General features: G+C 42.3%; 4 protein-coding genes across 7 annotated transcripts; 3 read left to right on the top strand and 1 right to left on the bottom strand.

Moving 5' to 3' along the window:
- The first annotated feature begins 6,092 nt into the window (after window positions 1–6,092).
- On the top strand, window positions 6,093–16,264 carry LOC120438655 (H-2 class II histocompatibility antigen, A-U alpha chain-like). Of its 3 annotated transcripts, XM_039609117.1 has the most exons (5): window positions 6,093–6,180; window positions 6,245–6,490; window positions 6,876–7,160; window positions 11,542–11,663; window positions 12,056–12,076. In XM_039609117.1, exons 1-5 carry the CDS (start codon window positions 6,123–6,125, stop codon window positions 12,059–12,061), a joined length of 717 nt encoding a protein of 238 aa, XP_039465051.1. In that variant the 5' UTR covers window positions 6,093–6,122; the 3' UTR covers window positions 12,062–12,076. The 3 variants fall into 3 exon arrangements, with proteins under 3 accessions (XP_039465051.1, XP_039465050.1, XP_039465052.1); XM_039609116.1 differs by lacking the exons at window positions 11,542–11,663; window positions 12,056–12,076 and adding an exon at window positions 15,918–16,264; XM_039609118.1 differs by lacking the exon at window positions 12,056–12,076 and having other exon boundaries at window positions 11,490–11,589.
- Window positions 16,265–17,217: 953 nt separating this feature from the next.
- Window positions 17,218–22,474, top strand: LOC116310966 (H-2 class II histocompatibility antigen, E-S beta chain-like). The gene is made up of 6 exons (XM_039609120.1): window positions 17,218–17,327; window positions 17,414–17,686; window positions 20,849–21,062; window positions 21,143–21,210; window positions 21,295–21,420; window positions 21,908–22,474. Exons 1-6 carry the CDS (start codon window positions 17,279–17,281, stop codon window positions 21,931–21,933), a joined length of 756 nt encoding a protein of 251 aa, XP_039465054.1. The 5' UTR covers window positions 17,218–17,278; the 3' UTR covers window positions 21,934–22,474.
- A 1,025-nt stretch (window positions 22,475–23,499) lies between these two features.
- LOC120438624 (macrophage mannose receptor 1-like) lies at window positions 23,500–26,454 on the top strand. 2 transcript variants are annotated; one of them, XM_039609044.1, is made up of 5 exons: window positions 23,500–24,020; window positions 24,177–24,278; window positions 24,467–24,859; window positions 25,020–25,364; window positions 25,648–26,454. In XM_039609044.1, exons 1-5 carry the CDS (start codon window positions 23,831–23,833, stop codon window positions 25,992–25,994), a joined length of 1,377 nt encoding a protein of 458 aa, XP_039464978.1. In that variant the 5' UTR covers window positions 23,500–23,830; the 3' UTR covers window positions 25,995–26,454. The 2 variants fall into 2 exon arrangements, with proteins under 2 accessions (XP_039464978.1, XP_039464979.1); XM_039609045.1 differs by having other exon boundaries at window positions 23,500–24,278.
- Window positions 26,455–34,537: 8,083 nt separating this feature from the next.
- On the bottom strand, window positions 34,538–52,349 carry LOC120438617 (E3 ubiquitin-protein ligase TRIM21-like). Its single transcript, XM_039609024.1, has 2 exons — window positions 52,196–52,349; window positions 34,538–38,878 (listed from the first exon to the last, which is right to left on the bottom strand). Exon 2 carries the CDS (start codon window positions 38,867–38,869, stop codon window positions 37,211–37,213), a length of 1,659 nt encoding a protein of 552 aa, XP_039464958.1. The 5' UTR covers window positions 38,870–38,878; window positions 52,196–52,349; the 3' UTR covers window positions 34,538–37,210.
- Between the last annotated feature and the right edge of the window lie 9,531 nt (window positions 52,350–61,880).

Here is a 61,880-nt window from a genome sequence, read left to right as displayed (position 1 = left end):
TGTCTAGGGAAGATCTCCAATTCATGGACAGTGTAACACTTTCTGCCAGACTGGTTAACGGACATTACTGCATCGGTCTACCTCTTAAGAACAAAGAGATTCAAATGCCCAACAACCGAGTGCTAGCAGAACAGCGTGCATTGAATTTGAAGAAGAGGCTTCTGAAAAACCCCACATTTTGCGAGGACTATAGTGCCTTCATGAAGGATCTGATCTCCAAGGGCTATGCCGCGAAGGTTCCTGACAAAGACCTCGAGCGCAGTGATGGAAAGGTTTGGTACATCCCACACCACGGAGTGTACCATCCCAAAAAGCACAAAATGCGTGTTGTATTCAACTGTGGAGCTGCCTACCAGGGGTTCACGTTGAATGGGCAACTTCTTCAAGGGCCGAACCTTACCAGTACTCTGATTGGAGTTCTCACAAGATTTCGCCAAGAACCTGTAGCGGTCATGGCTGATGTGGAAGCCATGTTCCACCAGGTAAAGGTTCCACCAGAAGACACAGACCTCTTAAGGTTCCTGTGGTGGCCAAATGGAGACCTTAAACAAGCTCTGGTGGTGTACAAGATGGTTGTGCACCTATTTGGCGCAACGTCATCACCAAGCTGTGCCAGCTATGCTCTGAGACGGTGTGCTGAGGACAACAGGGACCAGTTTGACAGTACAGCTATTGAAACTATACTGCAGAACTTTTACGTGGATGACTGCCTGAAGTCAGTTGGCTCTGAGGATGAAGCTGTGTTGCTTTTCCACAATCTGAAGGCGGCCTGTCAAACGGGAGGATTCAGGTTGACGAAATGGATAAGCAACAGCCGTGTGGTGCTGGCATCCATTCCTGATACTGAAAGGGCAAAGGAAGTTAAAGATCTGGACTTGGATCAGGATGTACTGCCCATAGAGAGAGCACTGGGAGTACAGTGGTGTGTCCAGTCGGATAGCTTCAAATTCCGAATTGCCATTCAAGAGAAACAACCCACAAGGAGGAACATTCTCTCTACTGCAAGTTCCATCTACGACCCACTAGGCATCTTGGCGCCAGTGGTTCTGCAGGCTAAAAGGATTTTGCAAGAGTGCTGTAGGCTAAAGATTGGCTGGGATAGCGTCATTCCACAACATCTTGCTCAGCAATGGAATGAATGGCTTAACGATTTGGAGTTACTCCAGGGTTTGAAGTTAGCGATCTTTCAAGCCAGCACATTTTGGAGGCACTTCATTTGCTCAGCTTCATCATTTCTGTGATGCTAGTGAGGAGGCTTATGGTACTGTAACCTATCTAGTACAGAAAAGCTGGAATGGTCAAGTCCATTGTTCCTTTGTTATGGGGAAGGCAAGAGTTGCACCACTCAAACACACCACCATTCCACGTCTGGAATTAATAGCAGCAACTATGGCAGGACGAATGGACAGGATGTTAAGGAAAGAGCTACAAATGCAGCTTGCAGAGTCGGTGTTTTGGACTGATAGTACAGCGGTGCTAAAGTACATAAACAACGAGACAACAAGGTTCCGCACCTTTGTCGCCAACCGAGTCTCTCAAATCCTAAAAGTGTCCGTGGTTTCTCAATGGCGACATATCAACTCACATCTCAATCCGGCTGATTGTGTCTCAAGAGGACAGAACGTAGGCCTTTTCCTACAGAACCATGTCTGGATTTCTGGACCAGACTTTCTCACGGCACCAAACAACAGTTGGCCAAAGAATCTTAATCATCTAGAAGCTCTTAACCCAGCAGACCCGGAGATCAAAAAAAATGTGTCCATCAGCACCTTCGCATTAAATACAGGAACGGATGTACTGCAGCAGTTGATAGAACACTACTCCTCATGGATACGCCTTAAGAAAGCTGTGGCATGGATCCTTAAGGTAAAGAACATCTTGCTGGTTCGAGCCAAAGAACGACTAGAACGAACTGCTGACACTGCACAAGACATCAGTAAAGCACAGAGACAGCAAAGTCGAAACCTGACAAACATAAGGTTAAGCCACCGCAAAGAAAACCTCACAGTGGATGACTTAAAAGAAGCTGAACTTGAGATTATAAGCCACTGCCAAAGACAAAAATTTCAAGAAGAAATCACTGCCCTACAAAAGGGTGAGCCTGTTAAAAGGAGCAGCCACATATACAAGCTCAATCCGCTTCTTCAGGATGGGATCTTGAGAGTTGGGGGAAGGCTCAGTCGCTCAGCCTTGCCAGAAGAGTTCAAACACCCCGTCATTCTGGACAAGAGCTTAAGGGTGTCTGAGCTCATTCTACAAGAAATACACAAGGAGGTGGGTCATAGCGGACGCAACCATGTCCTGTCCAAGCTACGGCAAAGGTTCTGGATTCCCGGAGCAAACAGCGCTATCAGGAAAGTTCTTTCCAAATGCACTGTGTGTCGACGATTGCATGGCATCGTTGGGCAACAACAGATGGCTGACTTGCCACAAAACAGAGTTACACCTGACGAACCGCCATTCACAAGGACAGGAGTAGACTATTTTGGGCCCTTTGAGGTCAAACGTGGAAGAAGCACTATGAAGAGATATGGTGTAATCTTCACCTGTTTGGCCATTCGAGCTGTACACTTAGAGGTAGCAGCATCTTTGGATACAGACTCTTTCATCAATGCTCTTCGCAGATTTATCGCAAGAAGAGGACAAGTGGTAGAGCTGCGCTCAGATAACGGGACCAATTTTGTCGGTGCAGAACGAGAGCTTACGAAGGCTATTCAAGAGTGGAACACCTGCAAAATAGAAAGCACATTGACGCAAAAGGGCATTAAGTGGATCTTTAACACTCCAGCTGCTTCTCACCATGGAGGGGTATGGGAACGTTTGATTAAATCGGTCAGAAAAATCCTTAGTGCCACCCTTAAAACTCAGAATCTGGATGAGGAGAGCCTTCAGACATTTCTCTGTGAAACCGAAGCAATCCTCAACAGTCGGCCTATTACTACACCCTCCAATGACCCTAATGACTTGGAGGCACTCACTCCAAATCATCTCCTGCTCTTGAAAGCAAGGCCATCTCTTCCTCCAGGACTGTTCCAGCAGGAGGACATTTATGCCCGCCGAAGATGGAGGCAAGTTCAATATATGGCAGATCTTTTCTGGAAGCGCTGGGTGAGAGAGTATTTGCCTCAGCTTCAGACACGGCAGAAGTGGACACGGGTGTCTAGGAACTTTGTGCCTGGAGATATCGTTTTGCTCGTGGACGAAACTGCACCGAGAAACTCTTGGCTCATTGGTAGAGTCACTCAAGCCATGCCGGATGAACATGGACTTGTTCGCAGGGTTCGTGTGAAGACCAAGACCAGTGAACTGGATAGACCGATCACTAAGGTCTGTCTGCTCCTAGAAGCAGTATGAGTCAGTGGTAAAGACTGCACTCCAACGGTATGTCATGTACTGGTGACCTCTGACATCAGAAGAAAGAAGAAATTATGTTGTAAGGACTGAATGCCTATGCTGTTGAACTTGATCATTGTGCCAAATTGTTAATAATTGTTTATAAGTTTATAGAACAATTAGGGGCCGGGAATGTATAAGATAAAGGTTTAATCATCTCTTACTTTACTCAGATTGCACAGAGTGTATATTTGTTAATAATTTGAATTATTTTGGATAAGGATAAGTGTAAGATAATGAGTAATTTCAGTTTTACTTTATAATTTTGTTTAGCGTAATATTTACAGTTAAATTGTATTTTCTTTCCTTATTTAATTTTTACGTACTGTTCCTTTAATACATGATAACTGGGCACGGGGGGAGCATTCACGACGGAGAGTGTGGAGTAACGGGGCTCTAACTAGCTGTGGAGTCAAACAGTTTTCTTACCGTGTTTGCAGTGTAACTGAACATTCAAACGGATTACTGTGTTTCAAGACTGTGGAAATAAATGTTTGCCTGTTTGTTTTTCAACTACAAGCGGACTTTGTGGATTATGTTCAACTGCACAAGGACACGCGTACGGCCCGACTACCAGCTAGTGCTTCCGCGGTAATATCCTCCTTTGGCCAGCCTATTACCCCAGCAGGGTACCTGATCACGGGCAGGGCGTAGATGTTGATGGCCCGGATCTTGTTCTTACCGTTCAGCTGACTCCTCAGGACTTGCCTGACCCTCTGCAGGTACTTGGTTGTTGCAGCTTTCCTAGCGGCCTCTTCATGGTTCCCATTCGCCTGTGGGATCCCCAGGTACTTGTAACTGTCCTCTATGTCTGCAATGTTGCCTTCTGGTAGTTCAATCCCCTCAGTTCTGACTACCTTCCCTCTCTTTGTTACCATCCGACTACACTTCTCCAGCCCGAATGACATTCCAATGTCATTGCTGTATAGCCTGGTAGTGTGTATCAGTGAATCGATGTCTCCTTCACTCTTGGCATACACAGCTTGATGTCATCCATGTACAGGAGGTGGCTGACAACCGCTCCGCTCCGTAGTCGGTATCCGTAGCCAGTCTTGTTAATGATCTCACTGAGGGGTTCAGGCCTATGCAGAACAGCAGTGGGGACAGAGCATCTCCTTGGTAGATCCCGCACTTGATGGTGACTTGTGCTATGGGCTTGGAGTTGGCCTCTAGTGTTGTGTGCCACATTCCCATTGAGTTCCTGATGAAGGCTCTTAGGGTACTGTTGATCTTGTACAATTCTAGGCATTCCAGTATCCAGCTGTGGGGCATTGAGTCATAGGCCTTCTTGTAATCAATCCAGGCTGTGCACAGGTTGGTCAGTCTGGTCTTGCAGTCTCGGCTGACTGTTCTGTCTACCAGTAGCTGGTGTTTTGCGCCTCTGGTATATATATATATATATATATATATATATACATATATATATATATATATATATATATATATATATATATATATATATATATATATAAAGCTGCTTCTTTAGCATCAAATCTCTCATGAATTATATCAGAACCCTTCTTATATTGTGAAACCCTTGATGCTTTGGTACAAAGCAAATCCAATGTGTGATCCAAGGGTCTAATCTTCATGCTAAACATTTGAAGTGGTTTAGCATGAAGTGTCAACCCCTGTCAGACTCATCGGTCTAAATGATGAGTGTTCTGCTGCTGCTGGACAGAGTTTGCTCCATCGTGCTCGATGTTAAGTTATTTTGTGGAGCGGAAAACAAACTGCTGATCTTGGAGTTTCAGGAATCCAATGAGGACACCTGTATTGGTTTGGCTTTAGAGGTGTTAGGGTGCAAATGCTGATCCTCGGCGCCATCCCAGAGACCAAACAGATGCAGGTTCTTCCTTCGGACGTGGTTCTCCAGGTGGTCAGTCTGATTTTCAGCTTCCTCACACCAGGACAGAAACAGATGTACATTAGACCGGAGCATTCAGGGACTGAAAGCAGTAATTCAACCTTTAAGCTGAACTAACGTTTTACCCTCCTCTTCATCGTCTTGTCTCCCTGTTGTCAGAGACAGTACACTTAAATGAACCTCTAAGAGATGATGTCATCAGTGACCAATCAAGAACGAGAATAGATGACTGACACAACCGTGCTACAATAAATCTTAGTTTCCCTGTCACTGTGTTTTAGGAGTGTGAAACTATAAAGTTATTTTAAAAACGAGCCTGAGAGTCGTGGTTGTGGTGAAGCACAGGGAGCTCTGACGGCCCGGACTCGCCCCTCAGGTGGAGCTCTGCACAGCCACACTGAACCCGCTCACACACTCAGCTACACCTCTTAGTTTACATCAGCGTGTTGATGTTTGAATCCATCCACCAACACGAACCTGATGTAGTTTACTCTCATTTTGAGTCGATCAGCTGACTCTCAGATCACAGCACGGCGAAAGACAAATTTATATTTTACAGTCTTCTTCTAAATCTTTGTAAACAAACTGAATCATTTTTAAAAATAAAGTTTGTTTTATTTTGAAAATCATCAGAGTGGAACCTGATGACGATAAACATTATTTTGAAGAGTCTATAAATACTGATCATTGATTGGAGCTGTCTCCAGCTGTTTGTAGATTGTTTTGCCCTTCAGGTGCCTGGATACTGATGACATAATGGGGTGTGACCTCTGTGATTGGCTACTCTGTGTTAGTGCTCAGCTCCTGCTACACTTTCAGTCGGTTTACTCACACACACAGTTTAACAGTCACAGAGCTGCTGATGAAGATGAAGGAGCTGCTCCTCTTCCTCTCCTGTGTCCTCTGTGTCTCTGCCTATGGTGAGTTTGTCTCGGTAAACTCTGGCAGGCAGGGAGCAGCTTGTTGATCGGTGTTTCATTTCAGGTCTGCACGGTGATGTTCACATAAACGGCTGTTCAGACTTTGATGCAGAGGACATGTATGGACTGGATGGGGAGGAGGTTGCCTACGCAGACTTTAACAACCACATGGAAGTCTACATTCTGCCTCCTTTTGCTGAGCCTATGATTTACCCCGGAGCTTATAAACAAGCTGTGACTGAGCTGAAGGTCTGCAGACACAACCTGAAGGCTCTCAGCGCGGTGATGAAGGACTACCCTTCCAATAACCGTAAATACAAACATTTAACCTGTGTTTACCTGAAATGATCAGCCATGAAGTAATCAGTCCAATCAAACCAACAAACTGATTAAATATATGAAATCATTCCACCTTAAACACACAGAAACCCAACACTGACATGTTTGTGTTTCTATTAAAGACCACATTTTATTTTTCTTCATTAGTTTCTCTGAAGCTGAACAGAGTTCTGTCTGTGCTCGTGTTTCTCTAGTTTACCTTCATGATTCTGACGTCAGGCTAGTTTCTCTCACACAGACAATGATGACATCATCTCAGTGAATACCTGACAAGTTATTGATGTTTATTATTATCACCTGCTGATGAAAACCAGCTGAAGCTCCGATCCTCCTCTGCCTGATGTGTCTGTGCACAGATGCTCCTTCAGCTGTGATGATCTACACCAGAGATGAGGTGGAGTTTGGAGAGGAGAACACTCTGATCTGTCATGTGACTGGTTTCTATCCTGCTCCTGTCAACGTCTCCTGGACCAAGAACGGACAGAAGGTCACAGAAGGATCCAGCACCAACGTTCCCTATCCCAATAAAAATGGACCCTTCACCCAGATCTCCAGACTGCAGTTCACCGCACAGCTGGGAGACATCTACAGCTGCACAGTGCAACATCTGGCCCTGACTGAACCACTGACCAAGATCTATAGTAAGAAAACTTTATTTAAACAAAAATCACTGACAGAGGTACACGTGAGAAGACTGAGCCCAGTGTTCATCAGAGCAGCTGGATCTGATCTGATAGTTTGACACGATGATTTTTGTGTCGGGTCACACATTTTGAAGCCAATATGATCATCTTCTCCCACCAACGATGGGAACACAGTTTAATACACTGAATCATACGAACAGTAAGTAAGAACATACAAAGAACAGCAAGACAACACAGAGACAGACAGAAAGAGCAGCTTTCCACTTGTCCTCCAGTCAGAAACAGCTGGTACTGGTCAGGTACTGGTCAGGGGCTGGTCAGGTACTGGGTCAGGGGCTGGTCAGGGCTGGTCAGGGGCTGGTCAGGGGCTGGTCAGGTACTGGTCAGGGGCTGGTCAGGTACTGGGTCAGGGGCTGGTCAGGGCTGGTCAGGGGCTGGTCAGGGCTGGTCAGGTACTGGTCAGGGGCTGGTCAGGGCTCTGGCTCAGGGCCATCTGCAGCTGGGTGCCCTTTGATGAACTCTTTGCTTTGCCTTATCACAACAGGTCACGACACAGTCAAACACCACATATTAATCCTAGTTGTTAAATCTCACAACAAGCAGAATGCATCAACAGGTGCTCTTACAGCAAGTGGCATAATCTGATGATAAACATGTTAATAATACTTGACCTAATTATACAGGTTATATAGTATTGTAATGATCATTAAGGTGACTTTATTGTGATGTGTTCAGTATCTCTGATACAATGTTACCACCTTAATAACCCACGGTGAGGGCAAAAAGTCTTGTGCTTAAGAGTCTACTTGAAAGTTACAGTATATATGTTCACTGCACATAGATATATGGTGCATAGAGTTGTACAGGTATACTTTCCCAACATTCCCCTGGTCAACCAATTTAAGACATATGAATTCCTGTTCGTTTGCAAAGCATACAACACAGCATCCCTAAAATAATTCTCAAGAAACTTAAAACAAGCCTAATTATCGGAAAATGAAAATGAGTCATGAAACATACCGGTAGACACATATTACATAAATGGATTACATGACACCATATGTGAAATTGAAATTGATATAATTAAACAATTAATTCCCAGTTTTGGGTTTCATCTTGGTCGGTGCAGCTTCTTTTTCTGAACGTCTCAGTGTGAGCTGTGAAATGTCCTTTGATAGCTTCAAGGTTAATTCTGGAGTTCCACAGGGCTCAGTGCTAGGACCAGTTCTGTTTACATTACACATGCGTCCTTTAGTTAACACCACTATAGGCACAACATACCTCCGTCATGCAGATGACACTCTCCTCCATGTATCCATCCATGAAACCAGACAGCACACACCAGTCAACCTGCAGGAATGCCTCCAGAAAACAAAGACCTGGATGACCTCTAACATTTTGCTCCTAAAGTTTATTGTACTCTCTCCTAAAAAAATCGTAGACATATATGGTATCTAACCAGATACTTAGTCTGGATTTTTAACCAGGATCCTTCCTTCAATGCACATATTGAAAACTGCTTTCTCCCATTTTTGCACCCATGTTTCTATCTCTAAAATTAGAAATATTCTGTCGCACAGTGACTGAAAAACTAGTTCATGCATTTATTACTTCCAGGCTGGACTACTGTAATTCATTATTATCAGGATGTCCTAAAAACTCCCTGAAAAGTCTTCAACCATGAATACTGACAGGGACTAGATGACAGAGTATATCTCTGTCATGAGCTCTTTATTAAATCTCTCTCCATTACAACACTTTCCTCTCAAACCTCAGACTAACTAGAATATTTAAATTAGAATGGGAAGCCTGGCCTCCAGTTTCCAGGAGTAATTATTAGTTATGAGTTATGGTCAGTCTCTCTCTTCCACAGCATGGTCGGGGGCAGGGATAGGTCAGTAGGTAGTGTGGACGCCCCCACTGAACGGCTACCCTGAGGTACTCCTGAGGTACCGTCCCTGCACACTGCTCCCCGGGCGCCTGATTCTTCTGCTGCCCACTGTTACACTGAGTTAAATGCAGAGATAGTAATTTCTCCCCATGGAGATCAATAAGGTATAAGTTATTATGTGTTTTGTCCTGTCTCCTTCTCCTCACCCCAACTGGTCACTGACGACCACTCTCCCCTGTGCCTCGTTCTGCTGGATGTTTCCTCCTGTTCAAAGGGAGTTCCTCCTCTCCCCAACTCCAAAGTTCTTGCTAAAAGAAGTTCAGATAAACTTTGTTAATGTTTTATTATTATAATTTACCATTACAATATAACTTGAGACAACTGGTGTCATGATTTCGTGCTGTTTAACCTTGAGCTGAATACACTACAGCATGACAGCCTTTGTTCTTACAGTAAAGGAGCCATTGAAAAGCTAAAGTAGCTGTATTAGACTAATCATACACATTTTCACAGACATGCATGAATTTCAGTTTACAGACAATCATACGAAGTTCCCTAATTGGACCTTGTTACATATTTGGGTCGTTGACTCTGAGGCAGACAATTTACCTAACACCCCATTTTCCTTAATTTGAAAAAATACATGTAATTGAAATCCTTCTGGTTTGCAGCGTAATATATGAGCACAGACAGGAGCTCTGAGTCAGCAAAACTTTATTACAAATGAGACAGTGAGAGTGAGGAGGTCCGACAGATATTCGAGGATGCAGCTGATGCAACATCAATGAACTCTGTCATTGGACATATTGAAAAATGCATGGACGATATCATCACTTAAACCACCGTCTGCAAATATCCAAATCAGAAACCCTGGTAGATAAGGACATTCCTGCTAAGCTCAAAGTGCAGACCTCTGCCTTTAACTCAGGGCATTCTGATGCATATAAAACAGCCAGGTATGACCTCTGAAAAGGGGCCACAAAGGACTACAGGGACAAAGTGGAGTCCAGCTACCACAACTTTGACGCCAGGCGACTGTAGAATGGACTACGCTGCATTACTGACGACAAGATGGAAAACACAGGCAGTGTTCAGCCCACAGCGTCTCTCGCAGACGAGCTCAACAACTTCTATGATCATTTTGTCGCAGACAACGAGGAGCCGCTCCTCTATCCTCAGGAGCACAGTGAGGCTGTAACTTTAACTCTTAAAACAGAAGCTGTGAGATGGTCTTTCAAAAAGGTCAATCTTCACAAAGCTCTGGGACCAGACGGCATCCCAGGCCGGGTTCTCAGAGCATGCACCGACCAGCTGACAGGGGTGTTCACCAACATCTTCAACCTCTCCCTGAGGCAGTCAGTGGTCCCCACATCCCTCAAAACAACCACCATCATTCTCGTTCCTAAGAAATCAGAGGTCTCCTGTCTGAAATACTACCGCCCTGTTGCACTGACATCCGTCATCATGAAGTGCCTTGAGTGGCTGGTCAAAGGTCACATCTGCTCCTCCCTCCATGTTACATATCTGCAAAGTTTGGCATGAACGCCAACATCCCTTCAAATTTCTACAATCTAAGACCGAGAGCTTGCTGATGAGCTGCATTACAGTTTGGAACAGAAGCTGCTCTGCAGCAGCAGGAAATCACAGAGCATCACTGGCATGAGGCTTCCTGCCACTCAGGATGTTTATCTCCAGCAGTGTCTCTGCAAAGCACACAGCATCATCAAGGACCACAGCCACTCAGCACATCAGCTGTTCTCCTTGTTACCATCTGACGTTACAGGAGTCTGTCTGCTCGGACTACAAGACTCAGAAACTCTTTTTACCATCAAGCCATTCGGCACCACAACACATAATCCCTAAATGATGTAACGTTTATGTAAATCCCTCTGTGTAGGTCTCATCCCTTCAATAATGTGATGCTCATTGGGGCCATTTTCTTAGCTTCTTTAAATAAAGTTAGTACAGCCATATAAACCAATCTGTCCCAGGTGTAACTGGGTTCTGATCCAGTCTGTGTATTTTGTTAGTGTCAATAAGAGTCGTGTCTGCAGCCTTTATCTATTAAACTTTGACTAAACCTTCAATAATATTCTGATGTAAGAGTGTTAATAATGAAGATGTCTTTAATGATCTCCTGTTAATGCTTACATGTGGCCTAATTCCTGTTATTTGTCTTCTTTTAGGATTATGAGTTAACTTTATTGTCATTGTTGTCATAAACATATAAATACAGAGTAATGAAATACAGTAACAGCAGGGCTGGAGCTCTGGGCTTTAATCTTAGGAGTTTGTTGGGAGGATCACTGATGCAGCTGCTTCATGTGGTCCACTGCAGATGTGATGGATAGTTAAGTGATAGTTGTTCCCCTCCTACGCCTGCCGACCCTTAGACGTCGTCCTCCGTCTGACTCCTCCACTCCACCTTTGTGCAGGCCCCATCGCTGACCCAGGCCTGCGTACTGCCGGTGTTGCTCTCCTCCACAGGCTCTGGGCCTGCTGATCTGTGTTGTACCCTTCAGTTGGTGAGCTCCTTCATCTGTGAGCAGTTATCTGTTTGCCTTCATGTCAGGAGAGTCGTTATTGCGAGTGTGTGCAAACATCAGTTAGTAAGTAACTGTTTTCATTTGCTCCACTTTTTCTCTTCCTGTGAGCTCGACCTCTTCTTACTCTCCCTTTTCTTTCTCTTGTTTCTGAATTCTCCTTTTTAACTTCCTTTTCCTCTCACTTACATGTTTCCTCTTTCACAAACTGTCTAATCACTCTCTCCAGTGTGTGTGTGACTTCCTACATCTCTTACTTTCTCGTTCTCAGTTTATTCCTTAAACATATAAAGTGCAATTTGCTTCTTTTGTTGGGCAGTAAAAATCCCTCTGATGTTGTGGGACTCTCAAAAACTTCAATAATTCCTGGTTGAAGCCTGACACTCTGGGCTTTACAGGGTGAAGGCCTCGTGTTTCATGCTCCTCTGATGCTCTTTGAAATGTTGTTTCTATTTTAGCTCTAGAAGAAGGATTACACACAGTCTGAGCAGCATCAAGGCAAGTGTTTCAGATCCCACTGATCTCTTTATTAATTCTCTCCCACACAACACCTAACTGTGCTCTCTCTCTCTCTCTCTCTCTCTCTCATGGCATTTTTAATCTCTCTTTGCTATTTGGGCTGATTGGGACCTGATGAGTGTAAAAACAAAGAATTACCTGATTGTTGTTTCTGAGAAAAATGAGATCCACATATGAGGACATTTGTTTTAAATGTTGAACAGTGACAGTATAATGTCTATAATGGTCCAGACAACCTAAAATGTGATGTCCACATATGTGGAGGTTAATCAGCTGTTCTAGTGATTCAATAACTTGATCAGTTCTGCATCACACAACTGTTATTTCTGTTTTTCTTTTCCCAGACAGATATTTTTGTTCTTTGAATTTAAATGTTTCTTTTTCCTCTAAAATGCTCAAGTGTAGCTACTTTGCCTTCATTCCTACTTGTTTGGGAAGAGCTGTGATCCAGCTTTTTGACTGTATTTTAATTTCTTATATTATATTTGGAGATGTGTTGTTTCCACTTGCCCTGATCACCTCCTGTGTTTTATTTAGTGTGTGTTTCATTCACTCTTTGTCAGGTCGTCTGTGTATTTTCCTTCCATGTCATGTCATAGTGCTCATCATCATCATAGTCGTCTTAGTTACCTCATTCTTGGGACTCTTCTGTTTTTTTGTTGCTTTAACTAGTTTATTATCAACACCTATATGAAATTATGCATAAAATGAATGACTAATGTAAAAAATTATTTTTTCTTTATATATGTTTATTATGTAAATGTGCTTTTATTTATTAACTCCACATAAAATGTAAAAAATAGTTGTTTTTTTTGTCTATTTACAATTCAAATTTTAACTATTTAATTTTTTTTGCATTTTCCTTTTAAACAAATTTAAAGTGAAACAACACAAAACACTGCAAACCACAACACAATAAAATATGGATTAAAATCAAAGTCAAAGTCAAAGTCAAAGTCAACTTTATTTGTCAATTCTGCCACATGTACAGGACATACAGAGAATAGAAATTTCGTTACTCTCAAACCCAAATGAACATTTAAATATAAGAGAGATTAAAAATGCAAGTAAAATAATTAAAAAGTAAAAATTTAAATAAATACAGTACAATATTACATATAACAAAAAAAAAAAAAAAAAAAAAAAAAGCTATACAATATACAATATACAATATTCAGGTAAGGGTAAATGACATTGAGTGTAAACCAGGCAAGGTAGTGCAAATAGGCAAATAGTGCAAATGGAGATTTGGTAATGTACGGTAGGAGATAGTGTAACAACAAAGTCTTATGAGGTCATGGCAGTCCAATGCTCCACAAAGTGACTAATAACTAGTGCAGGCCAGTGAGTGAGTCAGAGAGTGTGTGTGTGTGTGTGACAGAGTTCAGTGAGACCGTGGAGGAGAGAGGGGAGAGGGGGCAGAATTGGGAGGGAGTTAAGCTTCCTGACAGCCTGATGGATGAAGCTGTCCTTCAGTCTGCTGGTCCTGGCCTGGAGACTCCGCAGTCTCCTCCCTGACGGCAGCAGCTTGAAGAAGCTTTGCATTGGGTGCGTGGGATCAGCCGCTATGCAAAGGGCTTTTTAGTGAGACGGGTGCTGTAAATGTCCTGGAGGGAGGGAGAGAGACACCAATGATCCTCTCTGCAGCTCTCACTATGCGTTGGAGGGTTCTATGACAGGACGCATTGCAGGCTCCAAACCACACAGTGATGCAGCTCGACAGGATGCTCTCGATGGTGCCTCTGTAGAAAGTGTACATGATGGGGGCTGGTGCTCCTGCTCGTCTTAGTTTGCGGAGAAAGAAGAGACGCTGCTGTGATTTCTTGGCCAGTGCTGTGGTGTTGTACGTCCAGGAGAGATCCTCTGTGATGTGCACACCCAAGAACTTAGTGCTGCTCACTCTCTCCACAGACGCCCCGTCAATGGTCAGAGGAGCATGTTGGGTGTGCATTCTCCTGAAGTCCACAACAATCTCCTTCGTCTTCTCCACATTCAGAGAGATTGTTGTCAACACACCACGTGGCCAGGCGTCCTCACCTCACTTCTGTAGTCGGTCTCATCCCTGTTGCTAATGAGACCCACCACCGCTGTGTCGTCCGCAAACTTGATGAAGAGGTTGGAGCTGTATAATGGAGTGCAGTCATGGGTCAGCAGAGTGAAGAGGAGGGGCTCAGCACACATCCCTGCAAGGGCCCCGTGTTTAAAATGATGGTGCTGGATGTATTACTGCCGACCCGTACTGCTTGAGGTCTTCCGGTGAGGAAATCCAACAGCCAGTTGCACAGAGAGGTGTTAAGCCCCAACTGGACCAGTTTTTGAGTGAGCTGTTGGGGGATTATAGTGTTGAATGCTGAACTGAAATCTATGAACAGCATTCGAACATATGAGTCTTTTTTGTCCAGGTGTGTGAGTGCTGAGTGGAGTGCAGTGGAGATAGCATCATCGGTTGAGCGGTTGGGCCGATACGCAAACTGGAAGGGATCCAGGGAGGGGGGCAGGACAGTCTTGATGTGTTGCATGACTAAATATGCAAAATAAAAAGCAGATGCACGTTCTCTGTCATGTAGGCCTGGGATGATTTTTTTTGGGAGAGTGTTTTCCTTGCTGGGGTCACAGACTGGCAAAAACTGTCTCATAGAGCTCTGGGCTGGTTCAGGTGGTTGTGGTGGTGTACTGCATGCTGCTGTAGATGCAGCAGCAGCAGCAGTTGCAGACACACTGGCACCTTCATTAATATCACACTCAACTGACTGTGTTTCATCTTCCCATTGCACTGATGGGTGGATAGTTGTCAAGAGCCTGTGCAGGTTGTTTGTGGAGCCGGCTCTATATGATATCCTCTACACTCTGCCTTTGTGTTTCAACAACATTAAAATGCTTCCAGATTTGGCTTCTTTTCTTGGTGTCACTTGCTGACTTGGTGGAGGTTCATGTTTCATGTTTCTCTCTGTGTGTTTGTGTCTCCAGAGGTGGAGCTTCATGTTTCTCTCCGTGTTTGTGTCTCCAGAGGTGGAGCTTCATGTTTCTCTCCGTGTTTGTGTCTCCAGAGGTGGAGCTTCATGTTTCTCTCTGTGTGTTTGTGTCTCCAGAGGTGGAGCTTCATGTTTCTCTCCGTGTTTGTGTCTCCAGATGTGGAGCTTCATGTTTCTCTCTGTGTGTTTGTGTCTCCAGAGGTGGAGCTTCATGTTTCTCTCTGTGTGTGTGTGTCTCCAGAGGTGGAGGTTCATGTTTCTCTGTGTGTGTGTGTGTCTCCAGAGGTGGAGGTTCATGTTTCTCTCTGTGTGTGTGTGTCTCCAGAGGTGGAGCTTCATGTTTCTCTCTGTGTGTTTGTGTCTCCAGATGTGGAGCTTCATGTTTCTCTCTGTGTGTTTGTGTCTCCAGAGGTGGAGCTTCATGTTTCTCTCTGTGTGTGTGTGTCTCCAGAGGTGGAGGTTCATGTTTCTCTGTGTGTGTGTGTGTCTCCAGAGGTGGAGGTTCATGTTTCTCTCTGTGTGTGTGTGTCTCCAGAGGTGGAGCTTCATGTTTCTCTCTGTGTGTTTGTGTCTCCAGATGTGGAGCTTCATGTTTCTCTCTGTGTGTTTGTGTCTCCAGATGTGGAGCTTCATGTTTCTCTCTGTGTGTGTGTGTCTCCAGAGGTGGAGGTTCATGTTTCTCTCTGTGTGTGTGTGTCTCCAGATGTGGAGCTTCATGTTTCTCTCTGTGTGTTTGTGTCTCCAGATGTGGAGCTTCATGTTTCTCTCTGTGTGTTTGTGTCTCCAGATGTGGAGGTTCATGTTTCTCTCTGTGTGTTTGTGTCTCCAGAGGTGGAGGCGTCTGCTCAGCCTGATCCAGGTGTTGGACCCTCTGTGTTCTGTGGAGTGGGTCTGACTCTCGGTCTGTTCGGTGTGGCTGTTGGAACCTTCTTCCTCATCAAAGGAAACGAGTGCAGCTGATTGGCTCACGGTGATGATGTCATTCTATGACGAGCTCCTAATCAGTGTGACTGTGCTGTAGGTGAGTGTGCAGAGTTCGCCTGTAATGAGCATCAGATCCTTTGTTCTGTCTGGTTCCTGTTTACCTGCCTCACCTGACGTGCTTAATAATGGAACATCTGTATGAGCTGTGCCGTCAGCCGTCGGTGTCAATAAAGTTTAACTCTGGAATTCAAAGCAAAGCTATTTTCAGCTGCTCTCGCACCACCAGCAGATTTACCTGGACTCTGTTCCTGCCACAAAAGTAAAGGAGATGAGACTGAGATCAGTTTGATGTGACCTCAGTGTGTTCATAAACTGCTATAATGCATCTTTGTTTATCAAACCGTGTTTCAGATTTTCATATGTCAATAAAGTTTAATGACGGATTCTGTGTGTGTGTTGAGTCAGACTTTGAGCTCTAACAGAATGAACATTAATGATGTCTGAATTTGTCTTTGCAAACACAAAGATGTCAAACTAAATCCTGATGAAGACTCTGCTGATAAAAGCAGCTGAAAGAAAAATCAATGAGTGTTTATAGAAATGAATCTAACATGTTTATATTCCAGATGTTTTAATATCTGGCATTTAAATTTACTCTGAATATTGATAAAATCTCATTATGATTTAATTCAGTTAAGTTTAATTTCTACAGCACAAAATCACAACAACAGTCAGCTGAAGCAGCTTCATATTGTGATGTAAATACTCTACAATAATACAACATAGTAATAATTTAATATGAGCTGAAGTTCATCTGCTGCAGTCTGACTGTTAATGAGTTATAAATGTGAATCTGAATTTCTGTGCTTGATGACATCACACTGTGGCGTCCACGCAGGAACATCAGCCAGACACGAGTCCCACAAACTCACAGAGCTGATTGTAAATCTGATCACTGTCACTGTTACAGGTTCTTATCATTGTTACAGCAGGTCTGACATCAGTGTTTGGTGCAGATAATTATTAGACATGAATATGTTTCCATGACTGCAGACTGTGACTGAAATGTAAATGAAAACAGGTTTGCAGTTTGCTCTGCGTTCAGAGCTTTAATGGACTTTAACAGAAACACATGTGGTGATGAAGAGTGTGAACTATGAGCTGATCCCACAGGAACAGATGATGCTGTGGTCATGTGACCTGACTTCCTGTTTTTCGAGCAGCTCTCCGTCAGACTGAGTCAGTTTGTCTGGAGAACTTAGAAACATGGCTTCATCCTTCCTCTGCCTCCTCTTCATCAGCCTCAGCACAGTAGGTACGATCAATCCGCTCACCAGTGATCATTAATACACTGATCAATGCCATGATTCGCCGTCAGTCTGAAGTTCTGTTTGTTCTCAGATGGATTCATGACTTACAGACTGTCTCGCTGTGACTTTAACTCCACTGAGCTGAAGGACATCCAGTTCACCGACTCTTACTATTACAACATGATAGAGATCATCAGGTTTGACAGCAATGTGGGGAAGTTTGTTGGATTCACTGACTTTGGAGTGAAGACCGCAGAGACCTGGAACAATATTCCTGCAAGGCTGGCTAGTATGAGGGCTCAGAAGGGGACGTACTGCAAATCAAACATTGATGTTAGATACCACAAACTTACGTCTAAATCAGGTGAGCGTGCGGTGGTCTGTGTGACATCATCAGGTGTTCCTGTTGACCTCACTCTGAATCATTTATGATGGACTCACAGCTGCAGCTAATTTTGATGATTAATAACTTTAATAAATCATCGATCACGGAACATAAAACGCCAGAGAACGAATCTAACCTGCGGCGCCCCCTGCTGGTGACACAGGCAAACTGCAGCTGTTCCTCATAACACACTGATTATGATATTAATTTTTTTATACTCTTTGAGCTGAAAAATCATCCACAGTTGTTTTTAATATTTCCATATACATATTTTAACAGTATTAAGGAGCCTAGCAAGTTAATTATTTCCTTCTTTTCTTCTAGTTCATTTATTTTAAATATGATAAATATGAAACACTGATGTCTGCAGTTTATTTATTGATTGTGACCTTCACAGCTTGTTTAGCAGCTTCACACCTGCAAACATTTACAGCTCAGATCTATGACTCAGTGTAACAGTGGAGTTATTCAATATGAGGCAACAATTATAAAGTTATCATCATAACACACACACATATAAATGTGACTGCTGTTATTTAATCTGTGTGTGTGAAGTGTTTCACTCTCTACAGCATCTCTGCAGTAAAGTGAGCTAAATTGCTGAAACAGCTGCTGTGCTGACAGGCTGAGCTGACTGATCAGTGAAATATAAACACACTCAACCTGTGACTGTGTAACATCAGAAACAGAGACAAACATGAGGAGAACCAGCTCAAGACTCCTGTGCAGGGGAAGCTGTCTGATAGTGCGAAGTCATCCTGTGTGTTCTGCTTTTGGGTTATAGATGGTTAGATCTACGAGTGCACCTAAACACAGCATGAATGTTGAACCACACGAGCAGGCTGTTTACAACACTAACTTCCTCTCCAGAGTGAGACGGTGTGAGCTCAGAGAAAGAAACGTGTGAGAAGTTTCCTCCATCAGGCTGCAGCTCTTATCTGACCCATCTGTGTGTGACTGGTTACAAATATGATCAATTAAACAGACAAAGCGCCCCCTGCAGGCCCTGGATGGTACAGTCTGATCAAAGTGACCGTCCATCAGGGCCTCGCTCACTGCCTCGATCACAAGCTCCTCCACCGTTGTTTGCAGCCCACAGATTTACACGATCAGCTCTTCCAGTTCAGGTCCTGTCGCCTAGCAACCACCACCTAGAATGATAATGTAAAACTTTCATTAATCAGACGCTCAGAGTTTTGACTTTAATTTTGTTAAAATTTTTAAATCTAAACATATTGTAAATCAAATAAACGTATCTATCAAATATATATAACTTTGACTACAACAACCAACAGCAGCTTTCATTCTGTACTGTCACCATAGCAGATTTTGGATTTCTGAGAGATATAATCTCTCCAGTGTGTCGTGGACAGTGTTGGGTGTAATGTGTGACTAAGTAATGCGTTACTGTAATTAAATTACTTTTCCACTGAAAAAGTAGAGTAACTGATTACTGTTCATTTTTAGGTATTTTAATTACAGTTACTTACAATGTACTTGCGTTACATTGTAAAATAATTAAACTCTCTGAATATCATTATTTAATTTCAATAATTTGTCTTCTAAACGTAGAAGTAAACTCTGCCGCTTTAACATCGCTGTAGTGCAGCTGCACGTCATTTCGCGCCAGTTTGCTGCATAGTCGTATTCTACAGTGGAAGATGTCGGACTCGGCTGAAGCGAGTGGCTGTTTCATGACATGGACATACTCTTCACTTTTCTGAAACAGCAGACAAGAACATTACAGTAATATGTAAAAACTATTGGCTGCTGTTAATAGCACAGTAATCTACTGAAGTGCCAGACACAGAGCATAGACGAACACTTCTGAGTGATCCTTGTTCATCATCCATGGATAACACCGCGGCAACTCCTGCTAAGCAGCAAAACCTGATTTTACTTCATCAGCACAGAAAGTGTCTGAAGGTGAGCTTAAAAAATGATTGCAGGCTACATTGTGGAAGAGATGCTACCGCTGCGTACTGTAGAGTCTCCGTCTTTAAAAAAAATGTATTTATTAAAGAGTTTAATTTCTATTGTTTGCCCACTCAAGGTTTATAGGGATTTTAAGAAGTATTTAGTTAAATTACTTATTTAGTAATTAAGTTACTTTTCTGACACAGTAATTAGATAAGTATTTTAAATACAATATTGACTAAGTAATTAGTAATTAGTAATTAATTACTTTTTTAAAGTAACTTACTCAACACTGGTCGTGGGTCTGCCTTTGGGCCTCCTCCTGGTGGGATCTTATTCAGATCTCGCACTTTTGGTCACTACCCACAGCTGGTGAACACAGGTGAGGATGGGGAAGTAGATCGACATAGATCGAGAGCCCTGCTTTTACACTCAGCTGTCCAATCTCCTGTCACTCGTGACCCCAAGATACTTCAACTCCTCCACTTGTGGCAAGGACTCGTCCCCAACCCGGAGTGGGCACTCCATTCTTTTTCTGAGGAGAATGGACCGATCTGAGGACCATGGATGCAGATTTGGAGACGCTGATTCTCATTCCCACCGCTTCACACTCGGCTGTGAACCATTCCAGTGCGAGCTGGAGGCCACCTCCTCCTGACCTCCTGCCTGGTTGGACAAACTCCCTCAATGCACTCAATGCACTCTTGAGTATCCTTAAGAGGATGAAGAGCTGGTCCAGTGTTCCGTGTATAACGGACGGACTGTCCTTTCCGGCACCCTGGCATAGACCTTCCCAGGGAGGCGTGTGTGATCCCCCTACAGCTGGAACACATCCTCCGGTCCCCCTTCTTAAAGATGGGAACCACTCCAGAGGTACCCCCCCAAACACAACCAAAACATCCCTAAAACATCCAGAGTCTTCAGGAACTCAGGCTGAACCCAGGGACTCTGCCACCAATGAGTAGTTTAACTGCCTCAGTGACTTGACTCACTGGACATTGGGGGTCTTCCCCTCGTCGCCAGGCTCTGCTTCCTCCACGGAAGACGTGTCAGTGGGATTATGGAGGTCCTCGGAGTATTCCTTCCACTGCCTGACAATGTCCTCAGTCGAAGTCAGCAGCGCTCCACCCGCACTATTAATATGCACTGTCCCTTTTAAATAAATACATTCAAATTATACATAGAACATTAATGATAGTAATACAAACTAATAATGTCTTGCAGCTCGGCCCACTGTCAAACTTCACTCCACGACGCCTCTCTCCAGTCACCATCCTGCCATGTTGGTCTGCAGTGTCTTTGACTTCTTTCCCAGTAAGATCAAAGTGAGCTGGCACAGAGACGGACAGGAAGTCACCTCTGATGTCACTTCCACTGAGGAGATGGAGGATGGGGATTGGTACTACCAGACCCACTGCTACCTGGAGTACACACCCAGGTGAGCATCATAATAATAATAGTGCTAAAGTTTAAACATTTAAAGTCCACATCTGAGCGTCACTAATGTTTGTGTTGAAGGTCTGGAGAGAAGATCTCCTGTGTGGTGGAGCACGCCAGCCTGGAGAAACCTCTGATCACTAACTGGGGTAAATACCTGTCTGCTCGTATCTACACACCTGTACATACCTGTCTGTCTGTCCACCTGTCTGACTCTCACCTGTGTGACTCAGATCCCTCCTCATCCTCATTCATGCCTAAGACAGAGAGGTACAAGCTTGCCATCGGCGCCTCAGGACTGATCCTCTGTCTGATCTTGTCTCTGGCTGGGTTCATCTACTACAGACAGAAAGCTCGAGGTCAGAGAACCACTCTCACTCACAGACCAGTTCATACCAGAAACCAGTTCAGACCAGAAACCAGTTCAGACCAGAAACCAGTTCATACCAGAAACCAGTTCAGACCAGAAACCAGTTCAGACCAGACTGAAACCGTTCAGAGATGTCAAAATCTCAAACCACATACGATGGGTCTAAAACTGGTTTGGATCTGGTTTACATCAGTATTTTTTTAATATATTGATGTTTTAAAATTTACACTTTTGGGCAGGTTAAGGCCAGTTTCACAAATTTCTAGAACAAAACGGTACATTTTCAGACAAGTGTTAGTTTTTGGCTGCATTCAAATGCAGGTTTTCTACTGGTTTCAGAGAACTCTTGGTCCTTGTCCAATCCCTAAAACATGAAACTTTTCCGAATCATCAGCATTGCTCAGTTTAAAATCAGCTTCCATGAAGTGCTTTCAGAGTTTGTTGGTGACTGTCCTCATCTCTTCTTCTTTCTCCAGGTCGTATCCTGGTTCCCACACACTGAGGCTGTTCCTGGTCCTGGTTTTCTCCGATGTTTTAAAGTCAGCTGCCTCCTGTGTTTAGCAGACTGATGACGATGTAGCCAATATGTCAGCTCACCAAAGAATAACTGAAACAATATCTGTAACAAAAGAAGAAAATGTATTCAGGGTCTGACTGCAGTTTACCATCTGCGCTTAATATCTTATAGAGCAGCGGTCCCCCAACCCCGAGTCGTTTAGTACGGGGCCGTGAGAGTTGAGGTTCGGGTGTAAAATGTTTGGTTTTCAGGGTTTTTAGTGTTATTTTGTTATCGTTTTTGTTGTTAACTCGGTTTTCATGGGTCTTTAAACACGTGTGTGAAGAGTAGAAAGATATTTTACTGCTATTATTTGTTGCTATTTTTATAATCAGTATTACCATTCCATTAATTATTCATAGTGATATTGCATTCAAATGTTCAAATATACTGGTATCATATCAGTCTTTATTACAGGTGCAGTTATAACCACTTTAAACTGTTGAGTTGAATTTATAATCTTAAATGTTTGTATGCAGACGGCATGGTGAAAGAAAAGGCCCCACGTAGAGTAACTCTGTGCCAAAATAAGACAGGAAGTTACATGTTTTTCATAGGTCTTTAAACACGTGTTATGAATAAATCTTCTTTTTTCGGTACCGGTACTAGTTTTCTTTTGTGGTATTTATTTGCGACACCTTAAAGGCCGGTCCATGAAAACATTGTCAGGCATAAACGGGTCCGTGGCGCAGATAAGGTTAAGGGACCGCTGTCATAGAGACTTCTGGATTGGAGCATGTCATCCTTCAGGACTCACATCTGCTTTACAGTTTACTTTTTGACCATGGGCCCGCTGATACAAGCGCTCTTTAAATGACTGTGACTCCGTCATTGTTTGTGCTAGTGAGAGCATGTGAATGGCTTTGAAAAGATGACAAGCTGTTCTTTACGGGATATTTGGTGTATTACGGTAGCACAAAGCGTTCACAGGCTACTGCTGTCTGAACACAGAAAAGTCAACTCTGCTTAGGTTTTACCATCAGTGTTTTGCAATGCCGTAGCTCCTCCACCAATTGGGCTGGAGAGACATTTCAAAGACGAGCTTTACGAAAACTTTACTGTGCATCATTAGAAAGCACGAGCAGCCGCAGTCCAATCACAGAGAAGAATTGATGATTGATTGATTGATGATGATGCACGGAGCAGAGAGGCAGGAATGGAGAAGTGGCAACGCACAAAAAAAGACCAGGAGATTTAAAAACTCCAGTGTGGCCCAGGCTGAAAACCCTTTTTATACATATTTAAAGTTGATGTTGTGTTACATTTTGTTCATGTTGAATATCAGTTTCCACTTAAGTATAAAGCTGAAAAAACTGTCTGTTTTGTTTCTTTCTAAATGTCTGTATATAGTCTGGCCAGCAAAATACTAAAAATGAAAAGAGCTACAGTGGCTTGCAAAAGTATTCGGCCCCCTTGAACTTTCCCACATTTTGTCACATTACAGCCACAAACATGAATCAATGTTATTGGAATTCCACATGAAAGACCAACACAAAGTGGTGAAAACGTGAGAAGTGGAACGAAAATCATATATGATTCCAAACATTTTATACAAATAAATAACTGAAAAGTGGGGAGTGCGTAATTATTCAGCTTGAACATGTGACTGCTGCATCAGTGCACACAAAAGTCTTTGACAGGTTTTTAAGATCATGTGAGCGTCAGAGCGATCCAGCGATATTCATCAGCAAAGGTAGCGTTATGATTATATTCTCAAAAATCAACAGACTCATATTCATGTTTCTGTCCATGTGCACCTCTGCTGTCATATTTGGATATTAGAAACTTCCTCTTTCTGCTTGTTGGACAGTCCAGTGTTTCTTCTTTCCAGAGCTTAATGTAAATGAGTCCCTTTGTAACTGATATGTACACTGTGTCTTTGAGTCAGGGGGAAAAACTATTTGTTCATATTCAAATACTGAGTACAGAGTGTGTGTTAGTACAGATGGTTATTCACTGCAGAGCTGTCTGCATGAACACCAGAGAAGAACCAGATTCAAACCTGCAGGCTCATTTCATGTCTGTGTACAGAGGTGCTGTGTGGACCACATTTGAACTGTTGCTTTTGTCTTCATGGACAATTTTAAACAGATGATCATTTATTAAGAATAATCATATGTTTCTTACAGCAGTGTGTGATAAACTAGATATCTGTGTTTAATATAAAGTGCTGCGTGTCCATCAAACAGTGAAGAGCTGCTGGATTCATTGTTTCCTCCAAATGAAAGAAAAGTCATTTTCATGTGACAGAGCGACGATGCAGTGGAGTCTGTTTCTGCTTCTTCTGATGGGTGAGTGATCATTTTACCAGGGCTCCTGATTGTTTCCACCTAAAATCCTTTAGTTTGATCAGGACTCATTAAACAAATGAACTCTGACTGAGAAAATCCAGGATTCACCTGTAAACTGGACAGTTTGATGGGAACATGAGTTTCCTGCGTGTATCAGCAGATATTCAACAGTATTTCTTCTGTTTTAGGTCAGTGTGTCTTCATCACATGTCAGCTGTATGAGTACCACTTTATTAAAGAACAGATGAGCTGGGATGAAGCACGGGCATACTGCAGAGAGAACTACACAGACCTGGCCAAAGTGTTTGACCTGACAGACATGAGAAGACTTCAAGACTCTGCACAGAATCAAACAGAAGCCTGGATTGGACTGTACAGCGAGCCAGGAAGAGACAACAGGAGGTGGCACTGGTCTCTGCCGGGGGAGGAATACACTGAAAATAAGACCTGTTGGGGAAATGGAGAGCCAAATGATTATGGTGGCACCCCTGAGAACTGTGTGATGACAGGAGACACGTGGGAAGGAGACAAGTGGAACGATGTTCCATGTAGTGACACATTTCAGTTCATCTGCTATAACGGTGAGAATATGTGGACAGTAATATGATAAAATAATATTTAATAATGTTGTAATCTAGTTTATAATCTGTGTTATATCGCATGTTCCTGAAAGAGACATTTTTAAAAATGAGACAAATTAGTTGATAAAGATGTTTTTGTGTTTTTCTGTTGATTCGACAGAAACGATGAAAGACAACAAAACCTTTCATTTGAATGATAAGTCTGTGACCTGGACTCAGGCTCAGAACTACTGCAGACAGCATCACACCGACCTGGCCAGTGGACTCGATCAGATATACAGTGAAGAGTTTAAGATGCTGCAGAAGTCTAAAGAGCTGTGGATCGGCCTGTTCAGAGACAGCTGGAGGTGGTCAGATGGGAGTAACTTCTCTTTCAGATACTGGGACATGGACTCATTTAATGATGGACTAAACAACAGGAAATGTGCTACGACTCTGTTAGAGAGATCAGGAAGATGGAGCTCTGCTGGATGTGACCAAAGAAAGCCTTTCTTCTGCTATGATGGTGAGTTTACACAGATTTATCTCAGCTGTTTGTCCAATAGATGAACTGCTGGAATCACTGAGAGGATTTAGGTCAGTATGTTTCTTCAGCCACTTATTTCTGCATGTATGTTGAACTTCTGTCAGAGGTGAAGATGTTTAGCTGATGGTTGGAACAGAGATTTCTCTGTAGAGCGACTGATTCATCTGAAGAATCACTGAAATGTTTTCTTTTGTTCTTCCAGTGAAACTGGACAAAACATCCAGATTTAACTGATTTCATGTTTTCTCTGATTTTATGGCAGATAAACTGATTCTGATCAGGGAAAACAAAACCTGGGAGGAAGCCTTGAATTACTGCAGACAGAAACACCATGACCTGGTTTCAATCAGCAACCCTCATCAGCAGCGATGGGTCCAGGAAAGAGCCAAAAACGCCTCGACTCCTTTCGTGTGGCTGGGACTGCGCTACTCCTGCGCTGCACGTTTGTGGCTTTGGGTCACTGATTATGTAGTGTGCTATGAGAGGTGGGCTTCAGGGGGAAGGACTGAAGACTGTGACATGTCTGCAGCCATGACCACAGGAGGGCAGCACGAGTGGGTCAGTCAGAGGAAAAATGAGACATTTAATTTTATTTGTATAAAACACTGAGGTTTAAACCTAAAGTCACTTCTTAGCTGCACATGTAGATTTTCTGGGGTGAACTCTGTGTTTCTGCTCAGTGTTTACAGTCTCTGGGTTTGAAATGGGAGAAAAATGACCAACAGATTATTACCTGCAGGTTAGATATGTGCAGAGAGCAGTCTGTGTTTCATTTCCTCTCCTTTACCAGAGTCAGGAACATCTTGGTTTCTTCCTTCATTGTTGCTGGATTGGTTCATTATTAAACTGTAGCAGGATATTTGTTTTGATTTACTTCAGATATGGTGATGGTTTGAATGTTTCTGCTTCATGTGCTGTAAATCTTTGTATCACATCATTGTATCCTCAGCTTGAATTACAAAGCCTGTCACTAAAAGCAGGTAAAACCATGTTTGTGTCATGACTCCATATGAGCTCTATAATCTGATCATGTTTGTTCATGAAGACAAATAAACCTTCATTTAACCAAGTCTGTCACTGTTTCAGCTTTCACAGGAACTAATACAAACAGCGCCATCTAAAGGTAAAACCAGTTAACATCAATCTAACATGTAGCTCTGTGACATTTCCACAAATGAAGATATGCAGGAACTGTAAATGAGTATTTCACATCACTGTGGAGGAGTTTTGGTCGTGTTTATTTTGCAGAATTGTTTGAATTCAGCCACATTTGGATTCATTGGGTTGTCCAGATGTGGAAGTTTCATTTTTGTCTGAGGAGCAGACAAACAGAGTGAGTCTTATATCCGAGTCCCCATTAACCCTTTTTTACATCAGACACTTGAACACATCATGTGACTCTGCACATGTTTTTTCTAAAATATAGAAAATATTGAAATGAGGACTGTGTGAACCAATCAGTAACAGTGATCAGAGCTGCAGCCAGTTATGTTAACAGTTTTTTACCATTTTGGTAAAATGTTTTTTTCAAAGTCTTGATTAAATATAATGATGTTGTCAGGCTACTCTGCAGCTCTTCACTCCTTTTTAAGTAACTTATTCTGGACAAAGCAGCAGGACAGACCTCTCCCCATCTCTGTGCGACCTCTGTAAACCTGGTCCTGTTTATCTCGCTGATGTTTTCCACTCTCATTCACGTGGACCTTCATCTGTTCAGGTTCAGTGAGTCTCCAATCCACTATGACGTTCTGACAAATATCAGATTTGGTTATAAGTGGCAGCATGTCAGACTCCTCACTCTCTGTCTCCTCCACCATCTATATATATATGTACATACATATAAGATAAGATAAAACTTTATTAATCCCTCGGGTGGGTTCCTCTGGGAAATTCGGTTTCCAAAAGCACAGCACCGACAGAAGTTACAGAGTGTGAGCAGAATATTATATATACACATATAAATATAGAGACATACATAAATAAAATATACGAAGGGGATAATAGAATAAATAGGAATAAAAAATAAAAATACAAGTGAATTGCACATGTCCAGTATTGAAGTCTATTGCACCGTTGACTATTAACAAAAACTATTGCACAGTGAAGTGAAAAAGTACTACAGCTTAGTTGTTCCCCCTCCTTTGTCCCCCTGTCTCTCCTCCCTCTCCCCTCCAGAGAGGAGTTAAACAGTTTGATTGCGTGTGGGACAAAGGAGTTTTTAAGTCTGTTGGTTCTTGTCTTTGGGAGAAGCGACCTGTCACTGAACAGACTCCTCTCGTTGTTTATGGCCGTGTACAGAGGATGCAGAGGATGCCCAGCATTGTCCATAATGTCCAGCAGTTTTTTTAGTGTCCTTTTCTCTGCCACTGACACCAGAGTGTCCAGCTTCATGCCGACCACAGAGCCAGCCTTCCTGATCAGTTTCTCCAGCCTGGATGATCCTTCTTTGCTGTGCTGCTCCCCCAGCACACTACAGCATAGAAAAGTACTCCAGCAACCACTGACTGGTAAAACATCCTCAGGAGCTTCCTGCAGATGTTAAAAGACCTCAGCCTCCTGAGGAAGTACAGTCTGCTTTGGGCTTCTTTATACAGGTGCTCTGTGTTGCATGACCAGTCCAGTTTGTTGTCCACCCACAGCCCAAGGTACTTGTTGACCACCTCCACCTCCTCCCCCTCTATCTGAACCGGCAGTGGACCTGCTCTGGACCTCCCAAAGTCCACAACCAGTTCCTTGGTCTTTGAGGTGTTGAGTTGTACATATATATATATATATATATATATACATACATATGTATATATATATGTACATACATATAGACATATTATATATATACATATATATATATATGTATGTATGTACATATATATATATATATACATATATATATATATATGTATGTACATATATATATATGTACATACATATATGTAGTTGGATGGGACCGGTCCCTTCTTGGGGTCCTTGGGGACCAGGACCGTCCGACCTTCGGTTAGCCATTCCGGGTGTCTCTCATTAACTAGCAGCTGGTTCAGTTGTGCTGCCAGACGCTCGTGGAGTGCAGTCAGCTTCTTCAGCCAGTAGGCTGGACCATGTCGGGCCCTGGTGCTGTCCAACTCTTCATACTGGAGACCCTTTCTTGGATATCTGCCACTGTGATGGTTACTGGACCCTGTTCAGGGAGGTCGCTATGGTCTGCCCTCAGATCCACTAGCCACTGAGCATTGCCGTTATGGGTTGCGTCCTTCTCCCATATGCTCTTCCAGTATTGCTCCGTCTCCAGCCTTGGTGGTGCTGTTCTGTTATTGTTCCCTTGCCACTGAGAGTACGCCTTTGCTGGTTCTGTGGAGAACAGCTGGTTTATTCTCCTGCCTTCTATCTCTCTGGTGTACCTCCTCAAGCGGCTGGCCAAGGCTGTGAGTCGTTGCTTGGCAGTTTCCAAGGCCTCAGGTATGGACAGCTTGCTGTATTTATATATATATATACATACATATATATATATATATATATATATATATGTAAATATATATATACATGTGTATATACATACATATAGACATACATATAGACATATATATATAGTGGTTCCCAATGACAGCAACATCAAAAAGAAAGGAGCACAAGAAGCTGGAGAAATACCAAGGGCTCAAAGAAGAGCTGCAGAAAATGTGGAGGGTGAAGTTAACAGTGGTTCCAGTAGTAATCGGAGCACTAGGTGAGTGACTCCAGCAGATGTTTATTTTAGCCAAAAATCACCAGTTCAGTTCATTTTTATTTCAAACATGTACATTCACCAACATTTCATCAAATCATTCCATGCAGTTGTTTGAAGCAGAAGTATACATCCTCATCATCTAAATTTGAACAACAAAATGTATACAATGCCTTCAACTTAGAACATAACACAACCAGTTCCACAATATATATATATATATATATATATATATATATATATATATATATATATATATATATATATATATTTTTTCATGTTCAACTAAAACTATATTTAGATTTGCTAATTTGTAGAAGAAAATAAACATCAGTTTGACTGCTGTCTTGGTTTAATTGCATTTTCTTCATTCTTATACTTATTTAAAATTTCTTTTTTGAGTTTTATTTTAAACTGGTTTATATCACTACTGACCTTTATTTCTTCTTTTAACTCATTCCAGAATTTAACTCCCGCTATTGAAATAGACATCCTTTTCAATGTTGTTCTTACTCTTTCTAATTTTAAATTCCACTTCCCTCTAAAATTATACCTCCCTTCTCTTTCTAAGAACCATTTACTTAGTTCCACTGGGAGCATCCCTTTCCTTGCCTTATATATTATTTGCACTGTTTTAAACTTCACCAGATCCTGGAATTTTATAGCTTGCGTCTTAATAAAGAGTGTGTTTGTGTGAGCCCTATACCCCTCCTGATTTATTAGTCTAATAGCCCTTTTCTGCATTATGATTATAGTCTGAATATTACTTTTATATGTATTTCCCCAAACCTCTACACAATAACTCATGTATGGTAATAGTAAAGCACAATATAACATATACAATGTTTTCCTATCCAGAAATTGTTTTACTTTCCCCGAGACAGCAATGCCCCGAGCTAACTTTCCTCTCACATAAGTGATGTGTGATTTCCAACAGGCCTAATGATCAATGATCACACCAAGAAATGTTATGGTATTAACCCTTTCTAGATATACATTATCAACACAAATTTCAATGTTAATGTTTTTCTTATAGTTTCCGAATAACATAAATTTTGTTTTATTTAAATTTAAGGACAATTTGTTTCTATCAAACCACTTCTTTAATATCTTTAACTCCTGTGTGATCACCTCCAAAACCTGTTGAAATTCCACACCTGAACAAAGTATATTGGTATCATCTGCAAAAATTACAAACTTTAGTATCTTCGATACTTTACAAATATCATATATATACATAATAAACATTTTCGGTCCCAATACTGATCCTTGAGGTACTCCACATTCAATATCCATCAATTTAGATTTAAACTCATTTATTTGTACATATTGCTGTCGATTCATCACATAGCTTTTTATCCAATCCAATACTGCACCCCTAAACCCATTTTTCCAGTTTGATTATTAGAATTTTGTGGTCAACAGTATCAAATGCTTTTTTTTTTTAGCTCTAGAAAGACTCCAAGTGCATACTTCTTGTTATCCATACATTCTGTTATTTCTTCCATTAAATCCATCAATGCCAAAACTGTTGATCTATTATTTCTAAACCCATACTGGCAATTTGCCAACAATTCATGTTTATCCACAAAGCAATCAAATCTTTGTAGAAATAGTTTTTCCAGTATCTTAGAAAACTGGGAGAGTACCGACACTGGTCTATAATTTGTAAAACAATGCTTTTCACCTGATTTATAAATGGGAATAATTTTTTGTGGAAAAACCCCTTCCTGGAAAGACAAATTAAAAATATATTGTAGCGGTTTTACAATACCATCAATTACTCTCTTTACCGTTACCATATCAATATCATGACAGTCAGTACTTGTTTTGTTCTTAAGTCCACTGACAATATCATATATCTCCTTCTCTTCCACTGCTCTTAAAAACATTGAACTTGCATTCCTTTCAATGTTTCCTCCAGTCTCCCTTCTATCATATCAACCTTTACCAGATGAATCATTTGTTTCAACATACGTACGAGGCACTCATACACAGGGCAGAGTTCAGATCTTCACTCCTGTTTTCAGTCACTGTGGACAAAGAGCTGTTACACTCACCTTTGACACTGAGAGTCACTGATTTCTGTAGCAGCATGTGTCCATCCTTGCTGTAGATGGTGCAGGTGTAGACTCCACTGTCAGTGAGGTGGAGGTCTTTCAGGGTCAGACTGAGGTCTTTAGTTGTCAGTGGGTCTTTGTTCATCTCAGTGTGACCTTGTATGTGAGGCTGACTCTGGCCTCTCTGATACGTGTGGACCGTCACATTCTCATGTCTCCACAGCAGAGTTACATCCACAGGCAGGTCGTCTTTGATTCTGAAGGGCAGAAGGACAGACTTTTCCCCCTGGGTCACCTCCATCATCTCCACCTGCAGAACTGACAGCAGAACATGAAACAGACAGACATCAGTGAGGTTGATCCTCCATCATGTCCTCTGCTGTGTAACCAGCAGCTCTTCATCCTGTTTTCAGTGTCTCTCTGACTTGGAGCTGAACTGATGTGTGTTGATGTGTGACGCTGCACAAACAGCTGTACAGCTTTTAGTCTCACTCAGCTGGAAACAGCTGGACCCACACACAGGTTTACACATCTGGGATTCAGAATATTTTTCTCACCTGTGACATTTAGTAACACTACTTTGTGTAGCAGGATGTATCCACCCTTGTTGTAGACGGTGCAGGTGTAGCCACCATGGTCACTAAGTCGGGGGTCTTTCAGTTTCAGACTGAAGTCTTTAGTTCTCAGAGGATCTTCATTCATCTCTGTGATCCTGGTCCTGTAAGAGATGCTGGTGTTCATTGCTCTGATACACATGGACCGTCGTATTTCGGTGTTTCCACTTTGACGTCCTGAGGAACATCATTTTTGTTTTTTCTTTGTTTGTTTTCTGTTTTCAGCGTCAGACTGAGGTCTCTGCTTCTCGTGGGTCTTTTCTGTATTTCTGCTCCTTTAACACAGCTGTTCTAACACCTCAGATACACCTGGACCAAATCTCCTCAGGTGAGTAAACGCTTTAAACGCTGTGAGCTGAAGAAACATTCTGAGTTCTTGTGTTGATGCTTGATGCTCAATCATCCAGGTGAGTAAATCCCCAAAAGTGGATTCTGTTCATCTGGAGCGTTTTCAGTGGGAGGAACATTTCTTCACTCTGATGAAATGACAAAATGTTTCTTCCACTGAAAATGTTACGTCCAGATGGACAAAATCCAGCTTTTGGGATTCTGAGATCTTCATTAACCAAAGGATCCTCCTATCAGAGCTCTGCTCTATCTATATTTCAGGAAGTACAGGATTTCCTTCCCATCTTTCAAAATAGGGAAAAATCCTGAGCTTTCTTAGGCACAGGCCATGTTTTGAGGTAACTTAGCCTTGCCAAACATCCAGGGATTTTATAGGAAAGGACACTAAGGAAGAAATCTCTACAACCAAATCAAGCCAACACTGTAGCCAATTCCCTGCATTGCTATTAGGCATGCAATGTAGAGAATTGGCTGGAAAGACAGCTGTAGCTGGAAAGGATTTACTGCAGGTCAGTGTGGTGAAAGATAGAGATGTACAATGGGGCCAAAAGTATTAGTCAGCCAACAATTGTGCAAGTTCTTCCATTTAAAAGATGAGAGAGGCCTGTAATTTACATCATAGGCAGGGACGACTGAATCTGCAATAGGTAAGCAGCTTGGTGTGAAGAAATCAACTGTGGGAGCAATTATTAGAAAATGGAAGACATACAACATCAAACATTGTCTCCTGTAGCTGGTATAGTCAGATGATTACAGTGTTTAACTTGGATTATATGCATTTATGTTGTCTTGGAGTTACAAGAAAACTCATGAACATGTGGATGAAGGCCAAAGTACCTGCAGCTCGGCTGTCCAGGCAGACTGTCGGGGAACTTTCAGTAAAGTTGAAAGAACTGGGAACTTACACACCAATCCAGTTTAACCGCAGGCCAAGGGAGTAATCAGAGTGATCAGAAACTGATAGATGGAAAGCAGCAGAGCTTCAATACTTTATGTTCTGTGCAGGGCCTGTGCTTAGGAACAGCATACCAGTAGAGTTCTATGATAACTTTGTTTTCTGTTGCATCTGCTGTTATTTAAATCTAAATCCTCCAGCTGTCACCTTGACCCTCTGTTATGATCCTCTGAGGCTGAAGCATCATTAACGTGCATGATCCACAAGCTTCAACTAGGATGTATAAATGTGTGCAGTGATGTGTGTGAAGCCTTTGAGGACTCACGGTGTTATTAGCTGTTAATGAAACACAGCTTCAGACGTTCAGTTATACGAAGCTGTGAAGGGCTGTCAGCAGGTGATGGCTCAGGTCACAGCCCACCTGTGTGATGTCACTGAACACCTGTGTACCAGTGTGAGCGCTGCTTCAGCCTCTGCAGTCGTGATGTGTTCATAGGAAATCAGACAATCCTGCGTCCATGGACAGAAGTCAAACAGAGTTTAGTCTTGGTCACAGGTCCTCTGATGTTCACACAGAGTCACGCTCAGTCTGAGGAAACTTTGTGTTAACATGTTTCTGTTCTTATAAAAACAGCTGATGATTTTACAGAAACATGATGCAAACATGAGAATGAACAAATGATTTTTATTAACAGACACTGTTTATTTTTCACTTTGCATGACGTCATCAACACTGTGACACCAGGGGGCGCTCATCACCAGCTGAAGAAGTGTGCAGTGATAATGGGGGGAGACGCAGTATTGTGTGTACTACAGTTGTACTGTGGGTACTGCAGTAATGACACCTGGTCACGTCAATCAGAGGTCACTAAAATCAATATTGAATCAGTAACTTTGCTTTTCTCTGGTCCCTCCCCAGTCGGACCAGGAGTGACATGTTTAGCTGCATGTTCTCCTCTCAGGGTACCAGGTGGGGATGGTGGAGGTGACAGAGGGGGAGGAGTCTGTCCTGTGGCCCTTTAAAACCACACCTGGCCTTCCTCAGGACGTCACAGTGGAGTGGACACTCACTGAACCCAAACCCATGAAGGTCCATGAGAGTGGAAACAATCAGCCAGATAAACAGGACCAGGATTACAGAGGTCGCACAGAGACCACTTCAGTCTGACCCTGAAAGACCTCCACCTGACTGACAGTGGAGTCTACACCTGCACCGTCAGCAGTAAGGATGGATATGTCCTGCTGCAGAAAGTGGGGACTCTCAATGTTATAGGTCAGTAAACACATCACAGGTCTCAGTGAATGCTGCATCAACAGCAGCTCCACCCTCCTCCTCCTCCTCTACAGGAGAAACTTTCTGTTTTTCCATATAATCTATGATTATTGTTCCCACGGCGACACACACAGCATCATGACCTGAACAACATGATCCCTGATCTGATGTTATAATCCTGTATTTACATGTGTGTCAGTTTTGGCTGGCGGTCATATGTCCCTTCCAATAACACGACGCGAGACTGGAATAAAATGTATCCATGGACTGGAAAACTTTATTAAAGAAGACACATGTTAACACAGCACAACACCAACTAAAAGCAAAATGGCTTCACTTATACTCTAAAAACTAAACTAAACCAGTAAACTCTACAAGACATGCTGTGTAAGTAAACAAACAACAACAGTTTGGTCTGCATTTATTCAAAGATCATATCCCACAGACTTAGTTTAGAGGGTCCACACTGTCTGCACTGTATATAGTGAAGTCTGCAAGTTTTTGAACAGTGAAATTAGTTTTGTGCCCAAATTATTCTGCAGATCATCAGAATAAGTTATTGGCCATGTTTGCAGAGCCCTTTTTAAAAATATGCTTTCATGACATTATCGTGTGTGGGGTGGTGGTCAGAGCTATCCAGACTGACCAGGGGGACGCTGAATGTAAGAAAAAACATGTTTTAATAAAGCAAATAAGTTGTTGTTCTAAAGAATCTGATTGTTTGCTTGCAGGACACCAGCAGAGATGAGTCCTCCGTCACAGAAGTATTTATATATTTTCTATTTCTATTGTATATATTAATCAGCATCTGTGGGTGGACAGCAAAAAATTTCATTGCACAGAGAAATGCCTTTTCTCTTGTGACACATGACAATAAACACTTTGAATCTTGAATCTTTGAATCTTGAAGACGGTCACCTGCAGGTCAAAGGTCATTGCATGTCCAACCCACATCCACTGTTACTAAGTTAAAGACTTTCTTCAGCACTTACATTTGACCACCTCGATCTATGACAGTCATTCAGGCAGTGATGCCTGGACTGGAAACAAGCATCCTTACTAAGCATACTGTTTTGCATTTCAAAATAAAAGTTGGGCTTATTTTGATGCCATTACAGGAACTGCTGTGAATTCTTCTTTTTGAATCATTACTTAGTTAAGTTGTGGAAACTAATGAGGTTGTACGTTCATGTTGGGAGAAGAGAGCCAGAATAATCTTATCTGTACGACTGTTTCAGGCTGATCCTTGGTGTGAGGCAGACTGTTGTCACACTGGGATCCTGTAAACTTGTCATTTCACCTGCTGAAGGAAATCTTTTTAAATCTTTTTCTCCTGAATTCCTTCTGAAAACATTTGAACACAACAAATTGGTGACCCGACGTGATTTTTTGGGTTGGAAAGGAGAAAAGGAGGATTGGAGAGGCTCCTGACGGAGCTGCTGTCAGACGCCAGAAGTGGAGGAAACTGATTCACCCTCACAGACGGCCTTCAAAATAAAGGTACGCAGAGCCTGTTATATCAAAAGCTGCAAAATTGGACATAAACCAAATTAAAATGTGAGCGGTGAGAGGTTACAGTGTTTATATGATAAGATACATGTTTAATACATAAAGTTGGAATTACAAGTTAGTAAGAAGGTTTTTAACAAAGGTTTAATTTAAGCCTGAAGTTTAAAGGTGAAAGAAATTTCAAGGTTTATCAAGGCTAACATGGAAATAGGTCAAAGGTTAAGATTAAGGATTAAGATGAATCAGAAAATTATGTAATGAAATGAAAATATGAGTTAAAGGAATAAATAGGTCAAAGGTCAGATTAAGTGAAATTTTAAGCCTTTGTTAGTTAAACCAGATAAAATAATCGGAATAAACGAATGGAGGAAAATCGCAAAGATGTTGTGATCAAAGCTCTTGTAAAATAGTTTGTACGGCATAAAGAAAAATACGTTTCAGTATATTGTATGTTTTAGCTAAAACCACTGTAGACACTGGTAGTGACCTCAAATCATTGTTACTGAAGAAGGAGGAATTCCACCTTAAACAGTAAAGTGTTCTTTAACAGTACGACATTGATAGAGTTTGTTTGTTTGTGTGTTTGAGAGTTCAGACTGAAAGAGATGCACAATTGTGTGTGTGTGTGTGTGTGTGTGTGTGTGTGTGTGTGTGCGTGTGTGTGTGTGTGTGTCTGCAGCTGTTCTTTGTGTTGTTGCTGGATCGTTGCCTCAGGGGGAAAGTTGTGTGTGTGTTGAACATGCAGACTAACAGAGACTGCAGCTGTCAGCAGCCACACACACTTTATATTCTTCAAATCAAATCACAGTGAAACATGTTCACTGACAGCTCAGCTTCAGCATCTTATTCATGCTGTGACTGCAGCCGTTCAACTCTGTTTCTCTTTAACCCAAATCATCACAACATGGAAATATAATCATCAAAATGATGTGACTGGAAGGATGCAGCAGTCTGTGCTCCACCTTTCTCCTCCACACCTGCAGGTGGAGAACATGGATGCATGAATCTCTACAGAGTTCTTTGAATATTATCCGTCTTATCAGTTTTCAGTGAACAAAAATCCTCACAGAGCCAAAATAAGCAGTTTGTATCCAACATAACTCAGCTGGACTCTGATGCTCCGTATAACAGCCACACATGAGTCTGGATTCACTCAAAGCGTTGAACAAACTTTATTGTAAATGAAGCTTTTGGACATTTATTCTCTGATATTTGCTCTTCAGCTCGAGTCTCCATCAGTGGGAACATTTCCTGATTCAACTTTTCTTCTGTTCAAATCAAACTCCATGAGAATCAAAGTGTGAATCAGAGTCCTGATGATCAGATTCTATAGAAACATGGAGACTGTAGAGGATTTACACTCAATATGTTCATTTGTTCCCTTCAAGAAAAATCAATCATTCATCAAATAAAATCAGTCGTTGATCGACTCAGTTTGATTGACAGGACAGATGATCAGAGGTGCAGAGTTTTTACCACCCTGATTCATATAGGGTTCGAAGTATGGGTGGAGTTTGTGAGTGAAGGAGCAGCCAGTAAAGGAGTAGATCAGAGCTGCAGCACCTACATCATAAAAGGAGACCAGACCCTCCTCATAATCCACAAACACCCCCACCTTCTCAGGACCAGGATGAAGACAGAGGGGGAGTGGTGAACCAATAAGAGCTCTGTACTCATTTCCATTTCTCAGCCACACAGTCCAGAAACCATTCCGAGGTTTCAGTGTGATTTTTCCCTTCCTGTTGATCGACTCTGTGGCCACTCCTAAATCCCAGTCAGTCTTTCCTTTAACCTGAACCTCAAAGTAAAATCTGCCTGAAGAGAAACTCTGCTCTCCTAAAACACAAGGACACAGAGAAAATCTCTCTGGGTTGTTTGGACGTTTCTTCCTCACATCACCACAGTACACTTGTTTTCTATCATCAGACAGGATGAGTTCAGGATGAGCTGTATCAGGATCCAGAGTCACATCCACCTCATACTGCTGCACCCTCTGCAGCTCAGCCTCAAACAGCTTCTTCTTCATGGGTTTCCAGACTGTCTCCTCCAGCTGAGCCACAGCTCTCCCCACAGTCCCCTCATATGATGGTGGATGGACTCTGACCTCTGTCCAGTCCTTGCTGGGTGGAGCAGCTTTCAGGGAGGAGAAGCTTTGGAGGAGGTGGAGGTGGTCTTCAGAGCGTGAGAGCTGCTCCACCTTAGAGCTTCTCTCCATCAGCTCAGAGATTTCCTGTTCCAGATCTTTGATGAGACCTTCAGCCTGTTTCTCTGTAGCTTCCTGTTTGTCTTCGATCTCCTTCATGAGCTCCTTCAGGCGTCTCTCAACAGACTCCATCAGAGCAATGAAGACCTGAACACCTTCTGCTTTCTGTCTGTTTGCAGCATCTTTACTCATCTTCACCGACTCTGTGATCTCCTGAATCTTCAGTCGTCTCTTCTGGATCATCTGCTGAATCTCAGCCTCTGTCTTCTCCAGCTCTGCCTTCTTTCCTTCATATTCTTCTCTCAGAGGAACAAACTCGTGGTTCTTGTGGTCTAAAACAGAGCAGAGCATGCAGACACATGTCTGGTCGGTCTTACAGAACAGCTCCAGAAGTTTATCGTGCTTCGTGCACATCCTGCCTTCCAGGTTCTCCACAGCATCAATCAGCTGATGTCCTCTCAGACCTTTCTTTGTCAGATGAGGCTCCAGGTGAGTCTGACAGTAGGAGGTCTGACACACCAGGCAGGACTTCAGGGCCTTCAGTCTGGTTCCAGTGCAGACGTCACAGGGAACTTCTCCTGGTTTGGCAGCTTGTTGCTCTGAGCTGCTGCTGCTGGCTTTCTGCTGAGCTTCACGTCTGAACTGAGCAACCATCTCAGAGATGAAGGTGTTGACCCTCAGCTGAGGTCTAGTGTAGAAAGTCTTGTTACACATGGGACACTGACAGCTCTGACTCATGTCCCAGTGCTGACTGATGCAGGTTTTGCAGAAGTTGTGTCCACATGGTGTAGAGACTGGATCAGTGAACACATCCAGACAGATGCAGCACAGAAACTGATCTTCAGATCGCAGATTGCTGGCAGCAGACATGTCTGCACTCTGAGGGAGAAAGAAAAGAAACACATTTGATTCAAAATTCACTTTAAATTTCATTTTTAAAAAGAGAGAAACAAGCGTCAGTAGTCTGAGGAGCTTGGAAAGAAAAGCGTCTGGACTTCTTTGAGTTTCTTTTCATCACAGAAGCTTCTTCACCTCATCCTCAACACAGACAAGACCAAGGAATTAATACTGGACTTTTGGAAGAACCCCCTCGTCTGCAGCCTCTTATCGTCAAAGGGACGGAGGTGGAGACGGCAAACAGCCACAGATTCCTGGGACTGCAGGTTACATCAGACCTGAGCTGGACTCTCAACACTACAGCAACTGTGAAAAAAGCCCAGCAAAGGCTTTATTTCATTAGGCTGCTCAGGAAAGCCGGCATGAACCACCACCCTCTCACCCAGGCCTACAGAGGACTGATAGAGAGCATCCTCACCGCAGGCATCACTGTCTGGTATAGAACAGACAGAGAGGAAGGCTCTGCAAAGAGTCATAAAGTCTGTGGAGAGGATTATAGGAACAAAACTTCCATCCATGGACCTTCTGTACACACAACGCTGCCGAAAAAGAGCAGAGAGAATGATAAGGGACTCACACCATCCAGCTCACTCTCTGCTCAGGCACAAAAACTGCACATACAAACTGAGAAACAACAGAGCGGACAGCAGCATCACACACAGAACAAGATTCTTCAATAGCTTCTTCCACACAACTGTCAGACTGATGGCAAACGAAAAAACACAGAACACTTAAACTAACACAGCGCCTCATTTTGAATGTATGATCAATTCACTGACCAATGGGCAATACACTCACAACAGACTTGTGAAACAGATCTGTGGAACAAATGTGCAATACTGTGAGTGCAATAAGAGGTAGAGAACTACAAGCTCTCTGTACATTTTCTTCTTTTTCTTTGTATATAGGAAATAGTACAACTACCCTACTCCGGACTTTATTTCTATCCTTCTGCTTTTTCCTTCTTTATATTATTATATTGTTATATTGTTAAAGTGTGATTTTACTTGAAAGGCTCTGCACAAGATTTCCAATGTACATGGACTGTTGGTAGTAATGGGATTTCCGGCTCTTGTTAGAGAACCGGCTCTTTCGGCTCGGCTCACTAAAAAGAGCCGGCTCTTTCGGCTCCCAACCGGCTCTTCAGGTTGTTTTGTTGCTTTAATTAATTTATTATTAACAATAATATAAAATTATGCACAAAAAGAATTACTAATGTAAAAAAAAAGTGCTTTTATTTATATATGTGTAACAGAGTTAGAAAATAGCTTAATGAATTTCCTCAAAATTGATGTGCTTTGTGAATAGTTGGAGCCACCTGGTGGACAAATACCGCAACTGCAACTGTTAAGGTTCTAAATTGCTGCACAGCGCATGCCTCAGCAAAGGAAAATACTCCCGAGCTGGTGGTAGGTGCTTGTGAGCGACACTGTTGTCAATTGTGTATGTGTATTAATTAAAACATTCTTATAGTGGTAATTGTCAACATGTATTTTGATTGTAAGTAGTACTAGCATGTATCCTGAAAGTTACAGGCATTTTGATGCATGGGTAGTAACTTTATTCACGAGTAGCATTTTAGTTAGCATGCTAAGCTAAGCTAATACTGTTAGCTAGTCAGGTGCTTTTTGACTTGCACTCAGCTCTAATATTTCTCTGTGTGATTGTAATTGTTCTAATTCTTTTAACAGAACTGAATGTTGCAGTTGCTTTGCACAGTATTAATGACAACTGTGTGCTGTTTTCTTTGTACCAGGTAGGCGCTGTTAAGTATAAGTTTTAATTGATGCTGTTGTATAGGAAAAAAAAAGATATTTATAATAGAAAAGCTGTTTTATATGTTATTGTTGTTTAGGAGAAAGGAGAAAAATAAATAAATAATATTGCTACTATACGATCACAGGTTTGGTTTCAGCTAGAACTTTTAAAAGACTTTGTTGATGTTGTGTTGTATAAATATATCCTAGTCGTTTGTTAAGTGTTATGTTTGAAAAGAAAAAAGCAAAAGGAAAATACTCCCAAGCTGGTGAACTGAATGTTGCAGTTGCTTTGCACAGTATTAATGACAACTGTGTGCTGTTTTCTTTGTACCAGTTGCCAGAATAAAGAGGGAGCCCAGAGTAAGGGCAAGTCCAGCGTTGCAGTGCCGTCCTTCCTACATGGGCATATCACACCACTTGCACGATAGACTCACAGAACAGCAACAGCTACATTGGTGCCGTGACTCTGTGATTTGAGATCAACTTGATGCAGATCTCCAACCCAGGTTGCATTGTATTGTGCTTTAAGATTCATCCATTGCTCGTCTTGGACTGTGAATTACGTTGAGGTACTGGACTGTTTGTTCTTTGGTTTGATGGGACTCTCTCTGGACTGCTTGTGCTGACACCTGCAACTCTGAATATTTGTTATTGTCTACGTTTTGTTTTTTTCTTGCTTTTCCTTTTCTCTGTTTATATGCTAATATGGCAAGCAAATTCCAGCTGAGTGATATATGTGACAATGTTCGCTCCTCTGTTGGGCGGGGTAGAGGTGCAGCACGTGCTCATTTACTGTCACATGGGTCAGTTGGGAGGGATGAGGGAGCTTCACCTGTGTTGCCTGGGAGGGTTGGAGCCTTTGGGTCGGGTGTAGATCCAAATGAGTCTCCCGTGGTGCAATTTTTGCGGGGCGAAGCACGTCACTCCACTCCCAGTGATGGGAATGACACATTAAACCAGTTTAGTGACGTGATCTTTCAGCTTGGTTTACAGATAGGTGAATCTATTGTGGCCAGACTTATGTCTAGTAGAGCTGTTGGTGATGTTGACCGAAATGATGCTCACTCACATGACCAGACTTCCCATTCGGGTGGCGATACGAATATGCCAAGTGAGAACACTCAATTCAGCGTTATTGTAAAATCCGACAGGGAGCCTGTCATTTTCAGGGGTGATGGTACAGACAAGTACACAGTGACTGAATGGGTTGAGCTAATGAAATCATACATCAGAAAGCAGAGTCTTGATGTGTCGTTGCAGACAGAGGAGGTGATGGGGAGGCTAACGGGGAAAGCCAGGGATGTAGTTAAGATAGGCTTGAGAAGTGATCCTGCGCTTATTACTTCCTGCGCCCCTGATGTCATATTCAACATGCTGATAAGGTACTTCAGCAACACTTCCTCTTGCCTACCTCTGCAGGACTTCTACTCGACTCTGCCTTCTCACAGGGAGAATCCTGTTGATTACTGGATACGCCTCAACAAGGCTGCTGATATGGCTGAGGAAGGTTTGAAGCATCAGGGCAGACGAATGGAGGACATTGGTGGTGAGATCGCTAAAATGTTTGTGAAACACTGCCCAGATCCTGAGCTTGCATCTGTGTTTAAGTACAAGCAGATACATGAGTGGACGTGCAAGGAGATTCAGGAGAGGATAGATGAGTATCGGCGCGAGAGGGTGTCTTCTGTGAGAGTGCGCGTGGTTGAGGCCCATGCAGCAGCGCTAATTCGTGATGACACGCGTGTTGAGCTCTTGAATAACGATGACAGGAAGTCTTCTGGTGTTGACTCACTTCCTGCCTCACCCCCGTCTCCTGGGGTAGGACCCTCTGTCTCACCCTCTCCTCTCTTGTCCCAGACGCAGCAGATGTTTCTCGCTCCAAGCTGTCCCACAGTTCCTCTTCTATTGTCACAGGATGGGGAACGGAATCCGACGACCTCATCTCGGAATGGATGTCAGACTATTCCCCTGCATTACCAGAAGCAGTCTGCTCTCCCTGCTCCTGAGCAGCAGTTCCCCCACAGTCAGCAGTCCAGCGATAATGCTGTGCTTGGCGAGATGATGTCAATGCTCAGGGAGCTGCTGAATAAAGTGAAGGCTGGGGATGGACATTCCCCCTCACGGCAGGGTGGCAGACGAGTACAGAACCGGGCCCCTTCGTTCAATGGCAGGAGCTGTCAGGTCTGTAATAAAGAGGACCACACTACACAGTTCCATTGCCGCTTCACCCGACTGTGTTTCACATGCTTTCAGCCCGGTCACACACGTCGCTCGTGTGCCAATGGGGCCTCTACGGGTGACAATGCCCAGGGAAACTAGACGACCTGTGCTTTGAGGGAGGCTGTGCAGGTCATGAGGAACACTCCCACACACATGATGCAGCAGTGCTGTATGACAATGTAAAGGACTTAGACAAGTCTGAGAGAGTTATTTTTCAGGACACACAGAGAATCAGCAGCAGTGACAGCCTGTTCTACACTCCTGTAATGATCGGAGGCAAGGCATCCCTTGGTGCTATGTTGGATAGTGGTTCAATGGCCTGTTCCTTGAGTGAAGTAGCACTGCAAAGGCTTGCTGCTGCTGGTGCTATTGATTTGAGCAATCAGGGGGCACCCACTGTTGTTTTTGTTGGCTGTGGTGGTGTGCGAGTGAAGCCTAAATCAGTGGTGGAGCTCGACATGGAAGTGTATGGGTGTCATATCTTGGTTCCAACCTTTGTTGTTGAGAATCAACGAGATGACTTAATTGTTGGCTCGAATGTCATCAGACATTTAATCCGTCAGTTCAAGAAAGATGCAAGCTACTGGGAGGCAGTTTCGACGTCGGGTTCAGGACATCAGGAACTTGAACAGTTCCTCTCTCTGCTTGCTGGCCTGGAACGCTGGTCTGGTACTGAGATACCGGACAAAGTGGGCACAGTCAGGTGCAACAGGGCTGTCACCCTGCCAGGTAACAGTGAGTTTCTTGTATGGGGGAAACTTCCTAAAGATGTTAAGATATCTCCCGGCTCTACTGTGGTTACTGAGCCAACCACCTCTCGCTCTGCACCCAGGGGCATCATGGTCGCTAGAGTGGTGACTCCTCTTTGGGGAGACAGGTGGGTCCCACTCAAGCTCCTCAACATCACAGACAACCCTGTTATTCTGCGGAGGAATGCCAAGCTTGCTGATGTCTACACCTGCCTTGCATTGGAGGATATGGAGGTTCCGGAGTTCAGTCAACAGTCTACTCGTACAGAGCCCACTGGGACATCTGTACCCACAGTGGATGTTGGTACTGTACAGGAGAGGCTGGACCGTGTTGGCCTGGGTGACCTGGACCTAAAGTCCTGTGATGTGTCATCGGACTGGCAAGAAAAGTTGGCTGACCTTGTGGTGAATTACCAAGATGTCTTTTCTCGCCATCATCTGGACTGTGGTGAGGCTAAGGCCTTTGTACATAGGATTCGACTGACAGATGACAGGCCATTTCGTCTCCCCTACAGGCGTGTGCCTCCTGCCGAATACCACAAGCTCCGCCAGGTTCTTAACGAGATGGAGGAGAGAGACATAATCAGGAAGTCTACTAGCGAGTTTGCCTCACCTCTTGTGAGTGTGCACCGATTTTCGGTGGCTCAACAGGCGAACGCTAAAGGACGCTCATCCTCTGCCACATCAAGCTGATTGCTTGGCAGCCCTTGGTGGCAATGCGTTTTTTAGCACAATGGACTTAACTTCTGGCTTCTATAACATGCCGCTACATGAGGAGGATCGCAAATACTCTGCATTCACAACACCCATGGGTTTGTACGAGTATAACCGCCTCCCTCAGGGTTTGTGCAACAGCCCAGCCAGCTTCATGAGAATGATGACCTGCATTTTTGGCGATCAAAATTTCCTCAGCCTGCTGTGCTACCTTGATGATCTGTTGGTCTTTGCACCATCTGAGGAGTTGGCTTTGGAGAGGTTGGGAATGGTTTTCAGCCGACTTCGCCAACACAACCTGAAATTGGCCCCAAAGAAGTGCTGGCTTCTCAGGAGGTCGGTGAAATTCCTCGGGCACATCATTAATGAGTCTGGTGTGTCCACAGACCCTGCTAAGGTCGAGGCTGTCAGCAATATGACCATTGCGGACCTAATGGAGCCTGATGGGATCACCCCGTCACAGTCCCGTGTCAGATCATTTCTGGGGATGGTAAACTATTACCAGCATTTTGTGCCCAACTACTCTGCCTTGGCAAGGCCTCTCTTGACCTTCTGTCTGGCCGGAAGCAGAAGCGCAGGGGCGGGCACGTGTGGGCCGTGCTATGCAATCTCGGAAGCTGACACCTACTGACTGGACACATGATCATCAACAGTCATTTGAGGATCTGAAGGCTGCTTTGGTGTCCTCAGTGGTTTTGGCTCATCCTGACTTTGCTCGCCCTTTTGTCTTGTCCACCGACGCCTCCTTGGATGGGCTGGGAGCAGTTCTTTCACAAGTTCAGGAAGGTGATTTTGTGGCTAGACCAGTTGCATTTGCCAGTAAATCCCTTTCCGTGCCCAGCGGAAGTACCCTGCTCATCGCCTTGAATTCCTTGCGTTGAAATGGTCTGTGTGTGACAAGTTTAGCCACTGGCTCAAGGGACATGCCTTCACGGTGTGGACTGATAATAATCCGCTTACACACATTATGACTAAACCTCGTCTGGGCGCCTGTGAGCAGCGGTGGGTGGCGGCTGGCATCTTATGAGTTTGATATCAAATATGTCCCTGGTTCTAAGAACATTGTCGCAGATGCACTAAGCCGTCGACCGTTTGTAAAGTTGGCTGTTGGAGAGAGGTTGCTTTGCTGCCCTTATAGCGACCTAGTTGGAGAAGCTCTTCCCATCTCTGTTGGCTCAGTACAGGAGGCATTTCGACAGTCGAACTCCAGTCGACATCTCTTCGACGGCCAGGTCGAGGAGGAGCCTAATGTGTCAGTGCATGCTAAGAACCAGTCCTTGACTAAAGAAGAGGTCTCTGCCATCTTTGAGACACATACCCTTTGGGAGTCGGGTGCCAGAACGCGTACTGTTGACATCCTCCAACAGTTTCCACAGCTACTTCTCCCTGAAACAGATGCTCAACCAGTGTTCTCTGAGGGTGAGCTTCGTGAGGGGCAGATGAGTGATCCTGTCCTCTCGAGAGTGTTGTACTTTGTGGAACGAGGCCGTCGACCTTCCAGGAGGGAGAAATCCAGTGAGTGTGCCATGGTCATTAGGTACCTTAAACACTGGGACAAACTGACGATGTGTAATGGTGTCCTTTACAGAGTATCTAGGGATCAGGTCTCCAAGAAGAAGAGATACCAATTTGTTGTCCCTGATGCCCTTAAACCCGAGGTCCTCCAGGGCACACATGACAATGCTGGTCACCAGGGGCAGTTTAGGAGCTTGTCTCTGGCCCGCCAGAGATTCTTTTGGCCGCACATTGATAGAGATGTGAAGGATTATGTGCAACAATGCCAGCGGTGTGTCGTTGGTAAGGCAGCTGATCCTGAGGGGAGGGCACCCCTGGAGAGTATCAAGACATCTGCACCTTTGGAAATTGTGTGCATTGATTTTTGGACTGCGGAGGATTCTAACAAGAAACCTGTTGATGTGCTGGTAGTGACGGACCATTTTACTAGGATGGCCCAGGCCTTCCCTTGCCGAGATCAGTCTGCTAAAGAGGTTGCGAAGCAACTCTGGGACAAGTATTTCTGCATTTATGGATTCCCAGAGAGGGTCCATTCTGACCAGGGGGCATCATTCGAAAGTCAGCTGGTTGCTGAGTTGCTCAGGGTCGCTGGTGTGAAGAAGTCTCGGATGACACCGTACCATCCAATGGGCAACGGTCGTGTGGAACGTTTCAACAGGACACTGGGCAACATGATTCGTGCCCTCCTTCCTGATGCAAAACACGACTGGCCCCGGCGCCTCCAGACCCTGACATTCATGTATAACTGTACTGTGCATGAGACAACAGGTTACGCTCCTTTCTATCTCATGTTTGGTAGGGTCCCCCGTCTTCCAGTTGATGTGCTGTTCAAAAACATACTGAAAGATCCTGAAATCAGTTGTTATGATAGCTACGTGGTGTCCCTGACAAAGGATCTTCAAGAGGCAATGGCTATTGCTCAAGGACATGTTGACAAAGAACAGAGACGTCAGGCTGAGCTCTATAACCGACGTGTGAAAGGGAACTTGATCGCTACGGGTGATAGAGTCCTGGTGTCCAACAGACGTGAGAGAGGGAAGCGAAAAACAGCAGACAGGTGGGAGTCCACCATATACACTGTCATTGGTGTGAACCCTGCTACTCACACATATGTGATCAAGAATCCTATGACTGGACAGGAGAGGGTTGTGCACCGTAACCTGTTGATGCTTGTTAACTTCTTACCTGTGGACGTGGACAGTCACGCAGATCGCACCTTTCAGTCTTCTTCTGAAGCTGGATCTGGCGACGTCATGGATGCGACGGGATTGCTGTCTTTCTCAGAAAGTGGGGATTCTGTGAACAGAACTCGGCAATGGGTTGACAATTTGTCGGCTGCATGTTCGGACAGCTGTGAGGGCGCTGAGCCCTCTAGTCGTGTTATGAGCATGGCTGATGAGCCTGAGAGTGTGAGTGATTTGCACCATCAAGCCGGTTCAGTGACCTCTGAACGAGGCTGCTTACTGGCCCCCTCGACCATCACTCAGGGAGGGAACAGACAACTCGCGCCTTCCAACCAATCTGGTCCTGACGATGTACAACCAGTCAGATCTCGTTTTGGACGCATTGTCAAACCAGTCAATCGGTTGCTCCATGTAATGTCCACTCAAGAGGTCGTCAATGATGCAAGTCAGATAATTGGCAAAGTCTCTAAGTCAATACGTCAGGCTTTTCAGTAAGGTTTTTCTTCTACATTGTGGGTTCCAGTTTGGTGTATTCTTTGTTCCATTCTGGTTTGCCATTGCACCACCGTGTTTAAACTCCGGTCCCGATGCAGGGACATTTCTTTTTCTGTGGGGCATGGTTTGTGTGGGGTGTAGACGGCATCCCGCATCCAGCAGCTGGTAGTGAGTTGGCGCCGCTCACTCTGCTTCATCCTTTTGGGGATACTTCTTGAGTTGGTGTGTCTATATAACCATGTCGGGTCTGTTTTCTTTTGGGTCTCTCTTTTGTTTTGTTGATTTTGGTGGATGCTGTGGGTTGTGCATCTATAATTTTGAGCGAAATTCTGCGGGGGTAGATGTAACAGAGTTAGAAAATAGCTTAATGAATTTCCTCAAAATTGATGTGCTTTGTGAATAGTTGGAACCACCTGGTGGACAAATACCGCAACTGCAACTGTTAAGGTTCTAAATTGCTGCACAGCGCATGCCTCAGCAAAGAAAAATACTCCCGAGCTGGTGGTAGGTGCTTGTGAGCGACACTGTTGTCAATTGTGTATGTGTATTAATTAAAACATTCTTATAGTGGTAATTGTCAACATGTATTTTGATTGTAAGTAGTACTAGCATGTATCCTGAAAGTTACAGGCATTTTGATGCATGGGTAGTAACTTTATTCACGAGTAGCATTTTTAGTTAGCATGCTAAGCTAAGCTAATACTCGTTAGCTAGTCAGGTGCTTTTTGACTTGCACTCAGCTCTAATATTTCTCTGTGTGATTGTAATTGTTCTAATTCTTTTTAACAGAACTGAATGTTGCAGTTGCTTTGCACAGTATTAATGACAACTGTGTGCTGTTTTCTTTGTACCAGGTAGGCGCTGTTAAGTATAAGTTTTAATTGATGCTGTTGTATAGGAAAAAAAAAGATATTTATAATAGAAAAGCTGTTTTATATGTTATTGTTGTTGTTGTTTAGGAGAAAGGAGAAAAATAAATAAATAATATTGCTACTATACGATCACAGGTTTGGTTTCAGCTAGAACTTTTAAAAGAAAGACTTTGTTGATGTTGTGTTGTATAAATATATCCTAGTCGTTTGTTAAGTGTTATGTTTGAAAAGAAAAAAGCAAAAGGAAAATACTCCCAAGCTGGTGAACTGAATGTTGCAGTTGCTTTGCACAGTATTAATGACAACTGTGTGCTGTTTTCTTTGTACCAGTTGCCAGAATAAAGAGGGAGCCCAGAGTAAGGGCAAGTCCAGCGTTGCAGTGCCGTCCTTCCTACATGGGCATATCACACCACTTGCACGATAGACTCACAGAACAGCAACAGCTACATATGTTTATATATAAATATATGTGGTGGCCCCTACAGACAAAGCACATACAAACTCCAAAACACATTTCTAGCATTAACTGAACTTCCATATCAGAGCTACCTAGATCACTTAAATTACACAATTGAAAGCATATGTGTATTGTTTGTGTATTTATACACAAGCACTCATATATATTCAAATAATTTAATTTTTTTGCAGCAGGTCTACCTGTACTAGGTGCACCTGCTCCTTGTCGTTTCTATCTCTGACTTCATGTCCTCTACAAGAGTTTCTGTTTTTTTTGCTAGTTCTTCAAATGTTCAATAAAAACATGTATGCTAATTCATAACGAAGAAAGCTTTGTAATGAAGACTGTCATTTCCAAAACACTGCCTGCCCCCCCGCGGTCCGCAGCGCTGTTGAAAAGGCTGTGGAAGTCCCTGTATTAAACATGTAGACCTGTGACACAAAAATCACCAAACTCGGACCACCACAGACTGTTTTCCTTCGTGGTGATGAAGGAAAACGCTGGGTTGGCATGTAAAAGGGCATTTATTCCCTTCAAGGACCTGCAGTTCCAAAAAAGTGCCCCTCCAACAGCCAAACCCATCTGTTCTCTGATTGGATTGTTACATTTGTGATTGACATGACATTGACCAATCAGATGAAAGGACGAAAAATAGGGTCAAAATTCGTACTTGTAACTTGCAGGGTTACACACAAACCTTTTTTACACACACACAAATTTTTTTTACACATACAAATCTTTTTTACACACACACAAATTCTTTTTACACATACAAAACTGATTTACAAGTACAAAATATTTATGACCACATTTTGAGCCCATAATTTTTTATCACAACTTTGGTTTTACGTGGCCTATCAACACAATTTAAAAACTGGTATAAAGTCCCCACTTTTTCCGTCAATTGTTCGTCTGTCCTGCTCATATCTCCAATGGTTGTACACGTTGTCATTAATGTGGCTTCACTCCATATCAGCATATCGCTTTGCTAGCTAAAACACCGGTGTCGGCACATAAGAACACTGTCATAGCTGTCATAGCCTATCAACCACGTTGATTGCGTACATACGAATGTAAATCGCATTATTGGCTGGACTATGGGATAAGGTGGCATCTACTGATGGGATTTCCGGCTCTTTTTAGAGAACTGGCTCTTTCGGCTCGACTCACTAAAAAGAGCCGGCTCTTTCGGCTCCGATCCGGCTCTTCAGGTTGTTTTGTTGCTTTAATTAATTTATTATTAACAATAATATAAAATTATGCACAAAAGGAATTACTAATGTAAAAAAAAGTGGTTTTATTTATATATGTTTATATATAAATATATGTGGTGGCCCCTAGAGACAAAACACGTAAGAAACAACTCATAAAAAGCACGTACAAATTCCAAAGCACGTACAAACTGCAAAACGCATTCCTAGCGTTAACTGAACTTCCAAAACAGAGCTACCTAGATCACTTAATTTACACTATTGAAAGCATATGTGTATTGTTTGTGTATTTATACACAAGCACTCATATATATTCAAATAATTTAAAAAAATGTACATTTACCTTTTACTACCACACACCAAATCCGGTCGTTGGTACTTGCTGGCTTGTGTAGCCACTAGGTAACAAAACCTCAACACTGCGCCGAGCATCCTGGAGCACTTCTGTTGTCTTTTGTACATGTTTTGAGTTTTTATGTGCTTCTGAGTTTTTACGTGTTTTGGAGTTTTTATGTGTTTTGGGGTTTTTACGTGCTTTGTCTGTAGGGGCCACCGTAAATATACTATTATTTATTCACTCCACATAAAATGTAATAAATAAATCATATAATAGAAAAAACAACTATTCACATTTCAACTTTAAATTTGTAAAAGGAAAAAGCTGAAAATTTAAATAGTTAAAAGTGAAACAACACAAAACACTGCAAACCACAACACAATTAAATATAAATTAAAATATGAAAACAAAAAGAAGATGCATATTCTCTGTCATATGGGCCTGCACGAATAAACTTTCTGAATCCTTTATCATCCGCAACTGAAAATAGTTGCGGATGATTACTATACCTTTCTAATGTGACGTTGTTGTCCCTGGCTCTCTTTCTCTCTCTCTCCCTCCCGCTCTGTTCCTGTGCTACTGCGACTGTAACTACCGCCCCTCCCCCCTCTGCCCAGCGCAAAGCACAAGGCTCGAAAGCGGAGTGAAGCGGAAAAAAAGTGCGAGAGAGAGGGTGAGAGAAGGAAAAAAAAAAACCCACGGCTTGCGATAAGGAGCTGGCTCGCGTCGTTCACATCAAAGATCCGGCTCTAAGAGCCATTTCGTTCGCGACTGACACATCACTAACTGTTGGTCCATGTACATTGGAAATCTGTTGGTCCTGTGTGCAAATGTCAAAATAAAAATCTTCAATTTTCAGTTCTAAGAGTAACTGGTGGAAGCAACACACTCAGACACAAACTGGTTCATCCCAAACACAAACTTAACAACGTCGTGTCTGCTGTACAGTGCAGCGTCCAGATGAACAGAATAACTTTTGGGGATGAACATAAATACAGTCGTTAAAAAGATGTGAAATTGTTTGGCTGACACGGACATTATCCCACATTCTTGACTTTCCTGCCCAGCGAATGCTCCTGACACAGGGGAAACAGATCCTGTTGGAGATCCCTACCTTGGCACAACGCCTGCCATGGTCTTTGCACACTTAACACAATAATGCATCATGTTGTCAGCTTTACTGTATCTTAGCCAGAGAAACTGGACAGGCCGCTCTCTTCCAAATGTTCACACTTCCCCCTTTTACTCTCAGTGGGCTCAGAGTCCATCTTATGTGGCTCATTATCTGATGCCGTCTCCGGACCAGTGTTAGACATAACCTGAGAGGTTGATGGCTCCATGTCAGAGCACTGGCTATGAATTTCAGACGGATCAGGCTTTAACAAAAAGGTTATCAATCGCTCTTTTCATCTTTTCTCATTACCTACAGCTACATCCACTCCTATCAGGCCTAGACTGCTCACCTCTGCCGTGTTGATTCAAAGAGACGGAAAGTAAATAAACAGCAGACAGAAATGAGGCGCCTGCATTTCACGCAGGCGCAGTACTGGAACGTAAGCATTTTCGTCTGGTTCAATGTGGATGCACAACTCTGAAAACGACTGAAAACGCTAGTATGGAGGCGGAGCGCTTTCAGATGGAAATGCTGTTTTCAAATCTATCCAAGCTAGTGTGGATGTAGCCTAAGTTGCACCATGGAGAAATGAGGTGGCACTCTAGAGCCCTGATGAAGTGAACAGAGTGAAGATTTGTGTAGAAACAGGAAGTGTGATCAGCTGCACTCACCACTGTTGCTGAGAGAAACCTGATGGACTCCAGTGAATCTTCTTTTAGAGACAAACAGGACTCAACTGCAGCTCTGCTGCTGCTCTCTCACACAGTCACTTCTGGAAAATGACGTTGAACTTCTTGTCTTTGTTCCCCCTCTTCCTGCCTCTCCCTTTACAGGAATCGGCCGGTCTGTACTCAGTGACTGTGTGCAGTGGGTGGGAGTAGTGGTGTGTGGGTTCACACAGTAATGACGGCCTCAGGTGATCAGGAGAAACTCACCTGGATTTCCTTTTTCCACAGCAGACTGAGAGCTTCAGGTGGACCCTGAAGGAGGTCTCAGACACAGGTGGTAAAAGTACACACAGTGTTAGGTTTTTGTATTGTTGATTGTCATTTATGCTTAGAAATATTTACTCATATATGTTTAGAAGTATATAATCATTTGTAGACTGAAAGAATGTCTCATCCTAGGAGGTCTGTAACAACTCTGTGTAGCATGAAGAGGGGAGTGCGTTCACTCCTCTTCAGAGTGTTCTGGCAGAGATCACACACCTCCTAGGAGAGGTCGTATCTTCTCTTGCTGATATATGGTATAACAAACACACGTATATCTGTTTGAGTGTAAGAGCCTTTTGTTTAGATGGACCGCTAGACTCCTGGCACCAGCTTTGGGGAGTCACATTCCACACACACACACACACACACACACACACACACACACACACACTTACAAAATCACAGGCAAGGTACTCTTTGTGTGTATGTATAAGTCATATGTTAATGAACCTATGCATATTCATGTAACCTCAATGAAAGATCGGTGTTACGGGAGAGCGGACGAGAGCAACTGGGGTTAAGCGAAGGAACGGCGTTTGTTTAGTTCTCTCCCGTGCACGTGAAACATAAAGAATGTTGCCTACTCGTGTCTTGCTTGCTGTGTAATTACATTGTCTTCAACGTTACAGTGAATAGGTTCAAGCTACAAACCTATCACACAGTCTGTACTTAAGTAGAAGTACTACTGTTAAAAATACTTTAAGTACTAATTCAACTTCTTTACTCAAGTAAAAGTAAAAAAGTACTGGCTGTGAAATGTAAGAGAGTAAAAAGAGCTGATTGAAGAACATTTCTAACACGTGTTTATACAAAGCTACAGAACCATGTGCTACATCAACGTAATAATAAAATAATATTATTCACTTTATTTCGGTCTTAATTTGAATTCTAAATAAATAAATATAAAATAAAAAAATATTTTAGCTTGAAATAAAAAAAAAAATCTGCCAATGGAACAAGTTAAAATTCTCTAGTTTTTCTAGTCTGTCAAATGGAATAAATTCTGTTCCCTCTGTTGTGGAAGTTTTCCACTTAAATAAAGCCTGCAGATGAGTGGTGAGCGATAGCCAACATTCTTTTAATCAAAGCACACAAAGAACAGACAACCAAGCTTGGTGGAGAGCCTGCATGACCACGGGGCAGGGTCAGCAGAGTCTCACTGAGAGTAGTGTGTCTCTCAGTTAAATACTTTCTCCATGAACAAAAGGCAGTACACAGCTGTTTCACACCTTAAGATTCACCACTCCCTGGAAGAGACAAAAGACTCCTCCTGTGGAGTTGTCTGCTTCCCCCAACTTCCTAACTAGACCCCCACCATCTGTCTTACAGTATGGGTGTCAGACATGTTAAAATCCAGTGGCACCAAGGCATTACAATAAAATAATGTGATTAATACATAAGTGAAAGAAATTCCATTACACCTCTAATATATGTTCTAAGTATTTAATTCCTTTACAACTCCATTCTGGAAAATTAATCATATTATTGTTTTGTAATATGTCAGGGTTATTCCAGATAGGTGTATGTTTGCATGGGATTAATGAAGACTCCGTCAATTTTAGAAACTCCCACCATGCTGTCAGAGAAGAGCTGATGCTGACGCTTTTAAAGCATTCATGTCATATGTTTATTTCTTTTAATGTAAATGCAACAGCTTCCAAAACCTGTGACATCACATTTTGAAAAATCAGTAATATTAATCTCCCTGATCTTTCATCTCCCATTTATGACCTTCCATTTATTCACAGCTCCTCATCCCCTGATGAACTCGTTTCTTATTATAATGTCAACTTTCATAACCTTCTTAACATATTTGTTCCACTTAAACACCGAACTGTCTCATTTTCCCATTCAGCACCGTGGTTTACACTTAACCTGCTCCAAATCAAAGCTAAAAGATGCCAGCTGGAACGTCAGTTCAAGAAACCGGACTCACCATACATAAAGAAATGTATAAGGATCATATCTTGTTGTATAAGGACTGCATTGCTTCAGCCAAATCCGCATACTATTCTGGCTTAGTCAGTTCTAGTGAAGGTAACTCCAGGTCTCTCTTTTCTTTGTTTAGTAAAATCACAAAACCTCCGGACTCATTCTCCTCTCATATGGACTCTGCTGACTTTTGCAACTCTCTTACATCTTTTTTCACTCTTATAATCTCTGACATCCACCAACAACTTACCTCTGTAGGAACTTCTAACCTTGAAGTAGACTTTCTGTTCTTTTTCACTGTGTTAGTTAAAGCCTGTCTTCCCTCATTGGTTCCTCTTATAACTAGTATTATCCACTCTTCCATTCACACTGGAATTGTTCCTTAATCTTTGAAAACTCCTTTTGTCATTCCAGTTCTCTCAAAGCCTGGGGCAGACCCCAATAAATATGATAATCTTCGCCCTATATCAAATCTCCTCTTTATTTCAAAAATCCTTGAGAAAGTTGTTGCCTCCCAGCTTCACTCATACCTCAGTGACCATAATCTCTGCGAACAATTTCAGTCTGGCTTCCGCGCCAATCATAGTACAGAAACTGCTCTGTTAAGGATTACTAATGACCTTCTGATGGCAGCTGATTCTGGTCTTTTAACCATTCTAATCCTTCTTGATCTTAGTGCGGCATTTGATACCATTTCTCACATTATCCTCCTGAACCAGTTAGCATCCATTGGCATTAGTCATACCCCCCTTGCCTGGTTCACCTCCTATCTCTCAGACCACACTTAGTTTATCCAATTTAAATCACACTCTTCAAGTCTCTATCCTGTTTCTGCTGGTTTGCCCCAGGGTTCAGTATTAGGGCCTCTTTTATTCATTATTTACATGCTCCCTCTTGGCCATATATTCCAAAAATATAATATAAATTTTCACTGTTATGCCGATGACACCCAGCTCTACATTTCTTCTAAACCCAATTCATCCCTCCCACCTCCCTCTCAAACTGTCTTATTGAGATTAGAACCTGGTTCTCCTCCAATTTTCTTAAACTAAACAGTAATAAAACAGAAGTTTTACTTGTTGGTACAGCCTCTATCTTATCCAAATCCCACAGTTTTTCCATTAACATTGAAAATTCTCCTACCGTTCCCTCCCCTCAGGTTAAGAGTTTAGGTGTCATACTTGATAATACTCTTTCATTCCAGTCTCAGATTAATTACATAACCCGGTCTGCATACTTCCACTTACCTAATATTAACCGACTCCATCCCTTCCTTACTCCCCATGCTGCTGCCATCCTTGTCCATAGTCTTATTATGCCCTGTATTGATTACTGCAATTCCCTCTTATTTGGTCTCCCTACACTCTAAAAAGTAATTAATGGGACCTTTAGTCATTACTTACATATATATGTTGTTGTGAAATGAAAAATCAAGTTCATAAATACTGTTAGACTTCCTAATTACAATTTTTATTTTATTGAGTTCGGGTGACACATAAATTATGCCTCTTTACTCAATATATAATCGTGATTTGTCTGAATTTAAAATCTTCTTTTAATCAAAAAACAATATAATTTTAAGTTCTGTCGATGTAAAATACAACTTGATGACGTGTAAACAGCTCACAGTTCCCTTCTTCTACTCAAGCGGACATATTCAACAGCACGTGTTCAAGGTTTATCAAGAGCTGTGTTCGTCGCGAACGGTGAGTAATTTTATGCGAAATTACACATATTTGCAGTCGCTTTGGATTTTGTTAGTTTACTTTAAAACAATGACGTAACATACATAACATACATCTTAGCTTGCCCCCGCGTTTGTGTGTGTTTAATGTACACACAGCAGCTAATTCATGATAGCATAAATTGTTGGGCTCTTTTGGAAAATTTAACACTGACGTTACTCTAATGCAGACCACTGTAATTGTCTTATAATTTTTAAAAGATAGCGGACGTTGTTAGCCCCAGCGCAAACTACTATGCTAACGTAGCTAGCCAAGCTAAGTTGTGTTCACTGTGAGTTTATTTTTGAAATGTGAAATTTATTTTTTGAAGGGAAGCATTTTATGTTAGTAATTGTTAAGAAACGCTTCTAAATTTTCGTAACGTTACGGGGTGAAGTTCAACCCCATTGGCTTCTGCGCAGGAAGTGCAGTCGCCATTAGTCCGGTGTGTCTGTTGACCGCTAAGAGCGGTTCTTCACCGGCTGCTCGGCCTATTTTCACAGGTAAAAGACCAGACTTAAGTGCATTGTGCCGCATATGGTAGGGTAGTTAGCTGTCCCTAATTTTTGGGGACTTTCCGTGTTTTGTAGAGACGTAGAGGCGACGTGCATTGGCACTGGCTGTAACATTGATATTGCTCAATAAAGTTTGAAAGTAAGAAAAAAATCAATAGCGGGCCGCCATCTTGGTTGGGTCCCCATTCGCCGCCAGTGCATTTTTTCTACTGAGGAATGTATTCACCCATGGTAAATAAGGAAAATGTTTAAATATTTTTCCAAACAGATAAGGCAAGAAAGGTCAATAATCCCACATATGGTTTCAGTAGTATGCCAGTTTTTGCGACACTAGGGTGCACAAAAATGACCATAGCTGTTGACTCAGCATTGATTCCAATTTGGTTTTGGAGAATGAAATGAAAACAGATCAAGTGGGATTATTGACATTGTAGCTTGTGTATAAAAAAGTTTGGGTTTTTTTTCGTATTTACTGTCAGAAATGATTCTGTCCTGTCATGCCACACCTTATGTTTGCTTTTGTTGATAAAAAAAATAAATATATATATATATAATTTTTTTTTTTTTTTTTGAGTTAACACATTCCTCAGTAGAAATACATGCACTGGGGGCGAGTGGAGACCCCTCCAAGATCGCGGGTCGGTGGGGATACACGCTCAACAGACTGGCCCAGTCTATGTCACCTCTATGTATATTTGATCTATGGAAAGCCACGTTAGGCTTTCCAGCACCCAGTGTATTCAGGTCTATGTAGTTTTGAATGTTTGGTTCTAGCTCACACAGCTTTGACAGGTGAAACTTATTCACTGTATTGAAGACTCACAGGTGAAGTTGAAAATACCATCTTTTGTATTTTTGTGCAGGCACGACTTTCTGGTGTTATACACTGTCCTGGCGTTGCAGATCTAGGGGTTCCAGTTAAGACGTGGTCAGCCTTCTAAAGAAAGTGGGAATCTCACCGAAATATTCAATTACTTTGCTGTGTTTCTTGCCAGGACTAAGGCTCAAACCATCATCTTCTCCTGGTATCGAATACCAAGGGACCTTCTGAAGTAAGCTTTAACAAGTAAGCTTGAATTGAGTAATTCAGAATCATGAAGTATGGATTGGCCTTGCAAAATCTGTAAATTTGCAACCTCCACTAAGGAAGAGCTGATGAAACATTATAGGTTACGCCATATCCTCAGTGTACAGCCTCTGCCATGTCCTTACCTAGATTGTTTTTGTTCATTTAAGTCATGGGGTTGATCCAGAAACAGGTGTTTTGTCATGAAAGTTTCTCTTTTCTACTGCAAATTTCTAAATAACAGAGGTAGAAACATTTTTTTTGCGGCTGAAAGAAGAGAGACTCATTTTTGTCATGGTGGTTTCAGAATTCACATAGTCATAGAACAAAATATTCTGTGAGCCTTCAAAATCAGTGAAAAAGCTAAATATCTCTGGCACTGAGGGGGGTATGAAATCTGAGAGTGGCTGGCACTGAATGAGTTAAGGGACATTCCAACCCCAAGTGAAGAGATGTCTATTGCCATGTATAAGTGAGAAAAAAGCATTTCAGAATTACAATCCGAAGATGTTTATTGCCATTGTCATTGAACATAATTTGCTGAATAGAAACCTGTTTCCGTGATAAGGTGCAACATAAACACACAGGATAAAAATTTTGTAGCCAGCGCAGTCATTTTCCTGATCTGGCAGCAGCTTTAGCAGAGCATAAACAATGGAAGTGAATGGCAGGTACTAGCATTTTGTGTGCAAAAGTGATTAAAATCACTCAATAATGATACCAAGTATTCCTGGGGAGCTCAACAATCATGCTGACTGCAAATGAAAAGTATGAATTGACATGAAGGATTTTCAGGAGCCGATTTAGACTTGGGACTACATTACGACAAAGCACTGCTGTAAGCCTCCACATGGTTATAACACAGCAGTTGAAGCCACTGCCGACCAGTGTCTATAAACCAACATGCTATTTGTGCAATATTTCTTCAACAAATCAAAGACCCATCCATTGTTACTGCAGCTTACTATGCTTGTATAGTAGTGGCTGTGTGTGTTTGTTTATGGAAGCTGGAGGCTTTTTCAACTTTTATGTTATATCCATGCACCATGCAGTGGATGTTTACAGCGGTGTTTGTCGTAACTGCAATGTAGTCTCAAGTCTAAATCAGCTTCTGCAAATCTTCCGTGTTACTTTTGCACTTTTCATTTGCCGTGAACATGATTACTGAGCTCCCAAGAAATATTTGTTTTCATTACTGAGTCATTTTAATCACTTTTGCACACAACATGCTAGCACCTGCTATTCACTTCCATTGTTTATGCTATGCTAAAGCAAATGGATTGCTTCCGGATCAGGAGAATTAGTGTGCTGTTTACAAAAGGCTTGTTTCTCACTTTCTAACTGTGGCAATATGGCAATAGATAAAATTTCACTTAGAAGTGGAATAACCCTTAAAAATGATTTATTAGATTTTCTTTTCAAAGTGGAAAAACAAAACTGTGAAAAACAAGACATTTTTTATTTTAAACATTGGATTATGGTTTAATTTAGCTTTTAAAAATTACAGAATGACAAAGTAAAATCACTAAAAAACACAAAAGACAACCTGTTTTAGCTTATTTTCCTACCTGTAGTAGTTCATTCCCTTATGCACGTCATCCTGAAGTGCTTGAGCTATGTATTTTATACATCCTAACATTTAATTTCTCCTACAAGGATGAGGAGGAGCTCAACACAGACCTTGCAATGCAAATCATGAAGATTGCTATCATTGGTGATGGGCCTGCAACCATCATCGTTGAGGGATCCAAGATCCTGGAGAGGATTGATGTTGCCAGATCCTGTGCTTTGATGATGGGAGTAATCTACGCTCTGAACCTTACCTATCCCAAGCAGCTGAAATTTACCTTTGAGGTATTTCAAAAGCTATGCCTTGAGCTTGATGGACAAAAAGCCAGCCCTAAAGTAATGAATCTTAAGTTTGGTATTTTCTAGAGCAGACTTGATAGACCATTCGTGAGTGAGTTTCACAAAACCTTATTCCTGCATTTCTGGCACTACTTCATTGTGTTTTACTAAATTTTAAAGCGCTGTTCTTAAGTCTTCTGAGTTAATGTTTTGCCGTGTCTTAAATGCTGTTATTTGCACATTTTTAAGGAATGCGTTTAATTTCTTCCATGACCTGTGTTCTGAGGGTACTGGTGTGTTTTAAAGTTTGTGTAATGCCCTCTTTAGCTGGCCTTAATCTTGAGGGTGAAAAGTCAAATATAGAAGAGAATCAAGAATACTTTGTAAGAGTGCTGACAAAGTTGAATGAAAGAAGCTTTGCTCATTTTATGTTTAAATTAGTGCATTTAATGTATAGCAGCCTGTCATCTTTTGTTTTGATTCACTGTCACATGTTAAAGTAAAAAAAAAAGAGGATTCAAGTAGTAGGTTGTATTACAGTTTTAATACACAGTTCCTTAAGTTTCAGCGGGCAATTTGTGTTCTAGGAAACTGAAGCCCACAAATCTTGCACTTCGCACGCACGTTAAAGAATTGTGATGTTTGTTATTGGAATTAAATGGGTCTAACTCATTTGAATACATCTGTCTGAATTTCTATTCTTTCTGAGCACCAGGTACAAGTCCCTTAGCTGATGTCCAGGTATTTGGCATCACATCTGCCGCATTCAAACAAATACACACAACATCCATTTCTTTTTCTGAAGGTCATGACACAAGAGCACACAGTGCATGTTAAGGCTGACCTTCGTTTGGGGAAAAAAGTGATCGACAAGTTTATAAGGTCTTAGAACCTTGACTTCTTTGTGGGCAGGCACCACCATGCATGAGCCTGCCCACGCAGTAGTCATGGTTATAAGACACAGCCAAATGATCAAGGTTGTATTTTGGAGCGACTTAGCCTGCTGGGAAACAGGTAAATGCCCTTATAGAATCTCCTGTAGGACAAAAAAATTACTACACTGTAACCAAAATATCATATTTGACCAACATAAATACTATTTATGCCGACAGTTAAGTTCATTTTAATTATAAATGTGTTTTATTTTGATCAAAAAGTTATTTCACCATACATAAATATAATCTTGGATCAACTTAAATTCCTGTGTATTTGTTGACAATTATTAAGTTCATGTTACTCAGAATGTGTTTTTTTTTGTGGCCAAAAAGTAACTTCACTATACATAAAATTCACGTTGGATCAACTTAAATTTTTGTGTTCTAGTCGAAAATTATTAAGTTAATTTTACTTAAGAATGTGTTTAATTGTGGCCAAAAAGGCTACTTCACCATACTCAAAAATATTGCTTTGAATTAATGTTATTCTGCCAGAAGTTGGCTTAACTCAAAAATTCTAGTGGAAAACGTTAACATGTTTTTTTTATTTGAACCAATGTTTTATTTATTAGAGTGTAAATGGTCCCCTTCATAAACTCCAACTTCTTCAAAACTCTGCAGCTCGCTTCATAACTTGTACCCGTCAAGAGCTCATATTACCCCAGGTCTTCAGCAGCTTCACTGGTTGCCCATACACTGTAAAAACAATAACTAGTAATTGTTGATTTCATTAGGGTTTTCAAATTAAACTGACTTAGAAATAAAACTTTTTATTTACAACCTAAAAAAGCTTGTCCGCCCAACAAATTTCTTCCATTGTTGTCCTAACTAACATTTTCTAGAGAGCATAACAAAGATTATCAACTTTTGAGCAGATTTTTTGAATCTAGCTGGGAACCACTGGGAAACCCCGTAGATGACTGGCACACGTGGTCTGAACAAGTTTGAACTAGACCAAACGGACCTTCAACTGAGCCTGAGCAGGCCTGAGCTGTGTGATAGTGGTTTGTTGATGTCTTCTGGACTGAAAACCTGCTAAGAAAATATGAACAAACGTGGCCAAAGTTGGATATAAATTACAATTTTTCTACCATTACGGATTTTCACCTGGTCTGCAGTTGGAGTGTATTATTTGGTGAGCAGGTGCGGGACCTGCTGCTCCTGCACCTGCTCACCATTTGCCCTAGGAGGTAAGCTAACTACAAGTGTTATTAGGATTTTCTAAAAGCGCCTAGGCTTCATCCTCCCAAGGACCTGGGAGGATGGAACAAGTAAAACACTGAAAAAAGTCAAACAATAACATATTTAAGTTATGTAACTGACTTATATATCATGTTTAACCTA

The sequence above is a fragment of the Oreochromis aureus genome, linkage group 3 (assembly GCF_013358895.1).
Source record: "Oreochromis aureus strain Israel breed Guangdong linkage group 3, ZZ_aureus, whole genome shotgun sequence".
NCBI lineage: Eukaryota > Metazoa > Chordata > Actinopteri > Cichliformes > Cichlidae > Oreochromis > Oreochromis aureus.
Note: the sequence above shows the minus strand (reverse complement) of the source record. Positions and strands in the feature narration are given on the sequence as shown.

Excerpts from the sequence above, each read along its gene's own strand:
- LOC120438655 (XM_039609116.1), top strand. The coding sequence starts at position 6,123 with ATGAAGATGAAGGAGCTGCTCCTCTTCCTCTCCTGTGTCCTCTGTGTC. Across the intron at positions 6,491-6,875 it reads GGACTACCCTTCCAATAACC|ATGCTCCTTCAGCTGTGATG; the intron begins GTAAATACAAAC and ends GTCTGTGCACAG. Across the intron at positions 7,161-15,917 it reads ACCACTGACCAAGATCTATA|AGGTGGAGGCGTCTGCTCAG; the intron begins GTAAGAAAACTT and ends TTGTGTCTCCAG.
- LOC116310966 (XM_039609120.1), top strand. The coding sequence starts at position 17,279 with ATGGCTTCATCCTTCCTCTGCCTCCTCTTCATCAGCCTCAGCACAGTA. Across the intron at positions 17,328-17,413 it reads CATCAGCCTCAGCACAGTAG|ATGGATTCATGACTTACAGA; the intron begins GTACGATCAATC and ends GTTTGTTCTCAG. Across the intron at positions 21,211-21,294 it reads ACCTCTGATCACTAACTGGG|ATCCCTCCTCATCCTCATTC; the intron begins GTAAATACCTGT and ends TGTGTGACTCAG.
- LOC120438624 (XM_039609044.1), top strand. The coding sequence starts at position 23,831 with ATGAGTCCCTTTGTAACTGATATGTACACTGTGTCTTTGAGTCAGGGG. Across the intron at positions 24,860-25,019 it reads TCAGTTCATCTGCTATAACG|AAACGATGAAAGACAACAAA; the intron begins GTGAGAATATGT and ends TTGATTCGACAG. Across the intron at positions 25,365-25,647 it reads GCCTTTCTTCTGCTATGATG|ATAAACTGATTCTGATCAGG; the intron begins GTGAGTTTACAC and ends ATTTTATGGCAG.
- LOC120438617 (XM_039609024.1), bottom strand. The coding sequence starts at position 38,869 with ATGTCTGCTGCCAGCAATCTGCGATCTGAAGATCAGTTTCTGTGCTGC.